The sequence below is a fragment of the Bubalus bubalis genome, chromosome 11 (genome assembly GCF_019923935.1).
Source record: "Bubalus bubalis isolate 160015118507 breed Murrah chromosome 11, NDDB_SH_1, whole genome shotgun sequence".
NCBI classification, from domain to species: domain Eukaryota; kingdom Metazoa; phylum Chordata; class Mammalia; order Artiodactyla; family Bovidae; genus Bubalus; species Bubalus bubalis.
The window spans coordinates 44945567-45017655 of NC_059167.1; the positions used below are offsets into that span (position 1 = coordinate 44945567).

General features: G+C 40.2%; 1 protein-coding gene across 6 annotated transcripts; it reads left to right on the top strand.

Moving 5' to 3' along the window:
• Window positions 1–19631: 19631 nt before the first annotated feature.
• Window positions 19632–53770, top strand: MAPK6 (mitogen-activated protein kinase 6). 6 transcript variants are annotated; one of them, XM_006065960.4, is made up of 6 exons: window positions 19632–19765; window positions 40370–41558; window positions 42954–43098; window positions 46187–46351; window positions 50200–50401; window positions 51408–53770. In XM_006065960.4, the coding sequence occupies exons 2-6, from the start codon at window positions 41004–41006 to the stop codon at window positions 52507–52509; spliced, it is 2169 nt and encodes a 722-aa protein (XP_006066022.1). In that variant the 5' UTR covers window positions 19632–19765; window positions 40370–41003; the 3' UTR covers window positions 52510–53770. The 6 variants fall into 6 exon arrangements, with proteins under 6 accessions (XP_006066022.1, XP_025151387.1, XP_006066024.1 ...); XM_006065962.4 differs by lacking the exon at window positions 19632–19765 and adding an exon at window positions 20486–20617; XM_025295599.3 differs by lacking the exon at window positions 19632–19765 and adding an exon at window positions 20492–20634.
• Window positions 53771–72089: the final 18319 nt, after the last annotated feature.

Here is a 72089-nt window from a genome sequence, read left to right on the forward strand (position 1 = left end):
AAGATTAGGGAACCATTCAAGATTGAAGAAGACAGAAGAGACAACCAAATACAATGCATAATTTCTGAGCAGGATCCTTTTACTGTACAAGGACATTACTGGGACCACTGACAAAATTTGAATGAGGTCTGAGGATTAGATAGTAACGTATCAAAGTTAAGTTCCTGATTTTGATATTGTACTGGGGTTGTCTAGATGAATATTCACTAGTAAAAAATAATGTACTAAAGTATTTGTGATGATGGGCATTTTCACAGTTCAGACTCTGCAGGAAGAAGACTGAGTCAGAATTTAGTGTCCAGGATGTTTATCTGGAGTGCCTTTGGGATCAACAATTGTGCAAGGGAAGAGAAGGAAGCAAGCAGGCTTAGCTGGAAGGAAAAGCAAGCTGCATATGAGGAAAGCCCAGTAGCCTGAACTAACCTCACGTGGAGCTTTGGAGATGAAACAGCCCGTTAGTGTTGTCCCAAACTAGGCTGAAATGACTAAGCTTTAAAACCATGCCTTGATTAGTTAATGGATGTAAAATGAAACTCACTCAGTTGTGTCCGATTCTTTGCGACCCCATGGACCATACAGTCCGGGGAATTCTCCAGGCCAGAATACTGGAGTGGTAGCCTATCCCTTCTCCAGGGAATCCTCCCAACCCAGGAATCATACCGGGGTCTCCTGCATTGCAGGCGGATTCTTTACCAGCTGAGCCACAAGGGAAGCCCTAAAGGATGTAAGTTGTCTCCAAAGGGGTGTGAGCTCTGGTAAGGCAGCTCTCTGCTGCCTAAAGACTGTCTGCGGACAGACTAGCTGGGACAAGAAGTCCCTCTGCAAAGGGGAAATCCTGGTGGGTCATGTCCGCCTTCATCCCTGTGGTGCTCCTGGCTCTACTTCTTCATATGTGTTGAGAAATAGCTTCTTCAGGTTTCTGATGAGCCTCTCCTGGTAGGGAAACTCAGAGGAGGAAGGCTTGTAGGACAAACAAATGACGGCTCTCCACTGCAGCTGGTCTTGGGGCTGACGCTGAAACTTACAGCTTCCTTTCTCAACTGTCCTTTCTAAATCTCTCTCATTCTCAGCTAACACTTCTCTTGGCCTCAGTGACTTACCTGGGAGTATGATCTATATGTACATCCCAGAGAGGTTCCTGGTCACCATATCCTTAATGCACTATGCATTTACTATTTCACCTGGGCAAGGAATAACAAGAAGCACCCAAGCAGATTGTCTGGGTGCTGAAACATTCTTCTCTACCCTTACTGTATAACAACAGACCTAAATCCCTCTGAAGATTAGGGTTAAAACCCCTAAGATGGTTCCTCTACTTCCAGCCCACTCATCCCTGGATACTAGGAGCCCAAAATGCCCAGCAGAAGTTTTATCTAGTAAGTCAAAGGGACTTCTGCTGTATCCTCTGGTGGGAAATATTCCCCTTTTAGAAATGAGGTCCTCTGGCCCTGCAGAGTTCTGAATTGAAGGAACAGGAAGCATAAATTCCCCAAGGGGTCATTGGGAGTAATGATAAGCAGATCTATTCCTACTTCCATAGTTTGGTTCTCAGACTCATGTGTTCTTCATCTTGGGGACACAGAACCATATAAAGATCTTCGATTCAATGTGTTTAATGCTTCCAGGGGGGATGGCTCTCACAGAGTGTTGCATTTCAGCTAATACTTCAGCTGTGCCTTCAGCATGGCACGCCGATGCTCTGTCAGGCCAGGAGTTTCACAGCGTTTCAGTAAGCAATATGACCAGCTGATACCATTGTCACCGGTCCACTCTCATGTATTTTTTGCTGTAAATTGGGTTCCCTGGTTTGATACAGTTATATGAAGCTCCTGCTGGTGGATCAAACATTAAGTCCAGAGTGAGGCCTGAAGGTAAGACTTTTAAACCTAGAATATATGTCCATTCCTGTCAGAATGAAACAGTCTACCTTTCAGGGTAGAAGAGTCTCAAAGAAATCAACTTGCCTCCAACTGGTTGGTGGATGGTTGATCTCCTTGAGGAACAGTGCTATATCAGGAGCTCAGCATTGACCTCTTTTGCTGTCAAATTGGACATTTGGCAGTGGCAATAACTAAATCAGCTCTAATAAGCGGGAACCCGTACTTATGGGCCAAAATAGCCTCAATCTCTGCTGCATGGCCACTTTATTCAAGTATCCATTGCGCCAGCAACGGTGTGGTCAGTGGAGCCCACAGGTGGAGTCCAAAGGTGGAGTCAACCGGCTAAGTCATTTTATATTAAAGGATTTACAGCTGCCATTTTGCCTTTTCCATATCCCATGGCTTTTTTACTCCTCTATTCCCATTTTGCCATCCTTTGTGTTAAAGAATGTTTTCCAATGTAACATTTTTAATTCCCTTGTCATATATATTTGAGTTATTTTCTTAGTGGTTGCCTGGGGATTATTATTAATACCTTAATGTATAGCAACGTTGTTCCAGTTAGTACCAATTTAATTTCGATAGTATTCAAAAACTTTGCTCTCAAATAGCTCCATTCCCTACAGCAGTGTTCCCCAACCTTTTTGGCACCAGGGACCAGCTTCATGGAAGACAGTTTTTCCAGGGACTGGCAGGGAGGTGTTGGTTTCAGATTGATTCAAGCGCTTGCATTTATTGTGCAGCTTATTTCTATTATTATTACATCAGCTCCATCTCAGATCATTAGGCTAGACCTTGGAGGTTGGGGCCCCTTGCCCTACACCCTTTTTGTTTTCTTTTGCTTGTACAAACTGAGTAGTACCCTTATTGGCTGCCCATCTATTTTTTTAGCAAGTGACACCAAGTTTCATTAATTATCTCCATAACTCTCTGCTGGTCAAGTCCCCACGGTTGCCACTCTGATCTTACCACTTTTTATCATAATTGTACCCTCATGGTTTCTGACACTTGTGTGATGCCATCTGGTTCAATTATTTCTGGGTTGTATTAACTCCGTTGCTAATAAGGAAGTCAGTTTTACAATAATATAGCCTACCATCAGTCCAGCCTGCGAAAGAGCTGACACTGAACTTCATAGCCAGGCTGGTACGTTTTCACCAACACATACTTTATTGCTTTTGTAGATGGTGTATCCTCCCCGTCCTCCCGTGGGACAGTCACCTGGTGGGGTTTCTGGTCTTTCATAGTACATCAATACCAGCATGCTCAATTCCCTGAGTCCTTTTTAAAGCACTGAGATAGCATTATACATAAAATTCACCATTTTGAAGTATACAAGTCAATGTTTTTCAGTATGTTCACAAGGTTGGGCAACCATCACCATTATCTATTTTAGAGTAATTTCATCACCCTAAAATGTAACCCTGTGCCAGTTAGCAGTTCACTCCTTATTCTCCCTGACGGCCCCTGGCAACCACTAACTTACTTTCTGTCTCTAAGAATTTGCCTACTCTGGACATGTCATTAAGTGGATACATACAATATGTAGCCTTTTATGCCTGCCTTCTTTCACTTAGCTTAATGTTTTCAAGGTTTACCCATGTTGTGGCATATATCAGACTCTCATTCCTTCTTACAACTGAATAGTATTCCATTTTATGGATAGAGCAAATTTCATTTATCCAGTCATCGTTTGATTAACATTTGGGTTGTTTTCCCTTTTGGGCTATCATGAATCATGCTGCTATAAATATTTGTGTACAAATCTTTGTGTGGACGTTATGTTTTCAATTCTCTTGAGAATACTTGTAGACGTGGAATTGCTGGGTCAAATGGTAATTTTATGTTTAACATTTTTAGCAGTTGTCACACTGTTTTTCAAACTGGCTGCACCATTTTACATTCCCACCAGCAGTGTATGAGGGCTCCAATTTTCCCACAACCTCACCAACACTTCATTTTCTTGTTTAAATTGTACTTTCATTTATTTATTTTTAGCTGTGCTGGTTCTTTGTTGCTGCATGGGCTTTTCTCTAGTTTCAGCGAGCAGTGTGCGGGCTTCTCATTGCGTAGGCTTCTCTTGTTACAGAGCGCTGGCTCTAGGGCTCGCGGGCTTCAGTAATTGCATCACGTGGGCTCAGTGGTTGCTGCTCCCAGGCTCTAGAGCACAGGCTCAATAGTTATGGCACACAGGTTTAGTTGCTCTGAGGCACGTGGGATCTTCCCGGATTAGGGATCGAACCCATGTCTCCTACAGTGACAAGCAGATTCTTTATCACTTAGCCACCAGGGAAGCCCTCTTTCTTTTTATTATAGTCATTCTTAGTACTCTTGCCTGGAGAATCCCATGGAGGGAGGAGCCTGGTAGGCTACAGTCCATGGGGTCGCAAAGAGTCGGACACGACTGAGAGACTTCACTTCATTGGTGTGAAGTGGTATCTTATTGTGGTTTTGATTTTCATTTCTAAAAAAATCACTGATATTGAACATATTTTCATATGCTTTTTTATCCATTTGTATATCTTTCTTATTGAAATGTCTATTCAAATATTTGGTCTATTTTAAAATTGGGTTATTTGTCTTATTACTATTAAGTTTATATATATATATATATATATATATATATAAAGTCTCTTCAGTTGTGTCTGACTCTGTGTGACCCTGTGGACTGTAGCCTGCCAGGCTCCTCTATATATACATTCTGGGTATTAGATTGATATCAGATATATGATTTGCAAATATTTTCTCCTATTCTGTAGGCTGTCTTTTGACTTTCTTGGTAGTGTTCCCTGAAGCACAGAAGATTTTAATTAAAAGAAAAGATTTTAATTTTGATGATCTAAACTTTGGTTGACTGTTTTGTATCATGTCTAGGAAACCATTGCCTAATACAAAGTCACTAAAATTTATACTTTTTTTCTAAGAGATTTATAGTGTTAGCTCTTACATTTAAGACTATGATTCATTTTGACTTAAGTTTTGTGTATTTTGTGAGATAAGGGTCCAAATTCTTTCTTTTGCATGTGGATAGCACCATTTATCAAAAAAAAAAAAAAAACAACTATTCTTTCTTCACAGAATATTTTTTTTGGTATTCTTGAAAATCCACTGCCCCATAAATGTGTAGATTTATTTCTGGACTCTCAACCTTTTTTCCTTGATCTACATGTTTATCCTTATGCCAGTTCTACAGTAGCTCTGCAGTAAGTTTTGAAACTGGGAATTGAATCTTTCACCTTTGTTCTTTTTCAAGAATGTTTTGGCTGTTTGGGGTCCCTTACATTTCCATATGAGTTTTAGGATCAGTTTGTTAAGTTCTGTTAAGTTCTGCAGAAGAACTGAGTGAGACTTTGATAGGGATTACATTCAATCTATGGATCAATTTGGAGCATATTGCCATCTTAATATTATGTCTTCTAATAAACGAACATGGACTATCTTTCCATTAATTTAGGTCTTCTTTAACTTTCTTCAACAAAGTTTTGTAGTTTTCAGTGTACACATCTTGTCAAATTCACTGCAATCCATGTCAGTTAAATCATGTTACTCCCTTGGGATATGGTTTCTTTCCTCCCTTATCAGACCTAGCATGTCCCCAGCTGAGTTACGCTGCCACTTACCCCTATGTATAGACTTTGTGGACAGGAGGGTAGAGGGGGAAGATCCTGAGGAGACACATTTTGTACTGTAGGAAGAGTCCTTGGCATGGTCTCCAGCAAGGGGAGTGGATGGCTCTTGATAGAAAAGGGTGGCTCACTTTTTCAGGCTCAGAGGATGAAAAGAAACCTGGGAAGGTATGTGTCAGGGTCTCCTTCTTCCCCAACAAAAGCCCTGCCCTTGGACTAGGAGACCTAGTCTAGTTAGTAGTTTAACCTTCTTTGGAGCTTGGCCACATTGATGAGTTAGTAGCTTGGCCACATTGATGATGAGTTAGTGTTGTCTGGTCCTTATCTTTCTCTGTGCTCCCTCTGCTGGTTATTAAAGTCTCTTTGCCAAAGAGACTCTGGCTTTCACAGTTGCCTTTCAGCTGCCTGCTATCCACTCGCTCAGCTTTTTGTTTTCTTCTCCTAGAGCTTCAAAAGAGCTAAGCAATAACCATACAATTCCACTGTCCTTATAGTTACTACTCTCTCCATATATTGCACCAACTAATACATTCTCTTTCATGAGTATGCTATTCCAATTCACAACTGGTGGAGGTGTAAATAACTGGACTGCTACCTTATGCCAGGGGCTATCTGTGCTCCATTCATCACCAGCGATGTGGTCCTCCTACAAGTCAGGTGGTGATCCAACTCCAAAATCCCATCTTATCATCTGCTTTCTCAGGTCTCTCCTTGCTCCAGCTGTGCCAGTTTGGGTTTTCCAGGAAGCAGACTAAGACAGGCTTTAGTGTTCAGCATAATTATGGAGAAGGGCTCTTGGGATCAATATCTATGGATTGGAGGGGAAGGAAACAAGACTGGGAAGACACAGGTACTAATCTGAGATGCAAACTGGATAAGCTCAACTAACCCCACTGGGAGTTCTTTAGCAGAAATGGCCCATTGCAGTTGTCCTGCACAGGGCCAATATAGCCAGGCTTCTCTATTCTTCGCTTGATCAGTCCTTGGATTTGGGCCACTTGGGAAAGGGGCATCTCCTTGGGCAAGGTGGCTCTTTGCAGGTGAGGCCAAACCTGAAGGAAATGACCACTGACAGATGCGTGTCAACCACAGTCCTCATGACTGGGCAAAAGATCCTTCCTTGACGGGCATCTGGTCAATGCATCTCAACGTCCACCGCAGTTGTCATGCCAGCAGCCTACTCTCGAAATATTCAGGTAAAAAAAAGTTAATTATGCTATGTGTGCAACTTTTTTGTAAGCTTGAATGCTTTCAATTCAAAACAAAAAATATGAACATGCTAACATAAATTAAATGTGACTAAGGAAACACCTAGAAAAGAGCCTTCTGTTGCCAATACAAAGAAAGGGGATTGGTGTTGAAAGACGAAAACTTGTTTGAATGAGTAAAATATGGATCACCAGAAAAGTCAGTGGGAGGTAAGACTGAAAAGGCAAGTTGAGGCTTCATCCTTGCTGATACAACATACTTCAGAATAGGGTAATAACAGGAGGTTCCTATTTCATCACAGCTGGACCTGTCTTTAATTTCACCTCACCTCTTCTGAGTAGGTGAAATCTTTTTCAGATTATTGTTAATGCTTACTGTTTCTTATCTCCCTCTTTCTTTTGTTCCTTTCCTCTCCAAGCCCATTATGGAGCTTGAAATGTGAAGATGCATGTCTTTGCTCAGCTTCTCATACCGGGATGAAGATTATTTTTAAAATTAATCTCTGAGTCACAGAGCGAGGAGGGAAAGAATCATTTTGATCTCTTCCTTTTCCCTCCTTCATAATCTGCTGTACGGCTAAATCATTTTAAAAAATCTGTCTTTTTCCCTCTTCCCCAAGAATCGTTTCCCTTTTGTTTTTCCTTTGGAAACAGTATTTACAAACTCTCAGCAGCTTCTAAAACTGGAAGAAAATTTTCTTTGCTGAATGGACCACTAGCTAAATTAAGGCTTCTGTAAGCTGCTTTCATGTAAGTAAATCTTTTTTTCTGATAATTCTGACTGTTGGGGCCTGTAGAGATTTTACACAGTTTCTCTTCATCCCCTTCCCATTGTGTCATCAGCTTTACCTGTCTGAACTTTCCTTTGTCTCTCCTGGGCTGCAGAGAAAACACTCCTGTTTTCTGGGGAAGATGCAGGCAGAGTCTTCTGGCCTTCTATCTTTGCAGCATGCTCCAGCATGTCTCATGCTTCACTATTTGATCACAATTCTTTGAAGGATAAATAAGTATGGAAGCAGTGAAAGCTACATTCTTCAAAACTATTTTTTTTTTAACCAATTTACACACTAAATGTTGAAGAAAAGCCCTACCCAGCTAAGTTACTCAAAAAATAGGGAGAAAGTTCTACCTTGGGTAAAGCAGGCACTTAAAAGGAATATCTGTGAAATGAATTGAGTGAAAGAAGAGAGAGAGCTGGCTTAACTTCAGGAAACCATGGTTTAAACAGGCAAGCTTCTGGGTGGAGATATTAATAGCACCCCTTATTTATACAGTCATTTAGCATTTTCGGAGTGCTTTCACACACATTATCTCCTGAGATCCTTGGAACAAGCCTGCAAGGGAGTGAGGCATTTTAACGATAAGATTAAATGACTTGCCTGGACTCTAGCAACTAGTAAGTGGCAGAACTGGGGCCAATACCAAGGTCTGCTGACTACTGTTGGTGCCAAAATACTGGATGGATTTTTCTGATTTCAGGGTGGAATCCTCAAGGATTACTAGAGGACTAAACTTAAAAAATTTCATAGACTGTTTGAAAGTGGGCTCATACAAAAAAATTCACTAGACTGAGATGCCCTTAAGCTCTCCAGAGTAGTAAACACCAAGCAGACCAATCTAAATTGATGTAAAGATAAATTGCACAAAGCCACGTGAGTGGACAGAAGTGTGGCAAATGAATTTCATTCCGTACTGATTTTTGATAATCCTTTTAGGTGGTTAGTCTGAAAGATACTTGGAAGAAGATGAGCTTGGAATTACATTTTATTTCAAGAAAGAGAACCATGAGCTATTGCTGTTTGCTAAAGTCATATAACAATGATTTCCACGTTCTTAGCCTCTTTGCTAAGAACGTGGAAAACAAAACTGAGAGCACTGTTTTGTTCTACATTTGACAAAATGGTAATGAGGCTAAACCTAATGTAAAGCATCTAATTCTGCCTCAAAACCTTAAAAAAGAGCCTAGTCTATACACCAGGTCAGAGAAAAGAACAACTAAAATAATCAAAGATTTCCTAAGACAGTTGCTTTAAAAATAGGAGTAAATTAAGTGGATATTTGGAGGAAATTCTTATTTACCTTTTGAAGTTAATGTCATGGGGACAACTGTGATATTCAGAAACATTTCATCTTCAACAAACAGTTTATTGGGAGGACACTATGTTCAGATACTATGCCCCACACTAGAGTTTAGGGTGAATAAAATGTAGACGTTCACAATCATTGTCAGAGAATAACAGGCTGGATGAATCTTTAGCCCAACTCAGCACAGCTTTTCTTGTGTTCTTTACGAATTGGTATCGAGTTTACAGTGAGGTCTCTTGGGTTTGGTTGGTATGTGTTGGTTGCCAGAGACCAGTCAACCGTGGTGAATTTGCACACAAGTTCTTCAAGCAGCAAGTCTGAAGGACTGGACTCTTCATACCATGTGGAGGATACAGTGAAGTTATTACAATTAATAACCTTTCTCATGAATGTTTAGTTGTTTATCTGGGTCTTACACATACCATCCTTCTCTTAAGAGCTCAGCATTTCTTCTGAGTTAGCAAAATACAAATAGTCCCTGAATGAGAGTTATGTTCCCAAACTTTGATTTCTCATTTAGTTGTTTGAAACTGAAAATGCATTTTTCCCAGAGAATGTGACAAATACTGGTTAGGCTCTCAAGCCAACTCTTAGAAGCCCCTTTAGCCCACAAGCAGCTGGACTACAAGAGGATGAGAACTGTGACCTACAACATTGTTTCCATGGGAAAATGTGCTCTACAGCGGAACAAGGACTTCCTTCCGCCCCCACTTCCTACCTCCTGAGTAGAAGCCACTGTTTACTACAGGACATGCAGCTCCTGCAAGTGGGCAGCTGGTGCTGCAGCAGCCTTGGACGCCCGACCCACAGAGCAGAGGCACTCCCTCACCTCTCCTGCCCTAACCCCATCGTCAGTGAACAGGATGCAGGCAGGTAGAGTGTCTTATCCAGACCCACTTTCTCCAGAGCAAGGCTATTGGGACTCTTTTGTGGGCTGGGGGGTTCGAAGTTGGCTACCTAATTTCTGAGGCCTCTTATTCAAAGAGTAGGAAGAAAGAAAGGTACTAAAATATAAAGCTTTTCTCCTTTCTTTCTGGTATCTCTTGACTTACAGTGTTTTAGACAGTCAATAATTATAACAAATATTCTAGGTAAGGAAAAATTAAAAACAAGTTGTCAGCATGAATTTTATATTTTTATTGTAAGATAAATATAGTTTGAAATACAAATATGAGTGTTTACCTCCTATGTGAAATCACTAAAATGACCCGACTTCTACGTCGCAGCTCTTATGAGCATGTGTTTTGATCTCACCAGAGCAGTGGAAAGCAACTAACCATTAGCAGCAGAAAACTAACTTGACCATTATTTTGTCACTTCCTGATACACACATTGGACCAACACTCTCTAGCTTTGACTTACTAAGGTATAAGAAATGGCTGAAAGGAAAAAGAAATATTTTCGGCCTGGAAGGAAATGGCAAACCACTCCAGTATCCTTGCCTGAGAAATCCTATGGACAGAGGGGCCTGGCAAGCTACAGTCAATGAGGTTGCAGAGTCGGACACGACTGAAGCGACTTAGCATGCATGCAAGTGGTTGACTAATAAGGGGAAGTAACGAAAGGACGTGATAGGGTTCCTTGATCTTTTGTGTTTCCTAGAATGCCTTCTTTCTGCGTTTGAAGCAAGTTCTGGTTCCAATGGAAACATGGCCTCTCAGAGCTGTCAGCACCCCGACTTATTCAGTTACAAATGTATCACACCTTGTACTTCCTTGCTTTGTCTCACTGAACTCCAGTGCATTGTGAGTCCACCAGAATTCTGTCCTCACGGGGCACTGAGAAAATTGCATGTGAATGGGGTGGCAAAGAACAGTAGACACGAATTGCATCTATCTCCTGCTTACATGGATGCTCCATTGTCCCATCCAACTGCCCTACAAACATGAGTTCAAAGATAAACTTACTAGGGATTTCAAGATGGTGAGAGGAGAGTATTAAACCAAACATGGGGTCTTTCTGAGCTTGGGTCCTGTGTAATGCCCTGGATATGGGGCGAGGGTCAAAGATGGGGAGATAGCTTGCAGTGGGAATTCACAGGATAGAGCTTCCCATGATGGGCAGATGGATCTTTTAAGCCTCCTGAGGGTCTGGCCATTTCCTTTCAGAATACCAGTCCTAGGGTACTCTTCACTGGAAATAGTGAAGGCTTCAGTCAGGTCTCAGAGATGGGTACTGGCCTCTGGGGATGACATCTTCAGGGAAGGTTGTTCCAATGGTGGTAACTGACAGCTGGCAAAATATGTCAAATAGAAGATGAGATTGTGGCCGGTAGACCTACTGAACAATATTATATACCAGTTGATAACTTGAGCACTCAGAATGACCAGTGTAAACACATCTTCAGCATGTTTCCTTAGAGTTACACATAGTGATCACCTTCTTCCTCAAATGGCAGATAGCTCGACAATTTGGAGTGCAAAAAGGAGAGGAATGACCTTGTGTACTGAAAGCTGCTTTGTCCCCACAATTCAAAATATTTATCACTCGGTGGATGGGCTAAGGAACAGTTTGTCAAATCTTACTTTAATTTGCATTGATCATGTGCTGGAGGCCCAGATTGTTCTCAAAAACTGAGGATGGGTATAGAAGACTTTGTGGTCTCAAGAGTTCACTTCAAAAATGTGGACTATCTCCAGAACTCAGGAGCATCTCTTCTCCTCAGGCTAACAGGGCTCTCAAGATAGGAAGAGGACGGACAGAGTATAAATAAGAAAACCCTCGTACCAGATTTCTCTAAAGCCAAGAGTGTCACCATAGCTCTGCTCCTTCTTAAAAAGTGTGTGTGTGTGTGTGTGTTGCCACAGGAGCTACACTATTGTATTAGTCATTTAATTCTACCATTCTGCAAATTTATCCCACTTCCAGAAAATACTGACTTCCAAGGCAGATAAATCACAGGGAGGATCCTTTGATTATTTGTTGTTCTTGTAAAATTACCCAAATAGGTATTTCCCAGTATATTTAAGTGGTTAGTTACATAACCATTATTCAAAAAGTAAGTGTACAGATTGAGATTTTGTTGCAAAGAAAGCTAGGTTTTGTCTAAAAAATGTAAGTAGCTTATGGCATTACAGCTTTTCTCCAATATCCTATTTATCATAGCCTAAGAGAATGAAATAATGTTTATAAAGTGTTTATCTGAAAGGGGTTACTTGATAAAGGCTATTACCAGGAAACTAACAATAAATAACAATGAATAAATAATAAATAAAGGAAACTAATCCTGTATCCCCCTTAAAAGCAATGGTTCAGCAGTCACTAGCTCAGTGTTCAAAGCAACCTTATAGAACATAACTACCACAAAGAACAAGAATCAGCTGGACTTGGCAATCAATTTCTTCAGTGGAAAGTTGTTTTATTTACAAAGAAAATTACAACATATTCTTTTGGAAACCATGTCTAGAAAAGCAATCATTTTAAATTAATAGTATAAATACTGACACATGGAAACTTCCAATTAAAGACCTTGGATGTTATCACCTCTCTATAGGCCCCTCCTCCCCCCACCCCCCCCAGAAATTCCTTTTATAGTATCCCTGACAGGTGGCCATTGTTTTCTGATTGAATGCTTCCAGTGATGTAGAACTCATTTCACCAGGAGGTCCTGACTACGGGGCTCAATTCCAGTATCCAAAACTGTCTTTTCTTTTGCTGAGCCAAAATCTTCCTCTCCATAATAGCCCTCCTGATGGTCTTATATCTGAACTCCAGTGCAATATGGAATAAATCTACTCTCTGCATAACAACCCTTTAGCAAATTGCTTTTCTGCAGGTTAAGCAGACCCAATTCCCTCATCTTTAGAGAAAAAATGGTTTCCATACTCTACCTGGATGTCTCCTTCTAAAGAACTCTGATTTGTTATTCAAGGAGCTCTTTTAATGTTGTATCTATATTTGAACACATGAGTTCAGAAATTCTGAACTGAATAGCATAGGTCCTGTGACTTGAACACTGTTTTGCATTAACACAGTCTACATTTTGTTAGGGTTTTTTTTTTTGGTGGCAGCTCACATTGTATGCATATCTCTATCTTATAGTCACTATCAGGTCAATTTATCTCCTAAATCCTGGCCCCTTTCAAATGATTTCTTGAACAAAGATACTATGCTTTGTATTTATTGCAACCAGATGTCATCTTTTTAAAAAAAAAAATGATTTTGAGTAACTATTCTGTCAACATATTCAGATCTGAGTTCTGTATCTTCCTCAAATCTTAACTCAAAACATTGATAAAAATATTGCCCAAGTCTTGACAAAGGAGGACAAATCTGTATCGCTTTTCTTGAGACTGGAAGCCTCAAGATTAATGTCTCTCCAGTAATTAGCACTCTTTGAATCAAACTTTCTCTACAATTGAGTTCAGTTCAGTCTCTACAATTATCTAAACCCATATTTCTCAATCTTATCCACAAAAATGCTTTGACTTTTTGAGATGATCAAGACTACACTACCCATTATTTAGTAATGTAATAAATCCTATCAAGAAAGGAAGTGGTATTTCTTTTGTTATTATTTACTTGAAAAGAATCTATGATGACTCCTATTAACTGTTACATTTTCCCTAACATATGTTTAATGATTTAATTAGAAAATTTCCAGGAATTGGCATCAAGCTTGGTGGTCTATGTCTAAAATCTGCCTTACCCTCCATCTTTAAAATCAAGATACTGACAGTTTATTTATATAGGAAGACAGTAAGTGAATTGGAAAAAGATCAAACAAGTAGCCTAATGAGGGAATCTAAATTCAAACAGGAAAAATGGGACCCACCTGGGTGACTCACGACTTTCCCTTCATCAAGGCCAGTTGACTTGTCTTCAAGTATCACTTGTATTAACATCCCGTTTCTATGCCCAATAGAAACACATTTCCCCTCTCTTCCATCCCCACCCTCCTCTCATGCTTAAAACACAATTTGAATTGGGTTTTCTGTCACTGTAACAAAAAGAATTCTGACTTACACAGAAAGGGTGGCTCCTTAAAGGACATCAGAGTATTGTCACCAGAGTAAGACAGACTGGATACATGGCAGAAAACAACAATGTAGATGAATCCTTCTACCTTCTTCCTGTTGCCAACTTCTTGTTCACCAGATCTACCCTTTGCATTCATTCCAGAATTACCGTTCTTAAATACTAGTTGAATCATCTAAATTCCTCTCCTTCTGCCTTTAGCATAAATCCAAAAGTTTTGGCATCCAAGCAAGGCCTTCTCAATTGGGTACTAACTTGCCTTCATTTCCCCAGTCCTGTCAGACTTTTTTCCAAAGTGTGTCCAGCACATTCATGCTTTTGTACATTCTGCCCTCTTATCTTGAAATGTCTTTTTCCTCATACTTTGCTGATGGAATCAAGCCCAGCTCGAATGCTCTGTCTTCGGGTTGAAACTTTCCTGGTATCTCCAGACCTCATCACTTGTTCCTTCCAATAAGAGCAGGTGCTTTGCATTTCTGCTCAGGAAGCACTCATTTCAAGTTGCCTTATGGTGGACGTACCTGCTTCTTTCCTACATTCTTCCACTACTATGGTGGCTTTCAAATGCTTAGCAATAACACAGCTCAAAGCAGTAATGACCAATAAGTAGCACTAAATGTAATTCGCTCAGTCGTGTCTGATTCTTTGGGACCCAATGGACTACACAGTCCATGGAATTCTCCAGGCCAAAATACTGGAGTGGGTAGCTATTCCCTTCTCCAGGCGATCTTCCCAACCTAGGGATAGAACCTAGGTCTCCTGCATTGCAGGTAGATTCTTTACCAGCCGAGCCACCAGGGAAGTGCTACTGTGATCCAATAAGCATTTTTATAGATATCTATAATTAGTTCATCAATTCTAAGAAGTACTTCCTCTATTTTAATATCTCTGCGATTAGGATGTAGCAATAGGGTATCATCATCTGGATAGTTTTTACTTTCTTAATACTACATAAAATATTGGTGTCTTCAGTTCAGTTCAGTTCAGTGGCTCAGTTGTGTCTGACTCTTTGTGACCCCACGAATCTCAGCACGCCAGGCCTCCCTGTCCATCACCAACTCCCAGAGTTCACCCAAACTCATGTGCATAGAGTTGGTGATGCCATCCAGCCATCTCATCCTCTGTTGTCCCTTTCTCCTCCTGCCCCCAATCCCTTCCAGCATCAGAGTCTTTTCCAATGAGTCAACTCTTCGCATGAGGTGGCCAAAGTACTGGAGTTTCAGCCTCAGCATCAGTCCTTCCAATGAACACCCAGGTCTGGTCTCCTTTAGGATGGTTGGATCTCCTTGCAGTTCAAAGGACTCTCAGGAGTCTTCTCCAACACCACTACAGTTCAAAAGCATCAATTCTTCAGCATTTAGCTTTCTTTATAGTCCAACTCTCACATCCATACATGACCACAGGAAAAACCACAGCCTTGACTAGATGGACCTTTGTTGGCAAAGTAATATCTCTGCTTTTTAAGATGCTGTCTAGGTTGGTCATAACTTTCCTTCCAAGGAGTAAGCGTCTTTTAATTTCATGGCTGCAGTCACCATCTGCAGTGATTTTGGAGCCCCAAAAAATAGTCAGCCACTGTTTCCACCGTTTCCCCATCTATTTCCCATGAAGTGATGGGACCAGATGCCATGATCTTCGTTTTCTGAATGTTGAGCTTTCAGCCAACTTTTTCACTCTCCACTTTCACTTTCATCAAGAGGCTTTTTACTTCCTCTTCACTTTCTGCCATAAGGCTGTCATCTGCGTATCTGAGGTGATTGATATTTCTCCCAGCAATCTTGATTCCAGCTTGTGCTTCTTCCAGCCCAGCATTTCTCATGATGTACTCTGCATATAAGTTAAATAAGCAGGGTGACAATATACAGCCTTGACGTACTCTCTTTCCTATTTGGAACCAGTCTGTTGTTCCATGTCCAGTTCTAACTGTTGCTTCCTGACCTGCATACAGGTTTCTCAAGAGGCAGGTCAGATGGTCTGGTATTCCCATCTCTTGAAGAATTCTCCACAGTTTATTGTGATCCACACAGGAAAAGGCTTTGGCATGGCCAATAAAGCAGAATAGATGTTTTTCTGGAACTCTCTTGCTTTTTCCATGATCCAGCAGATGTTGGCAATTTGATCTCTGGTTCCTCTGCCTTTTCTAACCATCTTGGACATCTGGAAGTTTACAGTTCACATATTTCTGAAGCCTGGCTTGGAGAATTTTGAGCATTACTTTACTAGCGGGTGAGATGAGTGCAATTGTGTGGCAGTTTGAGCATTCTTTGGCATTGCCTTTCTGTGGGATTGGAATGAAAACTGACCTTTTCCAGTCCTGTGACCACTGCTGAGTTTTTCAAATTTGCTGGCATATTGAGTGCAGCACTTTCACAGCATCATCTTTCAGGATTTGAAATAGCTCAACTGGAATTCTATCACCTCCACTAGTTTTGTTCGTTGTGATGCTTTCTAAGGCCCACTTGACTTCACATTCCAGGAAGTCTGGCTCTAGGTGAGTGATCACACCGTGATTATCTGGGTCGTGAAGCTCTTTTTTGTACAGTTCTTCTGTGTATTCTTGCCACCTTTTCTTAATATCTTCTGCTTCTGTTAGGTCCATACCATTTCTGTCCTTTATCGAGCTCATCTTTGCATGAAATGTTCCCTTGGTATCTCTAATTTTCTTGAAGCGATCTCTATCTTTCTCATTCTGTTGTTTTCCTCTATTTCCTTGCATTGATTGATGAGGAAGGCTTTCTTATCTCTCCTTGCTATTCTTTGGAACTCTGCATTCAAATGGGAATATCTTTCCTTTTCTCCTTTGCTTTTCGCTTCTCTTCTTTTCACAGCTATTTGTAAGGCCTCCTCAGACAGCCATTTTGCTTTTTTTGCATTTCTTTTCCATGGGGATGGTCTTGAACCCTGTCTCCTGTACAATGTCATGAACCTCCGTCCTAATTGATGACATTTTAGATTTGTTGGAATAAGATACATAATCAAAACACAAGTTTCACAAAACAATGTTTTTACCCTATGTTATAGGCTATGCTCTCTAGTTTTTTCTATTTCATTAAGAAAAAAATGCAGATCTTAATCCACCAAAATGACTTCACTATGTATGGCAGTTTGAAAAACTACTGAGAACTTAAACTCTTTACAGCCACACAATAGAGTTAAGAACTAAAACTGACTACCTTGACTCTACAACCCCAACATATGCTTAAACATGATTTTAATTTCAAGAAATTTCTGCCCAAAAAGATGAAGTGGCAAATAACTATTGCACTTTCAAGACCTTCCTCAAAGTCCATTTAACTGAACAACAAAGAGACCTAGCCTTCTTCAAGGTAAACAGCCCCTCCTCCATAATATTACTCTTGGGTTAATCAAATAACTGTTGACTTTTTAAGGTTTGCTTCAAAACTCTTCCCTAGGTCTACTAATCCAAAGATTTGTTGTTTGTTGTTCAGTCACTCAGTTGTGTCTGACTCTTTGCAACCCCATGGACTGCAGCATGCCAGATTTCCCTGTCCTTCACCATCTTCAGGAGTTTGCTCAAACTCATGTCCACTGAGTTGGTGATGCCATCCAACCATCTCACCCTCCGTCGTCCCCTTCTTCTCCTGCCTTCAATGTTTCCCAGCATCCGGTCTTTTCTAATGAGTCAGTTCTTCTAATCAGGTGACCAAAGTATTGGAGTTTCAGCTTTAGCATCAATCCTTCCAATGAATATTTAGAGTTGATTTCCTTTAGGATTAACTGGTTTGATCTTCTTGTAGTTCAAATATTATATCACAAAATTTAGTTCTATCTCAAACATGCTTTCATTGAAAGACCTGTTTTTAACCCTAATTCTCTGAAGCTATCCTACCCTTGACCTCTTTCTCTAAGATGCTACTAAAACTCTGTCAACAAATTTGGCTATGCTTGAGCAACAGGTTATTTCAGTGGTCTCTGACACATTATAAGCTCTCTAAGGGGAAAGCACAGTGCTTCTTATTTATTCTTTACCCTCTCCTCATCACTGCGGATGGTGATTGCAGCCATGAAGTTAAAAGATGCTTGCTCCTTGGAAGGAAAGTTATGACCAACCTAGACAGCATCTTAAAAAGCAGAGAAATTACTTTGCCAACAAAGGTCCCTCTAGTCAAGGCTGTGGTTTTTCCAATAGGACATGTATGGATTTCCAATCCACATGTATGGATGTGCGAGTTGGACTATAAAGAAACCTGAGCGCCAAAGAATTGATGCTTTTGAACTGTGGTGTTGGAGAAGACTCTTGAGAGTCCCTTGGACTGCAAGGAGATCCAACCAGTTCATCCTAAAGGAGATCAGTCCCGGGTGTTCATTGGAAGGACTGATGTTGAAGCTGAAACTCCAATGCTTTGGCCACCTGATGCAGAGAGCTGACTCATTTGCAAAGACCCTGATGCTGGGAAAGATTGAGGGCAGGAGGAGAAGGGGATGACAGAGGATGAGATGGTTAGATGGCATCACCGACACAACGGACATGGGTTTGGGTGGACTCCAGGAGTTGGTGATGGACAGGGAGGCCTGGCGTGCTGCGGTTCATGGGGTCGCAGAGGCGGGCACGACTGAACTGAACTGAACCCTCTCCTCCTGGGATTCAAACACTGATGGATGGGGGAGGAAAGGTGTCATGAATTTCAGAGGAGCTCCAGCAGGCAGAGCAGGGATGTATAGTGGTCAAAGAGAAGGAGCTCTTATTGCAGAAAAGCGGCATTCACAAATAAGAAATTCTCTGGTTAGGACAACCCTTCCCTTTTTCTTGATTTTATCTACTCACTGTGTCCTCTTCACACCTGTTATTCAGATGGTATTATTTTAAATATAAAAAAAATATAAACCATTCAAACTCCATCTCACTCACTTAACTTCCAGCTAGTATGTGAGCTTTGAAGTGGTATTTGCCTCCAGCTTGAAGCTTGAGGATGCGCATAATAATGGATATCTGGTTGCCAAACGTTTGGTTCTCACCAGGAATGGTGATTCGGTCACTGAAAAAAATGTTGACCTGAGTCTCTAATTTAATGAATACCTACTACATTTCACACAAATACCGGAAGGCTTCCTGGATTCAATCAGCCATACTAAAATAAATAAATAAATAAGTAGGCTTTTTTTTGTCCTAGTGGGCCCAAGAAGGTACCAATCTACATTTCCCACTTATCTCACTGTACACTCTTGTCCAAATTCTACGCTTCCCTCAGACTGGCTTAGTCCCAGTTCCTGCAACAAGCCAGGTGCTCCCCTCCTCCATGTCGCTGCTCATTCTGTTCCCTCCGCAGGAACAGCCACCCCCGCCTCCCCGCCACCTCCTCTAGTTTCACGGGCTCCTTCTCATTTAGCTGAAAGGTCAGCGGTGGCAACCTCATTTAGAAGCCTGCCTTAGCACTTGACCTTTAACGTGTTTGCCTTGTTCCTTGGCTCTTGCCTTCTAGCCCATCCATCTTCGGGTCCAGCTTCCTAATTCCCAGGGGATGGGGAAGTCCTGTTCCTCTAGGTCGTCCAGTCCCATGCACGTAGTAGGTGCGCAGTAAACGCTCACAAAGAGTTTGACTACTATGTGCTCTAACGCTGGGTCAAGTAGCAGAGCGAAGAGTGCCTGTCTGTTCACCTCCTTGCCAGCTCCCTAGCCCAGCCCAGCGCATCCAACCGGAGGCTGGGGACAAGCCCGCGTGCTTCTCTTGCCGCCCCCGCGGCGCGCGGAGCCCAGTCACGGGCGTTGGAAATTCCGGCGCGTGCCGGCGCGCTGGGCCGGGCGGGGGCGGGGGAACCCGTGGAGTGAGCCTGTGACGTACGGGGGCGTGGCTGCAGAGCCTCCGCCCCCTCTTCCTCGCCCTCTCTCGCGGGTCGGGGTTACATGGCGGCGACTGCGGCAAAGCGAGAGCCTCGGAGACGCCGCTGCCGCCAGCACAGCCGGAGACCTGAGCCGACACTGGGGGCTGTCCGTGGGCCCCGCACTCCCTCGATGAGTCGGAGAAGTCCGGTAGGTATATGTGTGTGCGTGTGCGGGGCGCGCTGCCGGAGCGGCTCAGGAGGGCGCCGCGGCGGGCCCGGCGGCTGAGCCGGCTCTCTCCTCCATTGTGTGTGACCCTCCGGCGGCCGTCGCTCAACAAAGGCGCTTTTGTTCCGTCTCCCGCCCGCCCTCGGCCCGCCCGCCGGCTCGCTCTCTCGGGCCTGGCCGGCGCGTCCTCCCGCGGGCCGCCGGCGGCGGGCCGGGGTCCCCGCGTGGGGCCGGCAGAGCGGCCGGCGCGCCCCTCCCACCCGGCACGCCCCTCACGGGCCGGGGTGCCGGGCCCGGCAGTGCGCGCCCGCCTCGGGCCCGGCTTGCCGGCTGCCTCCCGACCGCTTACGTCTGGCTCCGCAGGTTCGAAACCCGGCCCGGCCGGCGGCGGGCTGACGCGGGGCGGCGGCCGGGAGGGGCGACCCGCCCCAGCCGCGTGAGGTGGCGCGGAGTCTAGCCTTCCTGGCACGCCGCCTTTCGAAATGCTCCCGCGTCTCCTCCCCCATCCGACTCCGGTGACTCGGCCTCAGCTGACTCCGGCCGGGCAAAGTCTCCCATTGCACTCGGCACATTGCGTAGCGCGCCGGTCACTCGACTCGGCGCGGAGCCCCGAAGTCCTCTGCCCGAGTTGAATCTGGCCGCTAAGGAAGTACAGAAAAACTCCTCCAAATCGGAATTCCTAATTTCTTCCTCCTCCCTTTACTACAGCCTTGTCTGAGCTGCGTTCGGGACGCGCAGCGGTGGTGGTCCTTGAAAGTCCCCAAATGAAAACTTGTTTTGTCGGTTCACTGAAAAAGAGCTTCCTCGCTTCTCGGTGCATTTTTCTCTGACTTGGTGAGGTTCGTTGAAAAGTAAGGATTTTTTTGGCCGCTTTTTGTTCCTTGATTGGTAAGACTGGTTCAGGTGTTAGGTGGGAGCGTTCCGAAGCAGGATCTTTTCGATTCCTTTCCTTTTTATTTCTACCTTTGCTCGCTCATTGGGAAAGGTCCACTAAAGTGAGGTACTGCATTTGCAGCACAATTGGTGCTCTTTTCCTTCATCGCTAAAAATGCCCTCCAAAGTCAGTCTGAGTTTTTTTTTTTTTTTTAACAGATACAAGATGATTTATCAAAGGAAAGAAAAATTAACAGGGGACAAAATAGAGCGATAACAGCTTCAGAGTACTTTTCCGATTGTTTGAGTCGTCTAGCCTTGTTATTTTTTAAAGCTCTGATTGGACGCATCCTCTCTCTTGAACGTTGGGGAACTGAAATGGAAAGAGTAGTCTAATTAGAAGATTGAAGGGATCAAACAGGACTGAGCCCTGAAAGGAAATTGCCTCTAGAGTTTCTTCTTAGAATGTCAGATATTTATGTTTGAAATATGCTTGGTAATCGGTGGCAGAGACTTTACATTTCTTGAATGGGTAGTTGTTCAGACATGTTTAGGAAGGGCTTGCTATGTGCCAAGGAGCAGAGAGTCCTTTCACATATATGTGCTACATTACTGAGTAAGAATTGCCTTGTGAAACTTGTAAAATTGCTTATTGGTGTCCTGAATTCAAGAATTGCAGTCGTCTAGCAAATATACCATATTTGAGCAGGAGGTGTTTTAATCACCTAAGAATTACTGTTAGAAAAAGAGCTCTGGGAAATGGAGGATTATTTATAAAAACCTTTATGACCATATTTTGTAGTTCAGTTATTTGCAAAAGAGGATTTAAAATGTTTGCTACTTTGTGTGATTAAGAAAGAATCCAGAGAAGATTGATTTGAAGATCAGTTAATTTTGCGATAGAAAAAGTACATGTTCTAATGACAAATGTTAGTACTAAAAGTGTTGCAGCATTTTGCATAAGTTCGTTTAAACATCGTGAGAATTCATAACTGAGAAAATAGTAAGGTTTGCTGACTCAGGGTACATTGCTGAAGGGGATGGGGTCGGGTAGGAGGAAGCTTCCAAGTGCTGCAAGTTTTGAGTTGGATGATGACTCATCCTGCCCACGGACTGCTACGTGGCCCTTTTTTTTATACACTGTATTTTTTTTTTTAATGATAGGCTAAAATGCTCCTGTCTACATTATAATTCTCTCTCACACAGAGGAGCCACAGATTCTCTAAAAAAGTAATGGCTTCTGAAATTGCATTTTAAAGGGATATCTTATATCCTGCAGGTGGAATTTGGTAACATTTGTTGAAAAGAAAGGTAAAATTAATTGCTAGTCAGTTGGGGCAATGAAATATTTGATCCTATGGGTTGGCCAAAAAGTACATTTGGGTTTTCCTGTAAAATGTTAGGTGAAAACCGGAGGGAACTTTTTGGCCAATGCCACAGCAGTTCCTTGGCTATTGATGAGAGAGGTTTCTTACGGATTTTTTTACAGATAGTACTTTTATGGTATAGATAGAAATTAACCTTTTTGTTTTCATTGGCAATGTAAAAGTTAACTTTGTACTATCTAGAAATTAGTTTGTGTTGTAAAACTACAGCAGTGTTTAATCAGATAAAGCTCTGAACATGAGCATTTCACTCTGGTGGAATTATATATAGTGCTTTCTCCTTTTTTCTAATCTATATTAATGTAATAGACTATAATATATAATAATTTAATTTAAAAGTTAAACTAGGTATTGTTATAGGTGCTATTTTTTCATCAGTCCTTTTCTTAGATAAGCTGATTGTATAGTTCCAAATTTAAGATTTACATTGAAATTTGGTAATAAAATATTTTGATTGTCGAAAGCCATTGTTTAGCAGGTTGGCCTAAAATAAGATTGAGAAAAAAGGGGATTGAGAATAACAATGTGTTTTAAAAGTGAGAAGAAAAACTCACCATTCTCATATTTTTCTTTGTGTATACTATTTATCTTCTCGGTGATTTATTTGAATGGTTTTGTGGGCAGTAAAGTGTATTAATGTGAATTAAATCTTCGAAGAGATTATGGAAGTACATTGCATGATTTATATAGGGGAACTAATAAAGTTTAGTTCAAACTTTAAAATATACTTCCTACTAAAGTAAATATAAAAATACAAATAGAAAGTATTAAAGACTTTCAAAAGCCTTTTAGAGGTTGAACGTGTATTTCCAGTGTGTGTTTGTGTTTTAAGAATGTAGGTAATTACCTTTCATGCTTAATTCAGAATTTATAAACTGGTTGTGTTAGTCTGTCTTCCTTCTATGAGGTATTATGAAATGATGATGAGCCTCCCTGTTGCTATCCAGTTCTGTGTTTGCATTGCCCACTTGAATTCTGTGTTACTTTAGGGCCCCTGTTAAAATAGAACATGCCTCAATAGTAAATTCTTTGTAGCATTGTTGGCTTCCCACTGTCAGCTCCTTTAGCCTGTTTTGTGGACTCTTAACATTACCCTATAGCCTGCTAGAGATACGGAGATTTTCCTGATTGAGACTTTACAAAAACAAAAATGTTATTGTAGTTACTGGTTTTTTTTCCCCTTGGGAGTTGCTTTTCATGTGGAACTGATTCCTTTAAAGTAATAGTGGCATGGGCAGAATCCACCAGTGTTTTTTTTCCTTCTGAACTGCATATTTGGAAAGTGTAGTGTATCCCCTCTGATACTTTTTAAAAGGTTTATCTTACATAACATGTCCACCTTTTAAATCCATTTCTGAAAAAGTATACAGAGATTGTAGCAAATGACATTTTCCCATTGATTTTCATTTTCATTTAAATTTGATGTCTTTTTCATAGGGAAAAAAATTTATTTCAGGAAAGAGACTGTCTCTTCAGAATGTGAGATATCTATGTGCATTTAATTCTGTACAACCATAAAACTATAAAATGTTAGTTTTTACGGAGGAGTCATGGACATTTTATCTTCCCCCAGGTACATCATTTGACTGCTCAAGAAACTGAGGCCCATAGTGATCTAAAATCTTGGTACAGGGTGATTTCTGGACCAGTAGTATTAGCATCATTTGGGAATTAAATGCAGAATCCTGACCCCATCTCAAGACTTATTTAGAAGCTACAGTTTAACTGGATTCTCAAGTGATTCAAAGGCATGTTCATTTCTGGCAACACTGCTAAGTGATGCATACATAAGTTGCTCCGCTGGTTAGTGACTGATTTGGAAAACTCAGGTCTTCTGAGTTGCTCTTTCCATTGACCCTCCTAAAAAACATCAAAAGGAAGATTGAGAATCTAATCACTGTCCAGTAGAACTTTCTGTGATGATAGAAGTATTAGTATTTTACTCTGTGTTGTCCAGTGAGATAATCACTAGCCACATGACAGTTGAGCATTTGACAGGTGGCTAGTACACCCGAGGAACTGAATTTTTAATTATATGTATTTCTAATTAATTTATTCTTCGCTGCATGAAGTTAGTGGCTACTATATTGGACAGCACATATTTAGATGATCTTTGCCCACATTAAGTTTAAAATTATTTGAGCTGTAATTTAATAACTGATTAGGCTTAATTTGGGATTCCCTGATGGCTCAGATGGTCAAGAGTCTGCCTGCAATGTGGGAAACCCAGGTTTGATCCGTTGGTTGGGAAGATCACCTGGAGAAGGAAATGGCAACCCACTCCAGTATTCTTGCTTGGAAAATCCCATGGATGGAGGAGCCTTGCAGGCAACAGTCCATGAGGTCACAACAAAGTCAGACAGGACTGAGCAACTTCACTTCACTTAGACTTAATTTAATAATTTTCTTCTAATTTACAAATTGGAGTGATGGTAGGTTTCTAACTACCTACATCCCTAAAATGCCTAGGTATTAGTAGTTATTATAAAACAATGCCAGTTTTCTGATATACTCCTGTGTTCAATAGTGTAGATAATTTAAGCTGCTGCTACTGCTAAGTCACTTCAGTCGTGTCTGACTCTGTGCAACCCCATAGACGGCAGCCCACCAGGCTCCCCTGTCCCTGGGATTCTCCAGGCAAGAACACTGGAATGGGTTGCCATTTCCTTCTCTAATGCGTGAAAGTGAAGTCGCTTAGTCGTGTCTGACCCTCAGCAACCCCGTGGACTGCAGCCTTCCAGGCTCCTCAATCCATGGGATTTTCCAGGCAAGAGTACTGGAGTGGGGTGCCGTAGCCTTCTCCGAATCTAAGCTGCAAGAATATCTATTTCCCCATTTGTCTCAAACACTTGGATTTAAAAATATTAAAAATAAACTGTTAGGGACTTCCCTGGTGGTCCAGTGGCTGAGACGCCACACTCCCAATGCAGGGGCCTTAGTTCAATCCCTAGTCAGGGAACGAGATCCCACATACCCCAACTAAGAGTATGCATGTCACAACTGAAAATCCCAAAGGCTGTAACTAAGATCTGGTTTGGCCAAGTACGTAAATATTTAAAGTAAATAACCTGTTAAGTAAATGTTCCTTAATTATCTTATGGATAGCATTGAGGGGACAGTTTTTGCCTCTGGCGTAATATCTCCAGGTTTTTTGGCAGTTGTCGATAGCTGCCAGATTGATCTGCCTTTTCTTGTGTTATTTCCAGGTGTAGAAACATTGAGTGGTTCTTAACCTTCCACCTTATGTAGTGGGAAGATTCTAACCCTAGAGTAAGTCAGAGTGACCTGTGTCCAAATCTTGCATGATTTTGGTGAACTTCCTTTATCTTTTGAATCAGTGCTCTTGTTTGTAAAATGAGACTTAAAAGGTGGTGGTCCTGAGTAACAGAAATAGTTTTTTACTTAGAAAATGTGTGTGTGTACTCAGTCATGTCTGATTCTTTGTGAACCCAGAGACTGGTAGCCCTCCATTCTCCTCTGTCCTTGGAATTTTCTGGTCAAGAATACTGGAGTGAGTTGCCATTTCCTTCTCCAGGGGAGCTTCCTGACCCAGGGATCAGACTCACATCTCCCACTTCTCTTGTATTGTAGGTGATTCTTTACTGCTGAGCCACCAAGGAATCCCCACTTAGAAAATGCCTGGCACTTAATGGACGCTCAGTAAATTTGAATTACCTTCCCTTTCCCTTGTTGTCAGCTTCTTACAGCCTGTATTTAGTTTATGTTTAAGATTCTGATTTTAAATCTTGTTGGTTCCCACCAATTACATGACTTCTTGCCTTGCTTCATTCATGTATATCCCTAGTACATTCCTCCACTTGTGCTCTGAATTCCTTCTCTTGATCTTTTTTTTTTTTTTTTTTTAAGATTTTTTTGATGTGAACCATTTTTAAAGTCTTTATTGAACTTGTTACAATATTGCTTCTGTTTCACCTTTTGGTTTTCTGGCCAAGAGGTATGTGGGATCATAGCTCCCTGACCAGGGATCGAAGCATCACCCCCTGCATTAGAAAGTGAAGGCTTAACCACTGGACCACCAGGGGAGTTCTGCTCTCTTAACTTCTTAAGGACTCGTCTCTTGCCTGCCTCACGAATTTTGCCCCTTCTATTGGACTGTCTTTGAAAAAGTGAAAAGTAAAAGTACCAATCCAACTCTTTGCAACCCCATGGGCTGTAGCTCTCCAGGCTCCTCTGTTCTTGGAATTATCTAGGCAAGACTACTGCAGTGGATAGCCATTCCTTTCTCTGGGGATCTTCTTGACCTAGGGATCGAACCCACTATCCTAATTGATATGCAGATGTGCTATAGAGCTATACAGTAGCCACTAGCCACATTTGGCTATTTAAACAAAAATTATCAGTTCCTTAGTCATGCTAATTACATTTTACTTGCTTGGTATCCATGTGTAGCTATTGGCTTTTGTACTGGACAGTGTAGATATAGAGTAGAAATCTCTTACAAACCCTCTCCTGATTCCACATTTTTCTCTTCTAGCTATTGCCTCATTTCTCCACTCTATTTTCAAGCATATTTTCAAGAACTGTCTTTGTGTTCTTGTTCCACTTTGCTTTGTTCTTCAACTCCAGACTTGTGTCACCATCTCACCACTGAAAGTACTCTAAGTCAAGGTTACCAGTGATACCATTTACCAAATCCATCTTAAAGGATCTTATAGCAGCATTTAGTATTGTTAACAGTTTCCTGCCTATTCACCTGCTTCTCTTAGTTTATGGGACACATATTTTTGTTTTCCTCCTACTTCACACCTTGTCATACATTAACAGGCTTCTCACTCCTCTCCTGCCTCTAAATATTGGCATATCCCAGAGGTTGATCTGGGCTTCCCTGGTAGCTCAGCTGGTAAAGAATCCACCTGCAGTGTAGGAAACCTAGCTTCGATTCCTGGGTTGGGAAGATCCCCCTGGAGGAGGGCATGGCAAACCACTCCAGTATTCTTGTCTGGAGAAACCCCATGGGCAGAAGAGCCTGATGGGCTTCAGTCTTTGGGGTTGCAAAGAGTTGGACACGACTGAGCGACTAAGCACACAGAGGTTGGTACTGGACTTTCTTCCTCTTCTCTTAGTTCTGTCCATAGATAGTCTCATTCAATTTAGTTTTTAAAATACTATCTCAGTTCATTTTGGTCGATCAGTCGTGTGTTCTTTGCGACCCCATGAATTGCAGCACGCCAGGCCTCCCTGTCCATCACCAACTCCCGGAGTCTACCCAAACCCATGTCAACTGAGTCGGTGATGCCATCCAACCATCTCATCCTCTGTCGTCCCCTTCTCCTCCTGCCCCCAATCCCTCCCAGCATCAGAGTCTTTTCCAATGAGTCAGCTCTTCACACAAGGTGGCCAGATTACTGGAGTTTCAGCTTTAGCATCATTCCTTCCAAAGAACACCCAGGGCTGATCTCCTTTAGAATGGACTGGTTGGATCTCCTTGCAGTCCAAGGGATTCTCAAGAGTCTTCTCCAACACCACAGTTCAAAAGCATCAATTCTTCGGCGCTCAGCTTTCTTCACAGTCCAACTCTCACATCCATACATGACCACTGGAAAAACCATGGCCTTGACTAGACAGACCTTTGTTGGCAAAGTAATGTCTCTGCTTTTGAATATGCTATCTAGGTTGGTCATAACTTTCCTTCCAAGGAGTAAGCGTCTTTTAATTTCATGGCTGCAGTCACCATCTGCAGTGATTTTGGAGCCCAAAAAAATAAAGTCTGACACTGTTTCCACTGTTTCCCCATCTATTTGCCATGAAGTGATGGGACCAGATGTCATGATCTTCGTTTTCTGAATGTTGAGCTTTCAGCCAACTTTTTCACTCTCCTCTTTCACTTTCATCAAGAGGCTTTTGAGTTCCTCTTCACTTTCTGCCATAAGGGTGGTGTCATCTGCATATCTGAGGTTATTGATATTTCTCCCAGCAATCTTGATTCCAGCTTGTGCTTCTTCCAGTCCAGCGTTTCTCATGATGTACTCTGCATATAAGTTAAATAAGCAGGGTGACAACATACAGCCTTGACGTACTCCTTTTCCTATTTGGAACCAGTCTGTTGTTCCATGTCCAGTTCGAACTGTTGCTTCCTGACCTGCATACAGGTTTCTCAAGAGGCAGGTCAGGTGTTCTGGTATTCACATCTCTTTCAGAATTTTCCACAGTTTATTGTGATCCACACAGTCAAAGGCTTTGGCATAGTCAATAAAGCACCATCTACATGTGAATAATTATCAAATGTATGTTTCTGCTTTAAATATCTCACCTGAATAGACTTAATGTGTCCAAAATAGAACTCCTTCTCTTATAGTGTTATCCCAGTCTCCCCCATCTCAGTAATTGGCACCTAGGAGTTATGCTTAAAACCTGTGTTTCCCTGTATCATCCCCCATATCCAGTCCATCGCCAGTTTTCTTGGTCTCCAGAATATTTGGGTTGTCCTCGTTTTCTTCCTTATTTCTACCAGCCTGGTCTCAGTCGCCGTTATCTCATGTGGCCTGCTGAAATAGCTTTTAACTGGTCTCTGCTTTCACTTGACCATCTTCAGTGCATTCTCCTCCCAGTAGCTAGAATTATCTTGGAAACATGAAAATGCAACCATGCCAGTTGTCTGCTTAAAATTCTTCAATAGCTTTCTTAGTTATAAAATTCAGAATCGTGCCTCTTTTCCGCATCAGTCCCTGCTCCCTTTACTAAGGACACCGTCAGTACACTGGCTTCTTTTCTTTTCCTCCAAAATTCCAAGTTACATCCTGATCTAGATTGTATTTCTTTCCCCTCTGTTTGGGATCCTCTTTTTCCATCTCTTAGTAGTGCTGCTTCCGTTTACTATTCGGGTTGCAGCATTTTAGATGGCCATTTCCAAGCCACTCCATCAGAGCACTTGGCCAAACCTGAAGTTATACTTACTTGTTGGTCTTTTCTCATTAGAGTGTAAACTGTTTGGAAGCAGAAGAACCTTAATTGTCTTATTCTCCACTGTGCCATAGAACACTGCTTGACACATGCCAAGTGCTCAGTAAATTTTTGTGCACCTATAAAATGTTTGGCTCCCTTAAATTTCTGAAGGGAAAAGTATGTTAAAGATTGCATTGTAGTCATTGTAACATGATTCTGAACTGAGTTTTTTAGCTCTCTGTACATTATTGGTACAGTTGCAAAAACTTAAATGGGATCTGGGTATTAGGTGGTAATACTATGCCAGTGTCAATTTTCTGATTTTGATGATTGTATTCTGGTTATGCGGAAGAATGTCCTGTCTATAAGAAACACTAGGGTTGGGAAGAAAGCTACAGTGTACTTGTCAATACATTACTATTAGAAAGAAGATCGTGGGCTTTGGACTGAAACCTGAGGTTCAAATTCTGGCTCTCAGTGTGTGTGACTTTTAATGCATTATTTAAATTCTCTAAAAATCTCAGGACCCATTTTGCAGTGTAGTTAGGAGGATTTAGTGTAAGAGTAGTATGCTTCATACATAATACATTCTTAGGCTTTCTGTTGTTCTATATTAAAAAAAATCTATTCTCATGTTCAGTGCTGTGACTTCCTTTATAATACAAATTTTTTCATTAATTGCTTTTATAAAAGCTGATAATGTAAGATAAATATGTACCAGATAATGTTATTTATATCCTCAAGTTAAAACTTTTTGAACTGTATTCCATAATGTAGTTCTTAAATTCTTAAAAACTGTATACTTTTAAGTTATAAAGTAGAGCCTCTCAAAATTATTTCAATTAAAATATGTGGGAAAAATAATAAAATATGTGTCTTTGTCTTGAGTAACATGGTAAATTTTTATCTTCTTTGAAAGTGTCAGTGAATCTGTGGTATTTAAATGCTAATGTATTAGTTTGTATTATTATTGATGTAAAAATTACACAAAAACTGCCTAGCAAAATGAATCATTACTTACAATTGGTGATTTATTTAGTTTTCTCTCTTTCTTTCCCTTCACTCCCCTTGATGGGATATTATTAAGTAAACATAATGACCAAAAAGGAACTTCCCAGGTGGCTAAGTGGTAAAGAATACACCTGCCAATGCAGGAAATACATGAGATGTGGATTCGATCCCTGGGTCATGAAGGTCCCCTGCAGAAGGAAGTGGCAACCCAGTCCAGTATTCTTGCGTGGAAAATTCCATGGACAGAGGAGCCTGGCAGGCTACAGTCCATGGGGTCGCAAAGGAGTCGAACACGACTCTGGACTAAAACAGCACATACAGCAACGACAGATGACCAAAAAGGGAGAAGATGTTTCAGGATGAGCCCTGAGCCTTTTTATTTTTTTCAGTCTATTTTTCACAGTTTATTTTCACAGTCTATTTTAAACAGTATAAACTACTTCACTAACACTGCAAACCTTAAGACCGCATGATTCAGGTTACCCTCTTGAAACACACTGTGCTCTTATGTTTTACTTCTACATATGCTGTAACCCCAATACATTACTACTTTTGCTTTAAACAATCAATAGTCTCTTAAAGGCATTTAAACGTGTGGATTGGATTTTTTTTTTTTAAGGCTTTTTGCTTTTTCCAATTATTTATGCTTTCTGCAGATCTTCATTTGGTTCATCTTCATGATAACAAACTTCTTTTAGCATTTCTTGTAATGGGAATCTGTTGGACAAATTCTTTTCATTTTTTTCTCCTTGAAAATGTTTTTGTTTTGTCCTTTTTGAAGTATGTTTCCCTCGATGTAGACTTCTGGGCTGGTCGTTTCTTTTGACGCTTGAGAGATGATGTTCTGTTGTCTTTAGCTTTTGTGTTTGTCTGCCTTTGTTCCTATTGTTTTTCCCGAGTATATACTTTTTTCTCTTTCATAGTTGCTTTTAAGAGTTGCTCTTTACCTTCCCGCTCTCTAACTTTCAACAGTTTATCATGTGCCTAGATTTTTCTTTGTATTTATCCTGCTTGCAGTTCATTGACCTTCCAGGTCTGTGAGTTGATGTCTTTATCAGTTTGGGGAAGTTTTTGCCCATTGTCTCATCACATACTTCTGCCCTGTCAGCTTTGTAAATCATGTCAGCTTTCTGAACTACTTTTCAGCCTTGCTGCTGGCTCTTTGAATTGCTTGGACATTTTCTTTGATTTCTAGTACCACCTCTGGTTTTCTTTACATCAGGTTTTTGCCCATTTTCTTAGGAAGAATATTTGCCTTATACTCAAGAGTGCCTTTGAGGGATTTATCTCATGCTTCCTGTCTTGACCTCCACCTTGAGAGGGGCATCTGTCTTGGACAAAATGGATGCCCATATACTTCATGAGGTTTTCTCTCAGCTTTTCTGACTTGGCTTCAGACTTGTACTCTCAGTGAAGACCCACGGGGAAGGATTGGCAGGTAGGGCTTGTAACTGGGCTTCCTCTGAATTCTAATCTGTTACCTGAACCCGCATGCGGCAAATATCATTGTTTATAAATTTGACTGGTTTCTTCTTCGTCCTGTTAGTGGAAAATATCTTGTTCTCTTGCAACTTTATGAGAAATGAGAATAACCATGGTCTCTTGTGTTAGGAAGGACTTGATATTTTCTAGAGTTTAGAGTTCTTTGCATCCTTAGCTTTCAGGTGTATTTCTTAATTACAGTTCTGTAGCTAAGAGTCGGACACGACTGAGCGACTTCACTTTCACTTTTCACTTTCATGTGTTGGAGAAGGAAATGGCAACCCACTCCCGTGTTCTTGCCTGGAGAATCCCAGGGACGGGGGAGCCTGGTGAGATCCCGTCTATGGGGTCGCACAGAGTCGGACACAACTGAAGCGACTTAGCAGCAGCAGCAGCAGCTTATTCAGTTTATCATGGTTTATTGGGAGAGAGTAATGGTGTCTTGCAACTTTCTGCATTTTAATCAGAATTGGAAATCCTGAGTCTTTCACTAAACTTAAAATATTTTGGAGCTGGGAGAGATTGTAGAAATCATGGACTTTAGCTACATCATTTTCCTGATGAGGAACTGAGACATAGTAATATGAGAGGCTTTGTTTACAAAGCTAGTTTCGCCACAGATCCTGGACTAAATTTCAGATCACTTTAGTTCGTGTTTCTTTGTTTTTAATATGGGGTTGGTGACATCAGATGAGAAGTTTTCAGCAGTATCAAACTGTCATGTGACTCTGATAAGAGACTTACGATATATAGATATATATATATATATATATATATATATTTTTTTTTTTTTTTTTTTTAAATTTGGCCGCATCAGGTCTTAGTTGCATCACACAGGGTCTTCGTTGCGGCTCACGGTCTCTAGAACTCAGGCTCAATCGTTATGATGCCTGGGCTTCATTGCTCCATAGCATGTGGAATCTTCTGGGACCAGGGATTAAACCTGTGTCCCCTGCATTGGAAGGTGGATGCTTAACCACTCGACCATCAGGGAAGTTCCTACTTACACTATTTTCTATCTTACAAGCTTTCTTGTTTAGGTTTGGAGAAAATGAGAAACAAAGGAGAAAAGATATTCCAGAAAAGCTATATGCCATTCTGAATAATTTTTTTAAAAAATTGGGCACACTCTTAAGTAAGCGTGTGATTGTCTCCATTTGGTGGGGGTCCAGACATGTTTTCTGTGGCCTTGCGCAGTGGGACCGTCTTCAGACCCTCACCAGGGTTAGCTCAGAGGTGACAGCTGTTGTATTTGATGCCAGTGTGGAAAGCTGTGGTGCTTTCAGATTCTCCTAACGGGGATAAAGGACAGTACAATCAGAGAGCGCTGGCATGATCTTCCGTATCTTCACAATACCTACCTGCTAGGCTAGCAGGACTTTTTACAGAGTCCTGCTCATCTGGTTATATAGGGCACTGCTTCAGTGGTGCAGTCCCTCTCCACTACCTCAGCAAAACAAACTAGGAGCTATAACAGAGCTAACGTTTTTCCGTTTCTCCAGTCCAACTGGGTGGAAATCAGTTGCTTTCTTCGTGTGTTGGCAGACCTATATGTTCACCATAGGGTGAGGCTCCTGGGCTAATGCCTGGAAAGGAAAGCACCATATCTGGAGTCATCACTGATGTTCCCACATGGTAGGTCAGAATGTGATCAAATTCTGAAAAAATTGAGGGTAGAGCTTGTGTTCTCCAAAGCTTTCTCCTACCAAGTAGAATATGTTATTTACATTAATTCTTAAATTCAATAGTGTCTAAGGTGCCTACCATTAGGAACTATGCTCAGAAAATGTCAGTAAAGGTACTTAGTCCCAAACCTTTAAAAATAGAACTGCAGCAAGGGGGAAGGGAGTGGTGCCCTAGAAAATGAAGATTAGAGGATTTGAAGATTAGAGGGTAGGTTAAATGAGATTGGGGATGGATGGCAAAAGACAAAGGGAGGAAAATGCTATAGAAAAGAGAAAGCAAGCCTAGTGGACAGAGAGAAGTCTACTACAATGGAATCTACTGCAGTGGAATACAATGCTCTAGGAGTACGTGCTCCATGAGGCTTTTTTTTTTTTTTTTAAACTATTTTGATCCCTTCTATACCTTAATGCCTAAGACAGTGCCTGGCATTTGATAAGCACTGAAGGTTTTGTTGAATAAAAATGTAGTGGATGGATGGAAGAATTGAAACAAACAGTGAAAGCTCTTAAAAACTGCTTCTGGGCCATTTTGGGATGGCATTTCCCTACTGCGTTGAAGTTGGTGTCACCGTGTGACCTGCTTTGGTCAGTAAAATATGAGTAGAAATGAAGTATATGATTTGTTGGATGAAGGTTTACGAATCAGTGGGGCAGCCCAGGTGGATCAGTGGTAAAGATCCTGCCTCCCAGTACAGGAAATGCGGGTTCCATCCCTGGGTCAGGAAGATCCCCTGGAGGACATGGCAGCCCACTTCAGTGTTCTTGCCAGGATAATCCTTAAGACAGAAGAGCCTGGCGGGCTACAGTCCATGGAGTTGTGAGCAGTTGGACATGACTGAGCACGCACGACGTTACATATCAGTGAGATATTCTCATTTCTTTCCCTCTGGCACATTGACTGGCTGTGATAGAGGTGGTATAGCTCCTTCAGGAGTTTGGATAACAGCTGTTTCACTTGTTGCATGAGCCAGATTTAAAAGGTCTTTTTACTCACTGAGGTTTGGGGGTTATTTGTTACTGTAACACTGTATAAGCTGTCTCTCGACTACTATAGAAATTTGTATTCATTTTTGTTTGGTTGGAATCATTAGATTTCCAAAGGTACGTGAAGAAGAAGGCTGCCCAAGTGTCTTCTGCTTATATATTTGCCCCAGTGTTTCCTTGCCATTGGTTAGGAGAAGAGTCTTAGAAATGACGGCTCTGGCAGGAGGAAGATAGGAAGGGGTTGAAGGGTTATTATAATTATTTTAAATTTTCCAGCCATAAATTTGTAGATGGGATTGTGTTTAATGTTTTATGTTAAATGTTTAATGTTAATTTTATAGCAATTTCAATCACAGTTCCACCATTCTGGGCGTCCTAATATATTAAGTGGGAGCAAAACCTAGTCAGGTTAGAAAACTTGTACTGTGCTTTCATAGGTCATAGACTTTTAGAATTGGAAGGGTATGCCTAGCCGCTGTTAACGAAGAAGGCAATGGCACCCCACTCCAGTACTCTTCCCTGGAAAATCCCATGGACGGAGGAGCTTGGTGGGCTGCAGTCCATGGGGTCGCTAAGAGTCGGACACGACTGAGCGACTTCACTTTCACTTTAGAGATCGTGTGACTAGTTTATCTAATCTGTAAAGTTCTGATATTCCAATGTGAGTACCTAGAGTAAATAGCAACTAGATATGAGCATCAAAATAAACATATGACGTTTATCTTATAATGGCCTTTTAAATGGTTGAAGTGCCTAATGTTAAAATGCATTTAGGCAAAGGTTCAGACAATTTAAGAACAGAAGTTAGGACTAGAAGAGAAGTTTTTAAAAAACTGGTTACTTTGTTAGAAGCCATGTAAGCATCCATCTTTGAAAGTCTGTCTCTGTAGCTAATGGTAGTTACTATAGCAGGCAAAAGCCCCTTAGGCTTTGATGCTTAAGTGTTAAGGTCCTTCCTCTCACACCGAGTTCCTGAGATGATTCACTGACACTGGTTTGCACTTTGGACCTCCTTGAGGCGCACATCCTGAGAGGGGTCCCTGATAACTGAGGGCTACCCTGCATTAGGAGTAAGAGCTTTGTCAGGAATGTGTGTAAGCAAGCAGTTAAGCTGTAGTCTTTGGCTTTCTCTGCCCTAGGAGCTTAGTAGCTTTGATGAGAGCTTGAGAACATGATCTTAGGGAAGGGTGAATTTGCTATAACAACCTCTCTCTGTGCCAGGGTTAGGAAACAGTCCTAGGTGAATGTAAGTAGAGCTCAACCTTTCCCTTCTCTCCAAAAGAGTAACTGAGCTTTGGCTGAGATGTGAGGCTGACTTAATGCCAGTTAACTCAGGTTACTCGGTTGACCCTGGAGAAGAGCTAAATAGGCAAGAGCTGGTGAGCGGTGGGGGTAAGTGAGTGAGTGAGTGTGATCAGGCCAGATGACCCAAGTCAGCATTTAACCTGAGAAGCAGCAGAATAGAAGATGGAAGAGAATATCAGGCAAGTAACCTTTATATTTAAGGCCCTCACCTCAAACTTGTACTTGCTGACACTGACCAAGTTGTTCATGGATAAGAAGGGAAAGAAAATCGAATTTCTGTAGAACGTGGAAATGAGGCTGCTGCTGCTGCTGCTAAGTCACTTCAGTTGTGTTCAACTCTGTGCGACCCCATAGACGGCAGCCCACCAGGCTCCCCCCATCCCTGGGATTCTCCAGGCAAGAACACTGGAGTGGGTTGCCATTTCCTTCTCCAATGCATGAAAGCAGAGTGAAGTTATTCTACCATCTTTTTTATTTCTTTCTTTTGTGTTTTATGACTTCATACACTTAGGCCTGACTCAGAGTACCTGCATTTCTCTTGGTGATGGAGTGAGCTAAGTGACAGAAAGCAGGAGGCAATTCAGGGAAGAAAAAGCTCGAGGCAACATTTGTGGCTAATGTAGTTTCAGGGAACTATCTTGTAAATGTTGGAAGCTGGTACTCAGCCTGGCTACTCAGAGAGCTTTTAGCCTGGCTACTCAGAGAGCTTTTACTTCCATGTTATGGTGAATCACTAAAAGAAGACCAAAGAGCCAACTTTATTCTTAAAAATCATTCTCTGCCCTTCATTTTTATTTACCAAATTGTTAAAAACAAAGCAACATCAACTTAGCTAATTAAAACTTAACCAATGATCTCTCTCCAAGCAACACAGTATTAGCACTCAGATTAGTAGGAATGGGAAACATTTGGAGACATAGAAATTAAAAAGGTTGGTGGGAAGGGTCATTTTAAAGTTACTGTCTTGGCTTGGTTTTCCCTTTCCTCCCTTGAAGTGTGTAGAAAGTGCAAAAGGAAGGAGAACTGCAGATCTTGAGTCTGAGCCTTGAACTTTGCTTTTATGAAGTTAAACATGATAGATGGTGGAGAAAATGGTATAAATGAGACATTTCTAGAGGTTGTTGAGGTGGATGGAGGATGCACTGACCAGTAATCTGCTGATCCAGTTTAGTTGCAGTTGCATGCCCGATGACTGCCTGGTGGATGTGAAAGATGGAGGTGATTGGACAAGATCAGGATTTGAAATGTAACTGCTGTAAGGGTCATAGTGATAAGGAAGAAGCTGTTTTCATGGTCACTAAGGAGGAGCATGGGAGGCCTTTGGCTTTTTATGGCTTCCAGGGGCACATATCCTGACTGCTCTAACTAGGTCAGATCACCCAGTGTCTAGGCTCTCACAGCATCCTGTACTGCTTTTTCTCTTCTGCATTCCCTTTTTTCCTATTGTTGTTTGTTTCCAGCTGTACTATAAACTTCATGAGGGCAGGGGTCAAGCCTATTCTTACTTACCATTTTATCTGCAGTGCTTAGGATGCTGACAAGTACGTAACACAATTAGCAAATATTTGCTGAATGGAGGGGACTGAATTGGAAGCATTTACTAGATCCACTTTATCATACAGAGATACGGCATTACCTCTAACTTACTGATTAAGGTGGGCTTACTTTTCAAGCTCCTGGATGAAAAGGTGCTAAAAAGCTTTTGGTCTAACAGATATTGAAGGACTTTGAAGACTACTACTCACAGAGCAGTGAGGCGACTATACAGGCAAGCACTCCCAACCCTTCCTCCGCCACTCCCCCATCCCAGTTTTTTTTATTGGTACAGTCCTCACTGTCTGGTGGAATTACAGTTTAGTTGATATATATTACATTCTTTCTTTAGATTGTGGTCTCATATTTCTGTCAAGTTTGCTCAAGGCTTTCAGTATAGGCATCATCTGAGTCTGTAATGAGAACTCTGTAGCTCTCAGCCTAGGCACAAGCTCTTACCTTCCCTGAAATGAATTTTTACCCATTCTTTACCCCTGTAAATGATGACCAGTGTCTTTGAGATTTCCGAAAGGGCATTCTCATCCTTACATTTGTTTCTGGTCTGTAATGCTTCTTGATCTCACTGAGATTGAAAGGGGGCCGATATGGATGGAGGTCTTGAGTCTTCAATTCATCCTCTGAATGGAGTTTCTACTGTGATACTTTTCTCGTGAATGAGAGTGGTGGTGTTTTAGCGAAGCGTTATTTCTGCTTGTCTCTGATTGCTGTGTTAGTGAACTAGAAGCTTATGAGAGTACTTAGAGGTTTTAGTATTATGTCAAGTCTGTTAAACAGACATAAAAATGTACATTTATCAAAAACTTAAAACTTGACTGAGCTTTAAGGAATTGTCTACATCAGGGCAAGAGGGATCATTTATCTACTTAGTTTCTGAGTTATTCGTATTATCAGTTTCTCTCTCACACAGTTATTTTTCGTTATTTATGGATCTCTCAGAATTGAAGATTTGCTCAGATTGAAGCATATGCTGTTACCTTATTTTTCAGGATCATATATTTTCACATGTGAAGTATATAGAAATATGAATGAAGCAGACAGGGAAATACGGTAGATTCCTCTGTTGTATAGAAGCTTCACCACTGTGAAATAGCTGATGTGTTTGGTCCTAGCAGTTCTTAAGCCACACCTGAAGGTGATTGCAAGTTGTCATGTCTTCAGGTTCAGAATGGACAGCTTTATTTCATTCACTGATAAAGTTTCTCCTGCCTTTAAATAATTATAATTAGCTCTTTGAACCAAGGATTATTGCAGCTGTCCTATTTCCAGTCCTTTCAGAATCATTGGGAAAATAGCATTGTATATGCACCTATACTAGCTTTAAGGTAAAAAGTCAGCAACAGGAAGCCTTTCCATTTAAAGGTCTAGGCTGTATTACATGCTTATAGGCGTGTATTAATACGTTTAAATGAGCTACTGCATTGGTCTCCTAGTTGCTTCTGGAACATGAAACAAATGCTCATCTTAGTGTATTTATTTGTGCCTAATAGCTTTTTGATGTTTTTACTTTTTTCCAATATTTTATGATAAATTTATTTTATTTTGATTTTTTAAAACTTTTTATTTTATATTGGAGCCCCCTCTGTCTATAACAATTACTTCCACATAACATCCTTAAGGCCCACCCACCTCTTTACTTCCTCCCTTAGAGCTTTGCTCCAGTAACACCTTATCAGAGAGACATTTCCTCACTACCCTCTTTGTCTCTTTTTTCTATTTTATTTTTCCATACCACTTATTGCCATCTAATATCTGTTTTGCTTTTTTGTCTGCCTACGTTTCCGCCTATAATATGAACTCTTCATTTACATTCTACCTAACTCTATAACATTCTAATAATTTGTCATACTTCAGTTGTTTTTTAAAAAATAACACATTAAAGATTGGTTGAAGCATGCTGTGTAATCCCCCCACCCCATTCTTGTTTCTTCCTTCATTCCTAAGGTGATTATTATCTTTAATTTGTTATTCATCAATCTTATGTTTTTATACTTTTGCTACATCTGAATGTACCTTAAAATAGCTTTATTTTGCATGTTTATCCACCTGCTATAACTAGTTGCAGCATGCATATTTCTGTATGCAGTTTGCTTTTTAAATTTAGTGTATATTTGATGATTTCTGCCATCTTCATTTTTACTATTATATAGTAGTTCACTGTATGACTATAACTCATTTATTCTTATTGTTGAAAGTTTAGGCTGTTTTTGTTATTTTGCTATTCCAAAAAAAAAAAAAAAAAAAAAATGAACATCTGTATATCCATTTGCAAGCACTTCTCTAGGGAATTTTCCTTGAAGAAAAATTGCCAAGTCATAGGTATGATATTTATTTATTTACTTATGTATCTACTTAATGCCAAATTGTTTTTTGATGTTCTTACTCTTTCCCAATATTTTATGATAACTTTATTTTGTTTAATTTTTTATTAACTTTTTATTTTAAATTGGAGTATAACTGATTAATAACGATGTGATAGTTTAAGGTAGACAGCAAAGGGACTCAGCCATACATGTACATGTATCCATTCTCCCCTAAACTCTCCCCTCCTATCCTGGCTGCCACATAATGTTGAGCTGAGTTCTCTGTGCTGTACAGTGGGTCCTTGTTGGTTATCCATTTTAATTATAACATTTTGTATACATATTAATCCCAAACTCCCTAACTGTCCCTTGTAAACTCTCACCATTTTTGTAGGAAAGTTCCTGTTTCTCCACATTCCTCTCCAGACTTGATATTTGCAGTTGAGACAGTTCATTCAAACTATTTTTCCAATCTGAAATATCATCTTCATGAAGTAATTTGATATTTTTGATCATCAGTGAAGTTAAACATTTCATAGGCTTTATTCATAGGTTCATTCACTGTTTAAGTTCACCCCTTTGTAAGTGAGTTCACCTTGTAAGTTTAAGAGCATATTTGGCAAATTTCTTATTTGTACTGCTACATTTTTGTTCATTAGGTATTGTCAGGCATTAACTCTGTCAAGCGGAGTTAATAAAGAAACATGCCCTTTAATGAACTAACACTTTAAGTTATTATGTATGTATTTTTAGAAAAATGTTGCAAATGCTTTACTGAAAAATTCTAAAGAATTCTGTAAAAATATTATGAACTTTTCCTTTGCTCATTGGCATTTAAGGAATTATACAGCCTAATGACCTGGATAATACAAAGAATCTAGTATGGTGAGGTCTGGAGCCTGAGTCAACACATGTGAATTGCTTACAACATAGGTAGCTATTTTTGATTGAGGGTAAGCTTTCCATTTAGTGACGTATGTAAGTTTAATACACCACCAGTGGTAGCTTATAGCTAAATGCCCAGTTTGTGTCATTTTATAAAGTTGATTAAAAGAGCATTTCCTGCAGTGGTGACTCTTTTCCTTCTTTTTTCTCATCCTCCAGGTTGTATCAGAGTAAGATGGACGGTAGCTTTGATTGTGATTGTGGTGAGCTGGAGCCACCTGATCACTAACAAAAGACATCTTCTGTTAACCAACAGCCGCCAGGGCTTCCTGTTGAAATATACAGCAACAGAGGAAGAAAAGAAGCAAAACGGAAATAGCGCTTACCAGCACCTTAGAATGATGCTGCTCAGGACCAGTCCAACACTGAATGTATCTGCACTGTGAGGAGAATGTTCATAGAAGCCTGTTGTGTGCATATTTATTCACATTTTTGTTAAATGTTAAATCCTTCAGCACAGTAAATCTGAGTGCATAGTATGTCATTTCATTCCGTTTGAGTTTCTTGAGTGTTTTCTTTAAATGTCTGCAGAGTTGCTGTCCCTTTCTTGAACTATGAGTACTGCAATCTTTTTAATTCTCAGTATGAGTAGAGCTTTTTGAGCTTTAAATCTAAGGGGAACTCAACAGGCCTGGTTGGCATATGCAATGAGCATCAAGAAACCATCTTGCTGTGGACGCAGAATTATTTTTTTCTCCCTTTTTAAAAGATCTTTCCTTTTGATGCCAGTTTTCTTCCTTGTTCACACAAGTTCAACAATTTGAAAGGAAAAGCCAATAGTAAGGGTTTAAAAATGGCAGAGAAATTTGAAAGTCTCATGAACATTCATGGTTTTGATCTGGGCTCTAGGTATATGGACTTAAAACCATTGGGTTGTGGAGGCAATGGCTTGGTTTTTTCTGCTGTAGACAATGACTGTGACAAAAGAGTAGCCATCAAGAAAATTGTCCTTACTGATCCCCAGAGTGTCAAACATGCTCTACGCGAAATCAAAATTATTAGAAGACTTGACCACGATAACATTGTGAAGGTGTTTGAAATTCTTGGTCCTAGTGGAAGCCAGTTAACAGATGACGTGGGCTCTCTTACCGAACTGAGCAGTGTTTACATTGTTCAGGAATACATGGAGACAGACTTGGCTAATGTGCTGGAGCAGGGCCCTTTACTGGAAGAGCACGCCAGGCTTTTCATGTATCAGCTGCTGCGTGGGCTCAAATACATTCACTCAGCAAACGTGCTGCACAGAGATCTCAAACCAGCTAATCTTTTCATTAATACTGAAGACTTGGTGCTGAAGATAGGTGACTTTGGTCTTGCACGGATCATGGATCCCCATTATTCCCATAAGGTACGTGGAAAGTCAGTTGAGGCAGACCTCTAAATTGATACACATCATCAGAAACAGGTGCTTGTAATTTCCTTTGTGTGTTGTGGCAGAATTTGTAGTTAATTGTATTAAACTTTGCATACTACCTTTTTTCCATTCACAGTCTCCCTGTGTTTGAAGTGAAGGTGGAACGGGATCCTAGTTAAATACAAATTCTGGTTATTTGTAATAACTGAAACTCTCTCTTACTTAAAAGTAGGATATATCATGTGTTTAGGGCAGAAGGTTGCTGTTTCAATTTTTACTTTTTTTTGTTTGTTTGGATATACTCTTCTGTTATGCTTTGTTTAGCAAACTTAGTTTGAAATCTAAATTTGCACAAACATAAAGTAGGCAATAAGAATAGGCAGAAGAATTCATGGTAACTTTGCCTTAAATAAAATTTGCTTTTGTATAGGAAATTAATGATATTTTTTGAGCTGAACTCTTTAGTTTTAGTTTTTTAGTTTTCAAATGAAATCATATATGGCACTGTGATGTTTAAAATGTAAAAATGGAGCTGTTTTGGTATAAACCATCCCTGGGAAGCCTGCTTGCTTGGCTTCCCATAGCACACATCTAAGACACATCTTGGTATTTGCATGTATCATCTCACATTGAGTATAACTTAACTTTAAAAAAACTTCAGGATCAAAATTGAGTACCAAAATGAAATGGATGACCACATCTTTATGGATAACAGTGAAGTATTGTGGATAGAACACTGAACTAGGAGTTACACTATCTAAAATTGAGTTCCATTTCTACATCCAGCTAAACTATATTACCTGCAGACTCCTTAACCTGAGTGTTAATATCTACCTTCATATTTTCTCAGCATTATTTTTAGAGTGAAACAAGGCAACATATGTTTAACTGTTTTTGTCAAATACTTCATAAATAAAAAGTAGTGAAATTGATTAGGAATGGCGTGTGCAGTATAGCCAGATCCCCTGGGTTGTCAGTAAGGAGGTTGGCATTGCTTTATGAATAGCTCACCTTTGGTACTCTTTCCTGACTTTTCACTCATTGATTTAAAGCATACCTACTTCATTGTTGACTTGAAGTGATAAATAGCTTCTCTTCTCAAACCTGTTGTGAATATGTGCCCTAGAATTAACACTAAATTCTTATAGTATTCTTTGGTCAGAATACTTCATGAGAATATCATGTTATAGATGATATGTTACAGGGGGAGTTTAATCTCCATACAGCCTCAGAAGTGCAAGAGCCTTGAAAATAGCCATAGAAACCACTAGTCCTGTTTAAGGATTTTACAGTTACAGTTTGTTTTTAGATTAAGGGCTCTTTAATGAATCATGTTTTATGTACTGTTTTTCAGCTAAAGTAAAAAGTATATTTTTGTTTCTTTTTCAGGGTCATCTTTCTGAAGGATTGGTTACTAAATGGTACAGATCTCCACGTCTTTTACTTTCTCCTAATAATTATACTAAAGCCATTGACATGTGGGCTGCAGGCTGCATCTTTGCTGAAATGCTGACTGGTAAAACCCTCTTTGCAGGTTAGAAATTTTAAAATAAATGGGAAAATTATCCCAAGGAGAAATAATTTCATATATTTCTATGAATCAAGATTTATGTAAGATTTAAACCAATTTATTATAGTCTAAACTATTAAAATGAAAATATAAAATGGTATTTTAAAGATTGAGAACACTTACATATTTACTGGATTGTTCAGTAAAGTTAGTCTGAATTCTAGTGTTTCTTTTGTATATATCTTTATTTCTTAAATATAATTTCCTATTTTATAGATCAATATTTGTTGGTTGTTTTTGTTAAATGATACCTGTGTTACCTGATTCTGTAAGTGTTTGTCACTTCCTGGTGAAATTTTTTTAGCTATTGTTGTAAATTCAGTAATTCTTTCTTTGTCTCCTATCAACCCTGTTGCTTGAACTGCCATATCCTGTTGGCCTGACTGATGTGATATTTCAGAAACAACCAGTTTTATAATGAGTTTGGTGCTATGAGGGAATCTAAAAAAGTGCATGAGAAAGTTTTGAGTTAAGGTGGATTAAAATAAAAACCTCTAAATAAAACAATTTTTTATCTTAAACCTTTGTACACTTTAAACACTTAATTAAACAGAAATGTTTATGAAATGATTTGAAAGACTCAGTTGTAGTTCCCTTCTAAAAACCTTTTCAGTAGGTTTGTGAACCATTCAGTAAAAGCAGCATGAGGGAAATCTATTGGTTAGGATAGGCCTCATATTAATAGCAATAAAAGGCAAGGCCTAAGCATTCATTGGAAATCTGTGTATTTTTAACCTATAGTAAGTGCCCTAGCCTTATTTTTTGGTCTTACTCAGTATCTCCACTTAGATGTTTAATGGCATCTCAAATTTAACTTATCCAAAACTGACCTCCTGATATCTCTCCCTCATACTTCCTCTTTCTGCTGTCTTCCTCATCTTAGTAAACCAGACCCACTTCTTAGTTGCTCAGGCCAAAATCTTGGCATCATCTTTCACTTTTCTCCTTACAGGTCTTATGGGCTGTTTCTTTAAAGTATATCTTGAATCTTACTGCTAGTATCTCTTTCACTACTTTCATCCTCCCAGTCCAGGAAGCTATTCTGCCTCTCCTGGCCTAACACATGATCTCCTAACTGGCTTTCCTGCTTTAACTCTTCTTGTCTGTGGTCTAGTTACCACATAACCACATAGTAATTCTCTGAAAACACAGCTCATGGCATTTCTCTGTTCAAAACTCTGTAATGGTTTCTTATCTAATTCAGAATGATATAAACTCTCAGTGTTCTGGTACCACTGGGCTCATCTCCTGTCACTTTCCTGAGTCACTGTACTTCAGCTACACTTGCCTAATTGTTGTTTCTTGTACACACCAAGCCCACTGTCTCCTCTAGGCCTTTGGGCCCTTTCTCATCTTCCTGGAACTCCCTTCCTCTTTATGAATGTATGGTGTATTACCTAACTTCCTTGTCAGCTTCTCAGTGAGGCCTTCCTTGATCATAAGGAAGATACGGTCATAACAACCAAGGGGTTTTTAATTTAAATTAACCCTACTCCTAACAGCGCTCTCTGTCCCGCTTCAGTTCAGTTCAGTTGCTTAGTCGTGTCTGACTTTTTGTGACCCCATGAATTGCAGCACGCCAGGCCTCCCTGTGCATCACCAACTCCTGGAGTTCACTCAGATTCACGTCCATTGAGTTGGTGATGCCATCCAGCCATCTCATCATCTGTCGTCCCCTTCTCCTCCTGCCCCCAGTCCCTCCCATCATCAAAGTCTTTTCCAATGAGTCAACTCTTCGCATGAGGTGGCCAAAGTATTGGAGTTTCAGCTTTAGCATCATTCCTTCCAAAGAAATCCCAGGACTGATCTCTTTCAGAATGGACTGGTTGGATCCCCTTGCAGTCCAAGGGTCTCTCAAGAGTCTTCTCCAACACCACAGTTCAAAAGCATCAATTCTTCGGCGCTCAGCTTTCTTCACAGTCCAACTCTCACATCCATACATGACCACAGGAAAAACCATAGCCTTGACTAGACAGACCTTTGTGGGCAAAGTAATGTCTCTGCTTTTGAATATGCTATCTAAGTTGGTCATAACTTTCCTTCCAAGGAGTAAGCGTCTCATAATTTCATGGCTGCAGTCACCATCTGCAGTGATTTTGGAGACCAAAAAAATAAAGTCTGACACTGTTTCCACTGTTTACCCATCTATTTCCCATGAAGTGATGGGACCAGATGCCATGATCTTAGTTTTCTGAATGTTGAGCTTCAAGCCAACTTTTTCACTCTGCTCTTTCACTTTCATCAAGAGGCTTTTTAGTTCCTCTTCACTTTCTGTCCCCCTTAGCTTACTCTAATTTTCTTCATTTGTCACTGTTTGATGTAAATGTTTACAGAAGTTGTTATCTGTCTTCATTATACTGTGAGCTCCATGAAGGCAGGCATTTGGTCAGTTTTGTTTCACAGGTGTATTCTAAAGTGCCTTGCTCATGGTAGGCACTCAAGAAAAATTTTGATTGTTGAATGAGTTTCTAGAAATAAGTGGAAAAACAAATGAATGTTTTGTTTTTTAAATATTAGCTGCCCATTTACCCTGAAGTTTCTCCTTTTATTTCTTTAATAGTGGTTCTGAAATGTTAACTGAGCTTAATCCATAACTATAAAACTTTCTGTTTCACTTTCTGCTCTATTTTATTGATAGGGAAATTAAGTCATCACCGTGTTAAATATTCTCCGAGTTATAGTGAGTTAATTAGTATGTATGGTTGAGACTAGAATCTCATCTTTTAAATCTCAGTTTATTGCTTTTTTCAGTACTTTCTGATACCTTAATATGAGGCCAGACTTCAAGTCAATTTCTTACGGAAACAAAGCAGCTAAAACTGAACATATCAATGAGCAGAATTTGTAAAAGATAAGCTTTTTGAGCAGATTGATGATGATGTTCAAAGTAGTGAAATCTGCTGATTAATGATGCAGTTAAAACCATTTTCCTCTTTGATGGTCATTATAGTTCTGTTAGTTTCCTGTAGCTTTAGAATGTTTATTGCCAATAGGTTAAACATTGAGAAATGTGTTTATTAATGTTGTATTTGGTATTTTTTAATTTATCTAGGTGCACATGAACTTGAACAGATGCAGCTGATTTTAGAATCTATTCCTGTTGTCCATGAGGAAGATCGTCAGGAGCTTCTCAGCGTAATTCCAGTTTACATTAGAAATGACATGACTGAGCCACACAAACCTTTAACTCAGCTGCTTCCAGGAATTAGTCGAGAAGGTACTATAACTGAAGAGTAACCATCATGTAATGCTGTGTTTATGTGTGAGCAGGATGTGTGTAGGGAAGCTTTAGCTTTTTATTGTTATAGATGTGGCATTCTCCCAAATAGTCTTTAGACACTCAAGGTACACCTAAAACTTAAGCTCTTGCTTTCCTTTTTATAGCCAAGCACTTAGGCTGGGAATCTTTTCTTTGCTCTGAATAATTTTCCAGATTCCAGTGTACCCCTCTTTCCTGGTTCTGACTCCATGTGCTTTTCCAACTTTTACTTCTGATCATCTCTGCTAGGTGAACATGTTTATCACTGACTCTCACTGAGCTGGAATGGGATTCTCTGAGGGTTAAGTAAGGGTACAAATATAAGTGTGATTTAGATATGAAAGAGGGTATTGTTGAAGGAAAGCAGGGGTTTTAGAGCAAGGAAAAAATGGAGGAAAGATCAAAACTACATATGAACAAACTTGTTACATAAAAGATTGCAGATTGGTGTTAGTAATACTGGGTGCTAAATGTAACAGTTTGTGCAGACTTGAAATTAATAGGAACATGGAGAGAATCAAAACTTCATTGACCATTAAAGCAGTTAATTTCATACATCAGAATGGAGAGATGTATCTTCAGGGTTTGTTGATACAAATAAGATACAAAAGTCAAAATGCTGTAATAGTTATCTGTAATAAGATAACATTTTTTAAAAGAAGAGCATTAGAAATGAAAAATATCTTCCTTAAAAGTTGATTGTATCATACCTTTAAGGATTATTGTACTGTATTTAGCTGTATCCATGCCAGAATTGTGATCCTTTTTTTCTGAATCATAAAGTCAGGGAGATACAGTTTCCTAAACATCTTAAACTTTCTCTTTATATGTTTATTGTTCATATCACCCACTCTGATCATTATGTAGTTAAGGTTAATGTGTATCAAAGTGCTTTAACTTAGCAAGTGTTTTGAGAAATAGGCACTGGATGGCAAAACTGATGACATTGTCTTTTTTCCCCTCAGCTGTGCTTGGAACTCATTATTAAATGCCTGAATGAAAAGGAAGCAACTGTATTTAATTTCAACAGGTTTCATAAGCTTGCTTTTCAGGAATGCTACATTTTTAACCCGTCTTTTAGAGTATCTTTACAGTCAGTAATATATTGCTGACTTTCTGACTCCTGATCTTGTTGTCACTGTCATGATGGCATCCTTGTTCGTAACTGAACAGCAGTCATGTAGCACTTGACTATGCCTCAGAGTTGTCTGTTGGAATTCTTTAAAAAGTGAAGAATGTTAAATCAGAATCCAGAGGTGGGGAGGCAAGCAGGACATGTGTCTGCTCTGCAGGTATGACCCTGCTCAGCCAAGTTGAGAGCGAGTGCTCAGGGATTGGCTTGGAGTCATTGTTGCCATTGCTGAGTCTTATCAAAAGAGGCAAGCTGGTAATACAGAACGTTGCTGTTGAGGCATTTGTAACCTAATTAAATTTGAATCTTCTTTTCCCTTGCCCTCATTAGTCAGCTGTGAACTAACCTGAGTATTTAGTTGGTGCCTGGGATTTATTCATAATGTGTTGAACAAATGTCTTTGATAATAGGTTCATCAAAGTAACCATTGAACAAGGATTCTTGATTTTTTTAAGTGATAGAACTCTGTGTGTGTGTGGGTGCACGCACATACTCATTCATGTTCAACTCTTTGTGACCCCATGGACTGTAGCCCATCAGGCTTCTCTGTCCACGGGATTTTTCAGGCAAGAATACTGCAGTGGGTTGCCATTTTCTACTCCAGGGGATCTTCCCAACCCAGGGATCAAACCTACATCTCTTGCATCTTATGCATTGACAGGCAGATTCTTTACCACTAGTGCCACCTGTACTCGCATACAAATGCAGTGCAGAGTGTTTAAAGTTCCTGAAGCTCAAGACTTGTTACATAGATGTGCTCTGCAAGTTTCTTCTTCATTACCACTGGAATTTTGTTTGGAGGCAGAGTACCTTCTGAGCAATGGGGAACTCTTAGAGTAGTGTATGTTCCTTTCTCACATTCTATTTATGATCTTCAGAGGGAAAAAGCAAACAAGATAAGTACATGTGAATTGACACATTAAAACTACTGGAACCCTGTACTGGTTAGTGTCTTTAAATGGATACCCAATCTTTTAAATTTTCCTTCATAGTTACCTTTTATCCTCCCTTTCTCTATAGTTTACCACTTATTTCTTTGTCTTAGCATACCATTGTAGTAAATAGACTGATCTCTAGAGCAGGGCTATCCAATAGAATTTTCACAATGATGGAAATGTTTTTTATTTGCATACATTTGGGAGTTCAGCCTGACTGTTAGCCCTCCCTTTTCTCCCTGCTATCAGTTTTAGGGAATCTAGAGTATATTCCTCTCATGTAGTTGGATATGTTTCACTCTGTGAATGGCAGTTATGCTGAGTCAACTATCAGTAACTGTGCCTTAGATTGTTGCCTTGAGACACGTGGGGCATTGACTTGCAGAAGAACCAAGAACAGCTTGATGTATCATGAAATCATTTCCTAGGTTAGGGTAATATAGTAGAGGCAGGTGGGGAAAAGTTGGAGCACAGGCAGGAACCTCAGCCCTGGGCCACTGAAGGGTATGAATAACAAGGAGCCTTACCTTTCTTCTCTTTAGTACTTCATTGGACTGATCTGAGGATTGAATGAGATAATGTAGTGAAGCACTTTGTGGAATATAAAGCGCTGTATAAATGTCAGCTACTTTTAATATTAATGAGAGATTGGGAGTTGAGAATAAGGTCCTTTCTAGAGTGCAGCTTAGTTTTAGAGAAGTGCTAACTAGCTTTTCTGTTGAGATAGAAGGCAAGGATCAGTAGATGTGTGACAGACCAGAGTGAAGAAGTAGGGATTGAGATAAATGTGAAGAAGGTTTATCTGCTTAGAACAACGAGAAGATTGAGAGCGTAAAGAAATGGTGAGGAACATTGCTGAGCCATTTCATAGGCCAGTTGAAATGCCACAGTATGTGTGAATCTGTAGAGAGCTTAGATATATATATATATATATATACACACACACACACACACACACACACACACACACACACGATTTTGCATCCAGCTTTTATCAGTACTGTATAACTAGGAAACAGAAAAAGTGGAAGGTGGGAATGGTTCAGAGTTGAAGATGGTGTCACTCGTAAGGCGTTCAAGTGTGTGGTGGTGGTAGGAGGCTGGTGACAGTGATGCAGTCTGAGGTAGTGAAAAGATCTGGGTTTGTGGTAGCTATGCTGTAGCTCTAAAGTGATCAAATGCATTGTGTGATCTGCAGTAGTATGATTGGTGTGAAACAAGTCAAGAAAATTAGTACAACAGCTGGTCAATGAGGTAAGGGGAGCAAAGGGCTTTATATTGAGCACTAAACACTATACATTTCATTTTTACACCTTATACCTATCTCTGTATCCATTCTACACATGAAGAAATGGAAGTTCAGCAAGTTTAACCTCTCCAGTTCCACATAGCTAGTAATCCAGCTAACCTAGTGAGTTGCAGAACTAAAATTAGGACCTATGTATCAGGTTATGCCATATGAAATTGCTGTTTTTTGACTGACAAAAATGAAAATTTCATATGGTTCAACTTCATATATTCCTTTTCCTTTATAATTGGCCATAATATGAGATTGGGATATATTTCAAACACTTACTTTGTTTCTTGGACACATGTCTTTTTAATCAGTGAATCAAGTAAGTTGTTTTGTTTCTCTGACAGAACTTCAATTAACTTACCTTTTAATTGTGTAATCCCTTTTTTTCTTTATGGGTTGGTGGACCTCCAGTACAGTTAAGGTTTTTTTCTTCCTCTTGTAGCACTGGATTTCCTGGAACAAATTTTGACATTCAGCCCCATGGATCGGTTGACAGCAGAAGAAGCGCTTTCCCATCCTTACATGAGCATTTATTCTTTTCCAATGGATGAGCCAATCTCAAGTCATCCTTTTCATATTGAAGATGAAGTTGATGATATTTTGCTTATGGATGAAACTCATAGTCACATTTATAACTGGGAAAGGTAAAACTGACCCTAAATTAGGAAAAGCTTTTGTTTTGAATAAAACATAATTTAGTGAGTTTTATTTTAAATTGTATATGATAAGACAATGTAAAAATCTTAAAAATTTAGAAATGGTCTTTTTGGATTTCTGCTAAACTTATTGCTGTCTTTGAATAGCCTTTATGTAATTTCAATATTGAATAGTTACTGCATAGTATATACATAATGGGAAAAGTTAAATGCTACTTTGGAACAAGAAGTAGTTAATGTTGAAATTAGTTTGTTTATTTGCTGCATTTTTTAACTCCTAAAATATTGAAGTATTTATGATCAAACATATCTGCCAACCATCTACATGAACATCTCTACTATCTATATATAGTTGTTTTCTCACATACCCAGATGTCTTCCAATCTCGACATTTTCTACCATACTTATTAGTTAAGTCATCTGATTTCTTTTCTATTCTCTCCTCTTCAACCGCCACTGTTTTCGCTTGTGTCTTAGTCTGCCTGTACTTGGTTGTAGTGTGGGCACCTTGCTGTAATGTGTCAGTAAGAGGATACCACATTCAGTAACACATTTACATGGAGACTTGTTTTGTTCTGCTCATGGCGATGAGTTCCAGCAAGCCTTCCTCTAGTCTGCTTTATTACCATAGAGTGAAAATCTGTATGGCACCTGATTGAAATTAGGGATCTACATTTTGTGGCCATAAAGGTTTTCTTTTTCCCCCGTGTGTGAAATTATGTTTATAGAAATGTTGAAATTGAACTGTAGACCAGCCAGCCACTCAGATGTTTATGTGCAGTTTATATAATTATATGCTCCATTGCATCATATCACTTTATATAGTAACAGGGCTTACCTATCCATTAAGATTATAAATTCTTATATGACTTAATACTCTTATTATTCCTCTCATAGACCTAGTAAGCATAGTGCTTTGACTCAAAAGGCATGCAGTAAATTTGAAAGTGAAATCATATACCTGGAGTAACACTAATGTATTAATTTTTTTCAGGTACCATGATTGTCAATTTTCAGAGCATGATTGGCCTATACATAACAACTTTGATATTGAGGAAGTTCAGCTAGACCCAAGAGCTCTGTCTGATGTCACTGATGAAGAAGAAGTACAAGTTGATCCTCGAAAATATTTGGATGGAGATCGTGAAAAGTATTTGGAGGATCCTGCTTTTGACACCAGTTACTCTACTGAGCCTTGTTGGCAGTACCCAGATCATCATGAAAACAAATACTGTGATCTGGAGTGTAGCCATACTTGTAACTACAAAACGAGGTCATCATCATATTTAGATAACTTAGTTTGGAGAGAGAGTGAAGTTAATCATTATTATGAACCCAAGCTTATTATAGATCTTTCTAATTGGAAAGAACAAAGCAAAGAAAAATCTGATAAGAAGGGCAAGTCAAAATGTGAAAGGAATGGATTGGTTAAAGCCCAGATAGCTTTAGAGGAAGCATCACAGCAACTGGCTGAAAAAGAAAGGGAAAAGAATCAGGGATTTGACTTTGATTCCTTTATTGCAGGAACTATTCAACTTAGTTCACAACATGAGGCTACTGATGTTGTTGACAAATTAAATGACTTGAATAGCTCAGTGTCCCAATTAGAATTGAAAAGTTTGATATCAAAGTCAATAAGCCGAGAAAAACAGGAAAAAGGAATGGCAAATTTGGCTCAATTAGAAGCATTGTACCAATCTTCTTGGGATAGCCAGTTTGTGGGTGGTGGGGAGGACTGTTTTCTCATAAATCAGTTTTGTTGTGAGGTAAGGAAAGATGAGCAAATTGAAAAGGAAAACACTTATACCAGTTATCTGGACAAGTTTTTTAGCAGGAAAGAAGATACTGAAATGCTAGAAACTGAGCCGGTAGAGGATGGGAAGCTTGGGGAGAGAGGAAATGAGGAAGGATTTCTGAACAGCAGTGGGGAGTTCCTCTTCAACAAGCAGCTTGAATCCATAGGCATCCCACAGTTTCACAGTCCAGTTGGGTCACCACTTAAGTCAATACAGGCCACATTAACACCTTCTGCTATGAAATCTTCCCCTCAGATTCCTCATAAGACATACAGCAGCATTCTGAAACATCTGAACTAAAACACTCAGCAGACATTTCTCTTTGTATTCTTCATGAAATGTGTTTTGTCTTTTTTATTACTAGTGTTTAAGTCTTTTTTTTTTTTTTTTTACTTGAATCAGATGGTGTCATTTAGAAAGGATTTTTTTCTTGGTTTTTAAAATCCAGACTTTTTTTCTACATGTGAGATGGTTTTCATTTTAACTGGCATGTCGTTTGCACACAAAAATAAAGAATAGAGCAAAATAATGCAATGCAGGAGGAGACAAAAGAAATGCACTAAGACAAGTAAAAAACATTCTCTTATAGAACAATGATCTGTTTTACAGGAAACAAAAATCTTGCCTTGAAATTTACACAGTGAGACTGTACATAATTGCATGAAAATATCTATTTTTTTCCTAAAACATTTTTCATTCATGAGTATTTTCAAGTTTTTCATACTGTACACATTTCTTAAAAACACATGATACCAGCAGCAACTGAAAATGAATGCCGAATTTGGTACACATGTGTTATCTACCTCAAGGTAACAAGAGTATGTGGCAAAACATATACCACCCATAGTGCTTCACAATATGCACTTCTATTTAGCCAGCGTTTATTGTAGTAAACTCTTCTTAATGAGATTCACTCACTGTTTATAAATGTTCTGGTATGCATTCTTTATAGTGAAGTGTTACATCACATCTTATTTATTTTAGCAAATCAGTATATTTTCTGTATTTAATTATAAAAAGTTAGTTTTTGAGATTTATTTGCAAATACACTTTTTTCCATTTGGCACTATGGTTTGTTGCCTACTTAGCTGAATATATAATGTCAGCTTATCCTAAGGCTGTCCACGTACTTAATTTACTTAAGTATTCATTTTAAGTAAAGCGCTCACTGTGTATAGGAATTTGTATTTTGGAGGTGCTTGATCTATCTACAAAGAAAAATTAGGAATTACTTTATTATAAAATGCTCCTAGAAGTCTTAATTGTGTTTATTTTTTAAAAAACTGTAATGTTAGACTTGTGTGCATGGAAGTAATTAAGGTACATCATTATTGTAGTTTAAAAGTTGTACATGATAAGACATATTTTGTTTTTACTGTATGTTTTTACTGAATGATCTATTCCCCATCCCAAAGCAAGCATGAATAAAATTAGGTTAAATGTAGCATGTGGCATCGCAGTCTCTTAGAATTTGTCTCATCTATTTTACTTTATGGAATACTGTCTGTATCTTTGGTTATCCTGTTTGAAGAAAAAGGACAAATAAAACATGGCCAGCAAATATGGCTCCTGTTTAACTCTTTGGCTTCCTTGGTAGCTCAGCTACCAGTAAAGAATCCTCCTGCAGTACAGCAGACCCTGGTTCAATTCCTGGGTTGGGATGATCCACTGCAGAAGGGAGAGGCTACCCACTCCAGTGTTCTTGGGCTTCCCTGGTGGCTCAGCTGGTAAAGAATCCACCTGCAATGTGGGAGACCTGGGTTCAATCCCTGGGTCGGAAAGATCACCTGGAGAAGGGAACAGCTGCCTGCTCCAGTATTCTGGCCTGGAAAATGCCATGGATTGTATAGTCCGTGGGGTCGCAAAGAGTCGGACACGACTGAGTGACTTTCACTCTAGGTAATGAAAATGATTACCTAGCTAGAATGAAAATCACTAGCAGAATCTTCTCTAGTTCCACTTTTCAGCATCTTTGAATTGTGGCTACAGTTTAAACTATGTTAGGCTAAAAGACTTAGAAGAAAAAGACTCTCTTTGTCTCCACACAGAAATCTCTTGTTGACTTAACCTCACATATTAAAATGGTAAGGCTTTATAGATTTCAAATCTATTATATAAGATGTGTGTGGAAGCTTTGAACTGTGCGGTTGGAGGATGTATTTGTATTTTAATTGTATTAAATGTATTTGTTCTGCATCATCTTTCCTTTGCTCAAGAACATACCCATTTACCTATCCAAATATGACCATTCTTTGTTTAACTTCACTTTTCCTGTTTGTCTTCCATTCTTGTTTTGTACATTCTCTTAATATCTGGACTTCTGCCTTCCCACTGACCTATTTATTGATTTCATGTGGATTCACAAAGGTTTTAAAGATACATATATTTATAATGAATTCAGTAATTTCAGTGAATATCACTGTTGTGAATTTATATACTCAAATTACCTTAAAAACTTAAGGTCTTAGAGGAGAAGCTTTCAGTTTTTCACATTTGGATATGATGTTACTTGTGGATTTTCATATGTAGCCTTTGCTATGTTGAAGTAATTTCCTTCAGTTCCTATTTTGTTGAGTTTTTTTTTTTTCTTTTAATCATGAGAAAATGTTGAATTTTGTAAAATGCTTTTTCTCTTGAGAGTAATCATGTGGGTTTTGACATCCTGATGATGTGCTATATTACATTTATTTTTTTCCTATATTGAACCAATCTTCTATTCCAGGAATTGCACCTGTCCATAGTTTATAATGGACAGTTTTTATTTTCTTATATACTCGATGGACGTGAGTCTGAGTGAACTCCAGGAGTTAGTGATGGACAGGGAGGCCCGGCATGCTGTGATTCATGGGGTCGCAAAGAGTTGGACACGACTGAGCGACTGAACGGAACTGATACTATATAATTCTTTTAAGATGCAACTGGATTTAGTTGGCTTGTTTTGGGCTTTTTTTTTTTTTTTTTTTTTTTTGAGGATTTTTGTATCTATTCATCAGGCATATTGGTCTGTAGTTTTATTTTCTTTTATCTTTGTCTGATTTTGCTATCAGGATAATGCTGGCCTCATAGAATGAGTTTGGAAGTATTCCCTCTTTAGTTTTTTGGAAGAGTTTCAAAAGGATTGGTATTAATTCTTCTTTAAATGTTAAACTTCTCTATTGAATCTGTCTAGTCCTGGGGTTCCTTTGTTGGGAGGCTTTTGATGATTGATTTAATCTCCACTTCACAATTCATTCTTGTAGGTTGCATATTTCCAGAATTGTATCCATTTCTTCTAGGTTATCCAATTTGTTGGCATAGAGTTGTTCATTATAGTCTCATATGATCCCTTTTTAATTTCTCTTTCATTTCTGATTTATGTTGACTCTCTTATTCTGGCTAAGCATTTATTAAATTTGTTTGTTTTTTCTATATTTCCATTTATTTCTATTCCAGTTTTTATTTTCTTCCTTCTGATAACTGGGTTTAGTTCTTGATAACTGGGTTTAGTTCTTTTTTTGTTTTTTCCCTTGCTCCTTGACGTGTAAAATTAGATTGTTGGTTTGAAGCCTTTTTTTTTTTTTTGGTCTTTTTTTAATGGAATTTATTTTTAGGGAAATTTCAGATTCTCAGCAAAAGTATGCATAAGGTACAAAGAGTTCTGATATATCTACTGTCTCCATATATGTATAATCTTCCCTATTATCACCATCCCCCACCAGAGTGGTACATTGGTAATAATTGATGAACATAGCACTGACACATCAGAGTCAGCCTAAGTCCATAGTTTACCTTAATTAGGGTTAACTCTTGCTATTGTATGTGGGTTTGGACAACTGTATAATGACATGTGTCCACCATTGTATCATTGAGTTATATGTCAAGTGATTCATAGATCTCCATTTCTTTTTGGTCAGTTTATGGAGATTCATTTTGTTTCTTTGGGCCTTGTTTCCCTGTTTATTCATGTGTCTTGTTGTTTTCTTTGTTCTGATTTTTGCATTTGAAAAAACAGGTACCTTTGCCTGCTTTACAGACTGACTTGTACTGGGAAATATCACCAGTCTTGTCAGCTCCAATACTTTGACCACCTGATGCGAAGAGCGGACTCATTTGAAAAGACCCTGATGTTGGAAAAGATTGAAGGCAGGAGGAGAAGGGGACGACAGAGGATGAGATGGTTAGATGGCATCACTGACTCAATGGACATGAGTTTGGGTAAACCCCGGGAGTTGGTGATGGACAGGAAGGCCTGGCGTGCTGCAGTTAATGGGGTCCCAAAGAGTCGGGCACGACTGAGCGACTGAACTGAACTGAACTTCCCAGCTAGAGAAGTTTCTCAAACCTTTTATAGGATTGTGTAATCTCTGTATTTGTATGTATAAACTCCTGCCCGCCCCTCCTCCAACTCTTCATCTCCCAACCAGATTTCTTTTCCAAGGAGTTATAGTCTCTTGCTTTGTCTAGTGCCTGTCTGCGATTGTCTGATACTGCAACAATTCCCTGAGCTCTCTTTTGTTCTCATTGGCCCCCAGGCATTCAAGAATGGTGCTTTGAATCAGGCCAAACTGAAATCAAGTCTCTTGGGCAGCCCCCCCAAAACCTGGAACAGTGGGGGATTGTTCCAGTCTTCTATTTCCCTCCCAAAGGAGGAGCTACAGGGTGGGTGGGCTTTCCCTCCCAAGCAGGAGCTATGCTGGCTTGAGGAGGGGGCTGACATGGTTGAAATAAAACTGCTTTTCAAATTATTCATTTCAGTGTATCTATTCTTGGCTTTGAGATTGTCAACTGGTGTCTGGAGTTCTCATGAAGGCTTTTTGGACCATATGTTGTTAAGTCAGTTTTTCTCTGAGGTAGTGAGGTCTAGGGGTTTCTATTCTGCCATCTTGTCTATGTCCAAAAATAATTTTTAAATGACTGATTATGACTTAGAGGAATGTCCCAGCTGTGGTGCAGCTTTCAGACTTTTGGATGATCTGTGTCATGAGATGAGTCACATCTCTGAACTAATGGCTTGGCATCACGATTTTTAGAGCTACTTCTGAATCTTAGATATTAGGTTTAATTTGGAAATAACAACTTCCCTCCCACACTTCTTTGGTTGGTCTTTAAATAAGATTTCAAGCATGTAGAAAAAGTAGAATTTTTTTTAAAACATACCACTTGCTTTATTAGTTTATCTAATGTCAGTTTGTGTCAGATAAACACCTACAGATAAAACTGAATCCCTCTCAGCCCTCCCACATCTCATTTCCCTGCCTCTGTCCTCACAGGTAGACTCTTTCTGAATTTGGTTTATCATTCTTATGCACAGTTTTTGTGTATGTAATGTTGCATGTTAAAATCATGGCATATTTTTTCAACTTAGGTTTTTCATTCAACGTGTCTGAAGTTGATGTGTGTAGGCCTAATTCCATTTTAATTGCTCTTTTGCAGTGTATCCATTTTTGAAATGACACTTGTTTTTAAAATTTTGCTGCTACAAACACATTTGCAGTGAGAATTCTTGTAAACACATATAAGAGTGTCTTTTGGGTAATATATAGTATAATTTCTAGATCACAGAGAAAACATATCTTCAAGTCTGTGAGATGCTACATTGCTGTCCAAGTGTATGAAAGTTTCTGTTCGTCACATCCTCCCAAAGAAGAAACCAACTCTTCTACTCAGTTAACCCTACCAGGCTCGGTGTGTTTACTTGAAGTACAGTTCAGTTCAGTTCAGTTGCTCAGTCATGTCCGACTCTGCGACCCCATGAACCGCAGCATGCCAGGCCTCTCTGTCCATCACCAACTCCCGGAGTTCACCCAAACCCACGTCCATTGAGTTGGTGATGTCATCTAACCATCTCATCCTCTCTCGTCCCCTTCTCCTCCTGCCCTCACTCTTTCCCAGCATCAGGGTCTTTTCAAGATGAGTCAGTTCTTAGCATCAGGTGGCCAAAGTATTGGAGTTGTAAAAATCGAAATTTCTAGTTCCAAACAACTTCACGACAAAGTTAAGACTACACCTTAGGGATTTTTGTGCAGTCGCTTCAATGATGATGAGATAGTCTTGTTTCTTATTTCTCACTGCAGTTGCTGCAGCTTGGGGACAGGTGAGTCAATTTTATAAATTTATACTTGGGCCTACATCTAGGGAGTAAACCAAACTTTTAAAATAAAATCCAATATGGTATCACCTTTACTTCTAGGTTAAAATAATGTATTTTACTAGGTTCTGCACAGTATTATTCCTTTCGAAATTATTTAGAAGTACTGTTTTTCTGTAGCACATTTAGTGGGCTGGTTTTGTTCTTTGAATTGCTCACCTCCTAATACTGGCCTTTTCAGTTTCCATTTACTGTTGAATTCAAAACAAGCAAAGACTCTACCCTAAATGGGTTTATCATGTATCTACTATTAATAAATATTAATAATTAATAGTTTGCCTCAATATTAGGGTTTCTTACTATTTAATATGTTGAAATCTGGCTTGAGAGGAAAAAGGACAAATTGGGAGATCCAAGTTTTGGATCCACTTTCACCATTAACTCATCTTCTCACTGGGTGGCACTTATCTCTTTGGACCTAAGGTCCTTGTTAATTTAGGTGATACAGATTACTTGAGCCTAATAATACAGCCTACCTGGGACAACTCTGAATGGGACACCTTTTGAATTCTAACCCACTATAATAGCCATGATGTTTAACCTTTACCAGTATATATTCCTTCTAGGTCTTATTTCTGTAATAGATGCACTGGGCTGAGTAAATTAATGACTTTGAAGCAGAATAAGAATGAAACTTTGTGTTCAGTGCAACCTTGCCAGAAACAAAAGTATTCAAAGTCCAAAGTTGTTTACCTTTGAAAGAGCATTGTGAACTCACCAAGCTCTTTCTTCATAGTGCCTGGGGCATGCTCCTTAAATAAACCAGGTGAAGAGAAGGATCTTTACAAGCTCTTCCAAAGCTTAGTGTGTAATAAGTATCTTACAGAAAAGATGGATGTTTGATTACCCATGTTGGAACATCATCTCAGTTCCAATGCGGAAATCGAACAAATTCCACTGGATTTGTATGCTAACCCTTGCTGTCTTGATACAGCACAGTGATAGTGTTACAAGTCTAGCTAAACAGGATACTTACCTTGCGGTACAACAGTCTGCATGTACAATGCCTTGCTTATAGCTCGGTGCTGCTGGAGTAGGATGACGGTTGCTTTGCCGGATCCTGGGCTTCTGATTTCAGACTCCAGCCCAAGCCTGTTTCTTCATGTCCAGCTTAAAACCACAAATTTGGATCCAAATTTGTCTGTGTACTTGGACTCGGCTTCCACTTGAGCTTACCACTCCCACACCCACATAACTTGAGATGACTTCAGCTGCCTACTGAGACATTGAAACTTGCAGTATTGTGCAGTCTTTAAGCACACGAGCTTCAGAGTCGGATCCAAACCAGGCTTAATACTGTGTTCTACTGCCTACCAGCCATATGTGGGTTATTCATCCTCTTGCTTTTCCTCATCCGTAAGATAAGGCTAACAACACCTAACTCATGGGGTTTTGTAAGGATTAAATGAAATGTACTCAAACTCTTTAGCAGAATGTGTCATATATCATAAACTATCCTTGCTCTTGTCCTGTTTCAGTTGTTGCCTTTCCTCCCCAATTGGACTGAAACTCTGAACTCTGACCTTGACTTTGCTTTCAGTATCGCTTCCTCTTATCTAAGTATCATAACTTCTGGCCTTGACATACAGATGGCACTTTGTTCTAGGCATACTGCTCATCAGCTCTGCCCAACTCCTGCCTCCAGGTTTTGATTCTTCCTCAGCCCAAACCCTGGCCTGAACTACTCCAGCACAGGCAGCTCTCAGATCTATAAAGACTAAACAGTTCATGTCCACTTTCTGAGTTTGCTGTAAATAGTCTGCGTTGCTTTTTGTCTCCCTGGAGAACAAGTGTCTTCATTTGAAAGTCAGAAGCCTAGGAGTCATTCGGTGTTCTTCCTCTGAACACCCACAACCAATCCCTCAGTGAGTCTATGGCAATATCTGGAGTCTGACCACTTCTCACCATCTCCATCGCTGCTACGTGATCTAACCCACCATCTGTCTGCTGGACTATGGCCATAGTCTCCTTTCTGGTCTCCCTGGATCCCCTACAGTTTATTCTCTGTACAGCAGCCAGAATGATCCTTTTAAATCATAAATCAGATCATGTCTCTCCTCCAATTACTCAAAATCTCAGTGACTGCCCTCCTCAGAATAAATGTGAAGGTTTTGACTGAGGCCTACAAGGCACCCATCCACAACTCCTTGCCAAGTTCATGAGACATTTTGACGTAGGAGAGGGAAAGTGAGAGAGGGATGAACAGCCACCTTGGCTCCCACCTTAGGCTGTGTACTAGCTCTTTCCTCGGCCTAGAAAGCTCGACCCAGAGTGCGGCATCCCTTCCTCCCTCCCTTAGAAGTCTCTGTTCAAACATCAACTTATCACAGAGGCTGTCCCTGACCAGTGCATGTGAGGTAACACACATCTATTACTCCTGTACGCCTGCGCTGGTTGATTTTTTTTCCAGCAAATACACAAACACATAATATCCCCATTTTATATTGTCTGTCTCCCTCCACTTAGACCATAAGTTCCTTGAGACAAGGACCTCATCAGTTTTTTTCACAGCTGTATCCCCAACCCCTAACGCAGTACTTGGCACATAGTAGACACTCAATATTTGTTGAATGAAGGCATGAAGGAAATGAATGATTACTGCTGTTTTCCAAATTTCCTTTTGGATTGACGGGGCTCAGGGCTAGTGAGGCTCTATTGACTTTTCTCGAAGAAGGCAATGGCACCCCACTCCAGTACTCTTGCTTGGAAAATCCCATGGATGGAGGAGCCTGGTAGGCTGTAGTCCGTGGGGTCGTGAAGAGTCGGACACAACTGAGCGACTTCCCTTTCACTTTTCACTTTCATGCATTGGAGAAGGAAATGGCAACCCACTCCAGTGTTCTTGCCTGGAGAATCCCAGGGACAGGGGAGCCTGGTGGGCTTCCGTCTATGGGGTCGCACAGAGTCGGACACGACCAAAGCAGCTTAGCAGCAGTAGCAGCAGCATTGACTTTTCTATTTGCTAAATAGTTTTGAGGTTAAATTATAGTGTTCATGGTTCTCCAGCCTTTCTATGATTTGCAGTGGGGAAGGAGTAACTTTGGTGTTCCTTAGGTGTGACTCTCCATAACTAAGAAGCTCTAAATTGCAATCTCAAGAGCAGTTAGAAATTCTCAAAAAAATATCATCTGGTCCAGCAGGTTCATTTTCCAGAATTGCATTTCCAAAAGTGGGTGCAGTTTAGGTTAATGACAGTCTTTGCTCCTGACTCAGCTGCTTGCCTATTTTCCTGTTCTCTTTGTTGGAATGACTATACCTGTCAGGGTTGCACAATATGTTCATGACCCAGTTAAGCCAGGACAAGGTGGTTTATTTTTTAACTGCCTCTGTGCTATTCCTGTTAATCGTAACCCTGCCAAATGAGCCAGGCCTAGACTGTATGTTTAGTTCAGGAAATTTGGCAACAGAAACCATGCTAACCTTTGAAAATTTATCAGGATTCAACAGGGGACTCATGGAGCCCAAGAACTGGGCCTCAAGAAGAACCAGAACCAGGCTGGAGGACACCAGCAGCACAAGCAGGGCTGTTTCTCAACCCTGCCTCATTCTTTCTAGACCAACCGGGCTCCTGGCCCAAAGATGACTGCTCACAGCTCCAACTTCAAGTGTAACTTCCGGATGTACAGAATGCTTCTGTCTAGCTGTGCATCTCTCTGTTTCCCTCTCCTACCTAAGTCAAAGCTTCTCTGGAAGAAAATCATATTGGCCCACCTGTGTTTAACTATTACCAGTGACTGGGTTGTGTTGAGGAAACACTGCTGCTGGAAGTCAGCCCTTTTAATGGAGAGTGGAAGGCAGGTAGAGGGGTTGTTTTTAGATGGCTGTCCCCAGTGTGCCTGCGACACATGGTGATAAACTCTTTCCTCGATCATTTTGAAGGACAATAATGCTTTTGCAACTGGACCCCACAGGGTCTTCCAGGCATTGATTCCACTGGCTTGTCTCTTGTTGGGTTTATCAGAACAATCTGTAGCTTCATCAATTACAATTCTTTGATTTGTATATAGTGTTTGAGGATTTTTTTTTTTTTTTTTTTTTTTTTTTGTCTGCACTGGATTTTTATTGTGGTGGCAGGCACTTTGGTGCTGTGAGCCAGCTTGGTTGTTCTGTGGCGTGTGGGATCTACTTCTCCGACCAAGATGGAACCCCATCCCCCACATTGGAAGGCAGATTCTTAACCACTAGACCACCAGAGGAGTCCCTGTTTGATGATGTTTAGAGCATACTAATATACTTCATGTGAGTTTCACAATAACCCTATGAAGTCAAGTAGATCATATATTATTATCCCCAACTGCAAGTTTAAGGATACAGATAGAGAAATAAGTAACTACCCCAGGTTTGGGCAGTGGTGGAATCAGGACTAGAATTCAGGCCACCTAATTCTTAGGTGCTTTTCCAGGTTTTTTAATTAGAATAAAAATTTCCTTTAATGTCTGCTAAGTGACTCATTTGAAAAGATCCTGATGCTGGGAAAGATTGAGGGTGGAAGGAGAAGGGGACGACAGAGGATGAGATGGTTAGATGGCATCACTGACTCACTGGACATGAGTTTGGGTAAACTCTGGGAGTTGGTGATGGACAGGGAGGCCTGGCGTGCTGCGATTCATGGGGTCGCAAAGAGTCAGACATGACTGAGCGACTGAACTGAACTGAAAGTGTCACACCAGTATATTTCTCTGTTGGTGGTATTAAATAACCAATTACTGATAAAGGAATTTTTAATTTAAAAATATGTGTATAGATTCTTTTAATTTAATTTTTATGTATCTATCCGGAGAAGGCAATGGCACCCCACTCCAGTACTCTTGCCTGGAAAATCCCATGGACGGAGGAGCCTGGTAGGCTGCAGTCCATGGGGTCACTAAGAGTCAGACACAACTGAGCGACTTCACTTTCACTTTTCACTTTCATGCATTGGAGAAGGAAATGGCAACCCACTCCAGTATTCTTGCCTGGAGAATCCCAGGGATGGGGGAGCCTGGTGGGCTGCTGTCTATGGGGTCACATAGAGTCGGACACAACTGAAGTGACTTAGCAGCAGCATGTATCTATCACTTAATTGTCATTAATTATAATTCTTAAAAATTATATTTATTCATTGTGAGATAGTAGAAATATATTGGTCCTTGCCCCTGGTTCCTGGCACAGAGTTTTTAAAATCCTTGTAATTTCTTAAGTGATAAGACCACTAGAAGCATCTTATGTTCTAATATTTGGTCTTTGACTCCAGTTCTGACACGGAATTCCTAAATCCCTTGGAATTTCCTGGGTGTTAGCAGTGTCTTTTGTTCCAAAGAAGTGACCCCTGGTAGGCTTCTAGATGGGGACTGGTGACCAGAAAGACCAACTATGATTAGAAGCTTGATGTTTTCAGCCCCCTTCTCCATTCTCCAGAGATGGAAGAGGGGCTAGAAATGGGATTTATGACCAATCCTATTAATGTGATGAAGCCTTCATAAAAATCCTAAAAGTATGGAATTCAGAGTTTCCAGGTTGATGAAAACATGTGTATACTGGGAAGGTGATTCACCCAACTACATGGGGAAGAAACTCTTGTGCTCAGGATCCTCCCAGGTTTCACCTGTATCTCTTCATTTGCCTGTTTATCTGCATCCTTCATCACATCCTTTATTACACAACAATAAACTTTTAAGCGTAAGTAGACGTTTTCCTGAGTTTTATGAGCTGTTCTGGCAAATAATCAAATCCAAAGGGGAAGAGGCTGTGGGAACCCTCAATTTGTAGCCAAGTTAAAAGTTGCAGGTAACCTGGGACTGACTGCTTGTGATTGGCATCTGAAGTGGGGGCAGCCTCAGATCCCCTTAACATGTGGGATCTGATGCTATCTCCTGAAAGACAGTGTCAGAATTGAGTTAACTTGTGGGAGACCCAGCTGGTCTCCCAATTGCAGACCCAACTGCAGAATTGGAAAACACCCCTAACAGGTAGTGTCAGAATGTTGTGAGTATGGTAGTAGTAGTAGGGCAAAGACACAGGAGAAGTGTCGATTTTCTACTCATTCATTGAATATTTTGTCTTATTTCCTTACATATCACCACAGTTATGTAGGTTATGACTTACTAACATGTTATGTCTAAAGTTTATTATCTTCTGGAGTGTAAGCTTCTTGAGGGTAGAGGTCTTTGTCAGGGTTGTTCACTGATGTACCTACTTCAACACCTAGAAGAGGGCCTGCATATAGTAAATCCTCAAATATTTGTTGAATCTATTTTTTATTTAACACAAATACATAAAAGTAATTTCATACATTTTTAGTGCATTTTATTCTCTTTGCTTGTTTCTCCCCAGTTGTCTACTCCCTCTCAGAAATCCCCACCATACATGCCTGGTAATCATGTATCCTAACATAGCATACTTACAGTATATATAGACAGATAGATAGATATACACACCATATTCACACATATGCAAATATACTTTTAATGTTTAAAAAATGATTGGTTTTCAAAAATGTCATATTGTTGGAATAAACTTCCTTGTCTATCTTGCTTTAAGATACGGAACCTACCTGACTCGATTATTTACTTACCAATGGGAGAAAAGACAAAAGGAGTTCTAAGACTTCTAACAAATTAAAATGTTACCTTATTTACTATATGGACTCACACATGTCAGTTGAGTACTGTAGTCCATAATGATCAATTAGCATAATAGAACTTTCAAGTTTCAAGTCCATGTTGCACCAAAAATACATTAAAATTTTGAAGTTCTGATGCCTCAGAGAGACATTTTCATGATTACTAATTATGTGACTTAGGATTTCATTCTTTTTTTTCCCTGTACTGTACCAGGTCGCATGTGGGATCTTAGTTTCCCCACCAGGGATAGAACCCATGCCCCTTGCATTGTGAGTGTGGAATCTTAACTACTGGACCGCTAGGGAAGCACCAGGATTTCATTTCTATATGTGTTTCCAGCACCATTTTTCTTAACATTCTCTTCTAAATGGCTTCATTGTTTGGAAACTATCTCCTTTTGTACCCGTGTCACCGAGTCTTTCCTTATCTGTTTAACTGGTGAACAGAAAGGCATTAGGACGTTATTTTATTTCTAACTATTTTTTTCAACAACTAATAAAAACTCATTGAAAAATTAGAAAATGCAGATAGGCAAATGGGAAAAATTCTCCAAAACTCCATCACCTAGGTAAAAATCAATATTAATTACTATTCCTATATTATACCTTCCCTCTCACCTTCTCTGCTTCCTTCCTGGTTTTCTCCTAAGGTAATTGCTTTATTTTTCCATATTTATCAAAGTACAAAAATGATTCAAAGGTATACAAAGAAAATTTCCTCCCCCCACCCCGCATACTCTCTCTCTTGTAAATATCCAGTCCTCACAGGTAACTGCTGTTATAGTTCATTGTGTACTTATCCAGAGGTTTTTCTATGCATATGCAAACATCTATACCATTATTTTTTCAAAATTGGGATCACATTAGACATACTGTTCTGTAACTTATTTTTCTTCTCTAACAATGCATTTCAAGCATCTTTCTATGTCATCAGTAATTGAGGTTTTTTTTAAATGGCCATTTAGTGTCTAATGGTGAGGATTCATCACTTGTAGCTAGTTTCCTATGAATGGACATTAATTGTTTACTACTACTGTGAAGAAAGCTGAGCGCCTGAAGAATTGATGCTTTTGAACTGTGGTGTTGGAGAAGACTCTTGAGAGTCCCTTGGACTGCAAGGAGATCCAACCAGTCCATTCTAAAGGAGATCAGTCCTGGGTGTTCTTTGGAAGGAATGATGCTAAAGCTGAAACTCCAGTACTTTGGCTACCTCATCCGTAGAGTTGACTCATTGGAAAAGACCCTGATGCTGGGACGGATTGGGGGCAGGAAGAAAAGGGGATGACAGAGGATGAGATGGCTGGATGGTATCACCGACTCAATGGACGTGAGTTTGAGTGAACTCTGGGAGTTGGTGATGGACAGGGAGGCCTGGCGTGCTACGATTCATGGGGTTGCAAAGAGTCAGACATGACTGAGCAACTGAACTGACTGGCTGACTGACAGACATAGCTGTAGTAAACATTCTTTGGGTGTCTTTGAAACATTTCTGAGGATACAATTCTAGAAGTAGAAATGCTGAGTCAAAATTCTCCTTACACTGAACATTTCAAAGATCCCCCAGGGCTTACTTTTAGCCTGATGCCTCAGCATGGAAGGCTGGTTATTCTCAGCTTCTCACTCAGACATGAAAATGTATTGCAGGTCCCATATGGCGCAGTGGTAAAGAATCTGCCGTCAATGCAGGAGACATGGGTTCAATCCGACTGGTGGCAACCCACTCCAGTATTCTTGCCTGGGAAATCCCATGGACAGAGGAGCCTGGTGGGCTTCAGTCCATGGGTTCTCAAAAGAGTTGGACACGATTTAGCTACTAAACAACAACAAAGTGTGTATACACCAATTGTGACCTCCCAATCCATCCCACTCCCTCTTCTCCCCTTGATAGCCATAAGTTTGTTCTCTATGTCTGTTCATTGTGATTTTGATTTCCATTCCCCTAATGACTAATGATGCTGAGATATTTTCATGTGTTTATTGGGTATTTGTATATCTTCACTGGAGAAATATCTACCTGGATCTTTGCCCATTTTTAAATTGGGTTGTCTTTTTATTACTGAGTTGTGAGAGTTCTTTATGTATTCTCTGTACAAATCCCTTAGCAGATATATGATTTGCAAATATTTTCTCCCATTCAGGGGGTTGTCTTTTCAAATAATGTATTAGAAAATATTCTTTCTTCTATTTTGGGGGAGAGTTTGTGAAAGATTAGTATTAGTTCTTTTTTGAATGTTTGATAGAATTCATCAATGAAGTCATTGGAACCTAGGCCTTTCTTTCTGGGAAGTTTTAAAATCAATTACTAATTATTAGATTTATTTTTGTTCTTGATTTTAAGTTAAGACTCTAACTTAATCTTTTCTAAATAGATAGTCAATTGTTCTAACATCATTTACTGAATAATCTGCCTTTTCCTGCTGATTGTAAATGCCACAAAAATTTCTTTAGACCATGTTTGGATCTTGTTTGCAGTCTTACTCCTAATGAAGCACAAAAGGAATTTGCTTTATCAGTGGCTAAATTCTTTGTCCTGGGGCATGTAAGGTTGGAAACCATAAGGGACCAGGAATGGCTCATGATTTCCCTGTCTCACCATGAATGTGTCAGTGTGGTCTGGACGGCACACAGAGTCCACCAACACCCCCAAGCCTTTGTCCTCGTCTGGGAGCATATCCTTGGATGCCTGCCTGCCTGCCCACACCACAGCAGAAGTTCAAGCCAGGCCAGGGCCACCAGTCTGCTGGCCTTGCTCTTGTGGTCTGGATTCCTGCCTTGGGTGATTTCCTGGACTTTGGAGTCAGATGGGCCTATGCGTCTTTCCTGAACCTCTCTGCAATCACATTTTTCTATGACCTTGGACTTGGTCTTTTAATGTGCATCAGTGTCCACCACTCCTTCCATGCTTGGGAACAGTGAGTTGTGTTCTCTGCTTTCTTTCTAATCCAGGACACTAACTATACTAATCTGCAACTCTCCTCTTCCCCGTCCCCCACCTTATTACATGCCTCTACTAATCTCTGAACTACTCATTCTGACCCTCTCCACCCTGACTCATCCCACAATTGTTGATGGTTCAGTATGAACATGCAGACTCAGCCATGACACCCCGGAAATAGGACCCTATGCTTGATTTGACTTGATTCTGAGTTCTCTCCTCTCCCCTAATTCTATTATGTGTAATAGATGCATGTGAAGCCATGGGAATAAATGAGGTGGTTGAGAGCTAGAGTGAATGGTGAGAAGGTGCCAAGACACACCCTGTCAAATACCAACATTCAGAGCCCAGTGAGAGAAGTAGAAGCTGAGAAGAGTGACCAGGGAGGTGGACAGAAAACCAGGAGAATGTGGTGACTGAGAAGTCAAGACATGAGAATGCTCTAGGATGGAGGGAGAGGGCAGTGGGACCAAACGCTACCATAATTCACGTTAGATTGAAAAGTACAAAATGGATTCGGCAACACAAGGGTCATCGGTGACTTTAGTGAACTTCGGTATCAATCATCAGCTAACTCCATTGTTTAAAACCCTCAAAGCTTCCCATCGCCCTGCAGAGAAAGTGGCCTCCACTCCAGCATCGCCCCTTACCTTGTCCACGCACTCAATGTCAGCCTCCAGCCAGACTGAGGTTACTGCATAAAGAGATGCCCCATTCCCTCTCCTGTGCTGCTCCCTCTGCCTGGAACCCTCTCCTCCTCTTAGACTTGCACATGCTATTCCCAACCAATTCAAGTACTGTCTCCTCCAGGAAGCCTTCCCTGACCCCCAGGTTGGGATAGCTGGTCTTCTTCTCTTTTCCCAGCACATCATGTATTGGGATGAGAAAGATACATTTTCCCCCAGGAGCATGCCTAGTCCCCCTTAATTCTCTCGTCCTCTGGCCAGGACCTGCCCCACCATGTTTCCAAGCATGCAGGGAAACAAGCCTCGGTGATGAAAGTGGGATTGCACCCAGCTTCCCTCTGACCAAGTAAGTAAACACTTGAGAGTCAAGTTGGTTGGCAGCAATGGGATGGCTGCATCAGCATCACGAACCACGTGTTTCTTTGCTCTTTGGTTTCATGTGGGTCAGGTTTGCCAAGAGACCCATGGCCAGGAGTGCAATTCCTGGTGACCCCTTCCTCGGGGTCATTAGGTTGCAAAATCCCCAGTATCAGTTCAGGTCACAGGCTTTTCACAGCACTACCTGTGCCTCCAGTATGGACTTGCTGGCCTCTGCCTCTTTCTGCTTCTCCACCTGCCCTCCTCCCCTGGAGCCCTTCCCTCCTCTATGTACCCATCTTTCAAGCATCTGATAACATCCTGCTGATTCACATTTGCTTCTGCATTGATGAATCTCTGCCAAATCTTCCCTTGCCCCACAGGTCTCTTCCTCCTTTCCCAGTGGAAGGGTAATCTCTTGTTGAATTGTTAATTCCCTAAGGTCGAGGAGCATATTCTTCCTTCTTGTATTAGCTGAGTCCAAGTTTTGCCAAACTGTACTTGCTAACTGATTTCAAGGAAAATGGACTTAAAAAATTAGTTTATTTATTTTAATTGGAAGATAATTACTTTACAATACTGTGGTGGTTTTTGCCACACATCAGTGTGAATCAGCCATGGGTGCACATGTTTCCCCCCATCCTGCATCCACCTCCCTCCTCCCTCCCCACTTCATCCCTCTGGGTTGTCTCAGAGCAGCAGCTTTGAGTGCCCTGCTTCACACATCGAACTTGCACTGGTCATCTATTTTACATATGGTAATACACATGTTTCAATACTATTCTCTCAAATTATCCCACCCTCATCTTCTTCCACATAGTCCAAAAGTCTGTTCTTTACATCTGTGTCTCTTGCTGTCTTGCATATATAGGGTCGTCATTACTGTCTTCCTAAATTCCATGTATATGTGTTAATATACTGTCTTGGTGTTTCTCTTTCTGATTTACTTCACTTTGTATAATAGGCTTCAGTTTCATCCACCTCATTAGAACTGACTCAAATGCGTTCTTTTTTTTTAATATATAGCTGAGTAATATTCCATTGTGTATATGTACCACAACTTCCTTATCCATTCGTCTGCTGATGGACATCTAGGTTGCTTCTATGTCCTAGTTATTGTAAACAGTGCTTCAGTGAACATTGGGGTACATGTGTCTCTTAATTCTGGATTCCTTGGTGTGTATGCCCAGCAGTGGCATTGCTGGGTCATATGGCAGTGCTATTTCTAGTGTTTTAAGGAACCTCCACACTGTTCTCCATAGTGGCTGTACCAGTTTGCATTCCCACCAACAATGTAAGAAGGTTCCCTTTTCTCCACATCCTTTCCAGCATTTATTGTTTGTAGACTTTTTGATGGCGGCCATTCTGAGCGGCATGAAATGATGCTTCATTTGTGATTTTGATTTTCATTTCTCTAATAATGAGTGATGTGAAGCATCTTTTCATGTGTTTATTAGCCATCTGCATGTCATCTTTGGAGAAATGTCTGTTTAGTCCTTTGGCCCACTTTTTGATTGGGTCGTTCATTTTTCTGGTATTGAGCTGCGTGAGCTGCTTGTATATTTTGGAAAGCAATTCTTTATCAGTTGTTTCATCTGTTATTATTTTCTCCCATTCTGAAGGCTGCCTTTTCACCTTGCTAGTTTCCTTCCTTGTGCAAAATCTTATAAGTTTAATTAGGTCTCATTTATTTTTTTTTTTATTTCCAGAAATGGACTTTTGTATTATTACTGACCAGGGAGGCAGGCGTGAGAGTGTCAGAAGCATTTGAGCCACTCTGAGCGTGGTTTTTTAGGTGTGGAGGTGGACTTTTGAAAAATTTACCCTTTACACATGGCTCCCTTGAAATCCAACTCCTGACTCATGACTCAGCTGCCTCCTTATTTAAAGGTAAAGCTCCCCCTTGAGGAAGAATACAGTCTCCTCAGAAAGGTCAGACCCCTTACTGCTGTCAAACCACACCTCCTTGCCCCTTTAAGAACACCTTTCCTGGGGTTGAAAGGTAAAATAGTTCTGCTTTTTAAAACATGTAATGTTATATATTGTTTTACTTCTGATAATAAACTAGGTCTATTTGATGTTATAAGTGTTAGTTGCTCAGTTGTGCCCGACTCTTTGCGACCCCATTGACTGCCGCCCACCAGGCTCCTGTGTCCATGAGATTTTCCAAGCAAGAATACTGGAGTGCGTTGCCATTTCTTTCTCCAGGGGAATCTTCCCTGACCCAGGGATCGAACCTGGGTCTCCTGCACTGCAGGCAGATTCTTAACCAACTGAGTTACAAAACATAGCAAATACAGTAAACTATTAAAAAAATTAAATAAAAAAATCACCATATTCTTCCACAGATAGCCACTGTAGATATTTTGTAGTGCTTTTTTTCTATGAAAATACAAGATATGTAAAGAAACGACATGGATATATATATAGTATAGGTGTTAAAGTATAAATTTAACAGGTGAGGTCATAGATGTACTTTTGCATATAGGTGTTCTTCTCTTGATAGTCTTGTGAACTAAGCCCTTTGTCTTGGAGCCTTTGTGCCCCTGTTTAGCCCTGCAGCCAACCCTTGCCCCACCCCTCAGCATTCCAGTTCCCCATCATCCTCTCTCTACTTTTGTTTTCTTAACACTTATCATCTCTTATTTATGAAGCAATTTTCTTATTTCTTATGCTAATTGGTTGTTGTGTGTCTCCCTCATCCACTCAATGTAAGCTCCCAGAAGGCAGGACCTTGTCAGTTTTGTTCAATAATGTATCCCAAATGCCTAGAGCAGTGCCAACCATATGTGTGTGTGTGTGTGTGTGTGAAGTCGCTCAGTCGTGTCCGACTCTTTGCGACCCCGTGGACTGTAGCCCGCCAGGCTCCTCTCTCCATGGGATTCTCCAGGCAAGGATACTGGAGTGGATTGCCATTTCCTTCTCCAGGGGATCTTCCCAACCCAGGGATTGAACCCGGGTCTCCTGCATTGCAGGCAGATGCTTTATCCTCTGAGCCACCAGGGAAGCCCCAACCATACAGTAGGTACTAAATAACCCCTTGTGGACAGATAACTCAACACTATATGTCTTCCATTTTTCATTACTAAAAGTTATAAGCATATGTATTAATAGTAAAGGAAAAAAAAGTGTACTGTAACTAAACTCAGGTTCAGCTGTTTGCCACTCAAAAGC

What these genes read in the sequence shown, in the direction of transcription:
- MAPK6 (XM_006065960.4), top strand. Translation starts at nt 41,004, where the DNA reads ATGGCAGAGAAATTTGAAAGTCTCATGAACATTCATGGTTTTGATCTG. An exon ending in ATCCCCATTATTCCCATAAG is followed by an intron (nt 41,559 to 42,953) that starts GTACGTGGAAAG and finishes TTTCTTTTTCAG; the next exon opens with GGTCATCTTTCTGAAGGATT. An exon ending in TGGTAAAACCCTCTTTGCAG is followed by an intron (nt 43,099 to 46,186) that starts GTTAGAAATTTT and finishes TAATTTATCTAG; the next exon opens with GTGCACATGAACTTGAACAG.